We start from the raw sequence: 72,089 nt of genomic DNA, 5'->3' as shown, positions 1-72,089 counted from the left end.
AGGAGTTCTGTGCAGAATATGCAGACTCTCTTGGTTGCTGTTGTATAAAAGCTGTCAAAGCAGCACTAAATGATTTGAAGATTACTGGGTATTTTAAAAGCCCACAGGACAGGAGTCGTTCTTGAGTGTTCATGTTAAATTATGATATAAGCCAAGTGGCTAGTTATTTGTTGTTACCAGAGGTGTTTTAAATATCATTGTATTTCTTCTACCAGTAAAATACTGTGTAAAAATAAAAGTAATTTTCTAAAGCTGTTGCTCTCTTCAGATTCTGCAAAAAGCACATTGTATTGCTTAGAAGAACATTGGGTGATGTTATCCTCAGAATCTTGTTAATAAATGACTAACAAAGAGGATTGGCTTCATTTTTTTGGTTGTAGATCAGTTTTGTAAGCAGATAATCTCTAGTTGCTCAAACATGGTGGAATATTAATAAGTATTGTAGGGATATGTGGAAGGTAAAAGCTGATTGAAAAGTAAAGGATATGTAGATATTCTTGAGAATATTGTTGAAAAACAGAAAGAAGAGACAGAAAAAGTAATAAAGCCCACCTAGCTACACAGACCCTAAGGAGCAAGAGATAACAGAGGCAATATCAAAGAGCAGATCTCTCGGGACACATATTGAGGGAACACAACTGAATGAATCACTCAAGACCTTGGAGAGGTTCCACCGGCTTTTTGTAACTGATAGGAAGAAGCGCAGAGGGAGAACAGTATCATGGGTCTTATGGGAAAAAGCAAACTTATTCTCAGAGTCTTTAGGGGCTTATGGGAATGGGTGAAACTTATTACAGGATGTTTAGGGGAAAGAACCAAAGGAAGGGAAAGGGTCAATACCCTTGTCCAGCTGAGCTCCACACCTGATCACTGCAGTCTGTCCTATCTTCTTGAGCCTTGTTCCTCACATTTCTGTGTGATCTTGCTCTCTGGAGGTGTGTGGAGATGACTCACTAGCACAATTCATGCTGGACTAGCTGGCAAATTGGAAGAGACCAGAACCTGGAAAGACATAAGATCAGACCTGGAGATGGGTTAAATGGTGCCATGGGATCGGATATGGATCCTGGGCAGACCTGTCTGATCTAGGGACCCATGAATGTAGGAGTGACTGTGAATAAAGAATGAAGGTGTGTGAATGTCCTGTAGTAAACTGATCATCTGGAGGGGAGGAACAGGAGTGCTCTGTGTTGTTCATTTCTGTACAAGTGCTGTTGGTGTTTATGTGGGTGCCAGAAAAGGCACTGCCCACTTTGTCCATCTGTGCGGCCTGTCGTGTGTGTACTGTGCCTGTCTATTGGGAATGCACACTAAGCCTTCCTACTAACAGGAATACCAGAAAACAGACTGAGTAGGAGAAACCTCTTGGGCTTTAAACCCCACTGGGTTTGGCAACCCTTCATATATACCCCCAAATTCCTCAAGTAGTAGCTATATTATACCTTCTGTTCATGAATGATGAGGAGGAAGGGGAAGAGACAGCAAATGTATAATCTTCATGCATTCTCACCTTTTAATTATACACTATCTTTCCATTAAGCCACTGAAGACTTGGTACAGACAATGGACCGAATGCTTGTTAGGGGAACTAGAGAGCTAAATGTATTGCTAAGTAGTCATAGTTTCCTACATCTCCTTATGACAAATAGGAATGGGACGATGGACATAGAAGGAAAAGGGTCCTTAAGAATAAGCATGAAAGTCTCTATAGTCTCTTAGGATAAAGGGGTATGGCTTAGAGTCAATAGGGTACTGGAAATGAAATTTAACCTGAAAGTAGCAACAGGTCTGTGCAGAGGTCAGTAGCACAGAAGAGGGAAAATTGAGATATGACAGAACTGGCTGTGGTAAACAACAGTGAAAAGACAATCAGGTGATGATAGACCTAGAGACAGGAAATCAAGAGCAAAGGAGGTACCTGTGATAAAGTAAATGAAAGAACCTTCCCCATTGCTCTGGAAGGCTAATGAAGCTCCACTGTCTGTGGTGGTCTGAAAGAGTAGTCAGGACTGCTACCATAATGGTCAGTAGTTTGCGCCATTCTCCACAACAAAATATAGGAATTTGCAGTATATATCTTTGGCAACCTCACCTCTTCCAGTAACGTCATGTTTCTTTGCTAATTACTCGTAAGAGAGAAAGATGAAACCACCGACAAAACAGTGGGAGAAGAGAAACCTACCAGTGTAACAGGCACAGTCAGTGCACTCTGCCTTTCACCTCAGTTCATGTTGTGGTGGCTGCTCATACTTGCCCACTATGGAGTATTCTGGCTATCTTGAGGGATTTTTCATATTTTGCTTGTATGTTGTCCCTCATCCAAAGGCCTCATTCCAGTCCATTAGTGTGTGTGACATCCCCACTTTATAAATGAAAAAGTAGAAACCAGTTGTATGGAAGTTATGGGCATGTCCTGACTCAGTGAAGACCCGTAACAGAGCATCCTGACCCTCAATCATCTGTTTTAATGACTGCCTCACATACATATTTACAGTTCTGTTATCCTTATCACTGTAACAATCTTGAGATTGTTATTAGACATGTTAAAGTTCCAGATCAAGTTTCTTGTAATAGACTAATGCAACATTATATCTGAAGAACACTAAACCACCAATGAAATATCCTTTACATATCAAAGTATTTTTCTACACTGTAATACACTGATCGTTACTTCTATACATGAAATCTAAGTGAAAGATAAAATTTACATATTGTGCAAATTAATGCTTGCCATTTTAATACTTCTAAACACACATTGCATTCTATAAAGAGTCGTTCTTCTTTCTTTCGAGCTGTGTGTATGAAAACATAGCTGTAGCTTTTAAATAGTTTCTTTTTTAGCCATTATGGATTACTAAAATGACATGGCAGCATGATGAAATCCCCCACATTTTGGTCTTGTGGGTTTTTTTACAAGCAACAGAGAGTCAGCTCCACAAAATGAAAGTCCCTTCTAAACTTAAAATTCATATTAAGGGTATGAAGATCAGGGTCTACACTGTGTCACACGATTGCTTGATGCAGTATTAGTTTAAATTGCCAACCATCTTGTCAGTCACTTATTGGAATAAAAAACAGGACAAAAGAATTCAAAGACGAATAGTTGCTCATCAATATTTTTCTGCAGAATATGTTCAAACTTCCAAAAGCACAGTACTGTTCTCTGCTGCCTTATAACAGCTGAAAAATCTCACAGGCATCACAAAATAACATAAACATAACCAAAGGTCACTGAATCTAATAAGATTTCTAAATTGATATCCTAGAGTAAAAAAGAAAAAGATTTGCCATCTGAATTCTCTATGTGACAACAGTAACTTATTTTAAGGACACAGTTGACATGGGAAATGTCAAAGATTTTTTATAACTTGGTTAAAAGGTTTTACTACTTTAAAAGTATTCTTGCTGTTGAGTTTCTGAGAGCTGTCACAGCATACTTTTAACATCTCTCCAAAAGGACTGATGCTAGGACCCACTATGCTACTTTTGAACATCTCCAGTTGTTCTCACAGAGTACAGCCACAGTAGAAGTTGTGGGAATTCCAAAATCTAGCCAAAGTCACTGGCTAGATAAATTTAATATAAATACATTTTTAATAAAGTCTTTGTTTAAAAAAGAAAATCTTTACATTAGGATTTAGAAATGTTTTATTTCCCTCTTAGTACTTTTTATTCCTTAACAGCTTATTACTTCCATTTTTTTTCTTGAATGAAACGTAATAGAATACTAAACTCAGTTATCTTTTCCTTTTTAATTTAAGCAGGTGGTGCTGATAAAACATATCTTTCTGTTTTCCACTAAGTTAAAAATAACAGGAGGAGGTCAGGCGTGCAGTAATACAGAGATTTAAATAACAGGGTTAGACAAAAATAAGCAGCTACTTTTTCTGCTGAAAAAGCATAGAGTAAGAAACTAAAATTTTCTTTCAGCAGCTGTTATCCTGAAACCAAAAGAGCAAGAGGAGAACAGGAAGCGATGGAAAACTCATCCTACCCCATGTGCTCCACATATTTTTTGAGGCATTTAAAAGCAGTGCTGAAAACAATCCGACAGAACATAGAAGGATAGTGACAGCCTTCAACTATTTATAATTGTTTAATGGTTGTTTCATTATTTTTTTCATTATTTCCATTTTTACAATATCATTGTGGAAATCTAATTTTCCTTGTAGAAAACCATGAGGTTGAAAACTTTCATAAGGAAAACTCAGCATCGTTCCTATCCATTGCACACTCATCCATTCTACTCTTAGGTAGACGGCCATTTAAATTGCAGCAACTGGTGCTCCTTCATTGCTGAAAATTATTCTTCCAGAACAAGTTAGTTCATGGAAGTGAGATTATGACCAAAAACTCTGCAGGATGATAGCAAACATATCCCTCTAGTACAGATCCTGTATAGGACTAGAGATACCCAATTATGCAGAAGAATCTGTAGGAAAAAGTGGTAAGACTGGTTAACATTCTTGAACCAGGTGATCTGATATTCTCCAATATTTTTTGAGATAAATTCTGGAGACTGACTGAGGAAAGCAGGAAACAATCAGACATCTGCTTCACAACCATGAAGTACAAAAGAGCTTAGCAGAGGAAAGAGAAGGAATGAAGCAGTTTTGGTTCTTGTCCCACTTGGCTAAAATGTCCTTTGTTCCAATAGGGAATATCTACCTCACTCACTGGTACAGTGCAAAGAGGAGAAAAGTGGGGTTCAGTTTTACGAGGTCTGCTAAGGTTTCAGGACTCTATGTCCACATCATATCTATATCTGCACTAAGGTTCACAGCAATTGCTGGGCCTCAGTACGTACAAGGCGTGCCGGAGGACCTTGGGTCAATGTTGCAAACAGTGCTCTCTGGACAGCACCCGTCTGTGACTTCAGTCTTGGTGCCACTGGTGGGGGAACCACTTTTAATGCACCAGGAGCACACGTGAGAAACTCCAAGTATGGATGCAAGGAGTAGTACAGTGTCCTCCTGTACACTAAAACACTAATGTACATGCCATGCAACAAGACTGAGCAAAAGCTTTGAGGAGCAGGAAAATTCTTGCAGGGAGTCCTTGCTAACTCCTGTATACCCGGGGAGCTTCAGTGGTTTGGGTTTTCACAACGGTTGCTACTATAACTATCAAACAAAACTGAGAAAAAGGATTTGAATCAGTGTTGGATGAGACACTAGTCTCCTGAGCACTGGGAAAAGAGATCAACAGTCACCAGGAACTTAAAGCCATGCTAGTTGGAAAAAGCAGAAGCGTGTGACTTTTGGAGCATGACGTTCATGGAGTTAACAGCCAAGTAAATTTAGCTTCATCTTTCCTGATACTGACTAAATATAATAGAGAATAGATTAGAAAATGAGCCAGCACTCCATAATTGCAAGATATGCCAAGTCATTGATTTCACTTTCAAGATAGGCAATATCTCAGTCTTATGCAATATGAGGTCTAACTAGATGCTCAATCCACTGGTTCCTTGAACTCTGTCTGTCTTTCACACTGTGAAAAAATATGAAGCAAAATTCCCACATAATTTGATTAAATAAAAGGATAATCAGTATAACAAGGTTTCACTAACTGTTATTCAAACAGCATCATTTTCTGAATCTGTGGCAAGATTTCTGCTTGGCCTTTTGCAGGATGGTCTTTATCATTGAGATGGATTTACTCAATACACAAGTACAGCGGAAAGGAAAAAGAATCCTAAATGTACAATACAGCTTTGTAAGTGTTATACCTTAATCCTAAATGCTTTTGCAGCTCTAAATGTATTAAGGGATACATTCTGAGAATGGCTTGACATTTCAATTGACACTAATAGGGATAAACGTATTTTGAACTATTAAAACTAGATTGTAATTTGCAGCTGAGTTGACATCATAGTGCTCGTAACACTGGGTCACATGAAGATAGATTGAGATTACTTTCTTTCATGGGATTAGGGTTTAGAAAATGTTTCAGAACATTCAGTTTGTGCATGTATATGAATCGATAACAACAAATTTCTTTTTACTAGATGCTGGAAAGAACGAGTTTTACACTACACTAAATTTTCTTTCAACTTCTGGCCTTCCATCTACTGAAAGACTATATACCAAAAAGTTTTTAAAAAACCCCAAACCCTACATTAAAAACCCCAAACGCTAATTAATTCAGACGTGTTTAATCGATAGGATTAATCAGACACATTCTCTCTCACCCACTTAGTATTTTCATTATGTTTTTCCTTGGAGTTGAGTAAAATTCCAACTTGCTCACTGATCAGGAACACTTAGATAAAGTTTTATTATTAAATAATGCAGTCTTCTTACTATACCTTGAATAAGAGTGCTGATTGATTGTGACTGAGACAATTGAATTCAACTGAATTTTTACCTTTTTGTATAATTTTACATGAAAATCTGAAATGTTGAAAATACCAAATTGCTTACGAAATTAATGACAGCTATTAGCTAAATAATAATTCTTAAAATTATCTTTTCAAGCAGCTCCAAAAAAGATTTTAACTGAGCTGTTTCAGAGAGATTTTGGTCATAACTCCTTGTCTGATTATCAATGGATGAAGCTGGAAAGAAGAAAATCCCAGTCGGGTCCTAGGGAACTGAGAATTGTCTTCAGTAGCTACAATCCAACTCTTCCAATGCAAATATAGATTCATTTACGGAATCTACAGGTACTACAAATTCAATTGTATCCTCCTATTGCCAGTGAAGTTTAGCACTTCAACAGTAATTTGTTCATAATCAGACTGAGTCAAAACCAGCTGTGTCTCAGAATAGAAAATACCTTATATTTCTTTAAGAGACTACTAGTACAAAAAAAGTCATATTTCCATGAGATCAGGACATGTGCTTATGCAAATACAACAGTGCAAACCTTCTTCTGTCTTTTTATCTTTGTGGCACAGAAAGCCATTCGCATCCCAGGATTTACATGTACTCTGCTGTTAGGTAAGCAATATTGTATATAATATGGTGTAACAATTTAGGAAAAATGGAAAATACAAATAATTTTACTAAAATTCAATGTTGACTTCCCTTATTAAAAACAAAATCATAGTCAAATATGAGAGAAATATGAATCAGTTATTTAAGTTCATTCCCCCTTTGCTTTCATTAAGACACCATACTGTGTGTCTCAAGAACCATGCTCTTTCTTATCTGAAATATTTTTCAATGGATGTTGTCAACTTCTTTTCATAATTCCACCTTTAAATAATTCTTAGCAAGTGATAAGACAGTAATTGCAATAACTTCTTTAAAGTATTGCTCTACATTTGAAAAACTAATTATGCTTAGCTGACTTTTCAGTTTATTAAAAGGGACAAAAAACATGTTTTCCTAATTTTATTCCAGACTTGCTAAAGATTGCCTGAAACATTCATCTGTTTCATGGACCTAGCTTTATTTCAGTTACATTCTTAGTATGGACAGTTCCCATTGACTTCAGTATGACACAGGAGGGTGTTGGAGCCTGACCATGACAGAGGATCTCGGTAATCTTCGTATGAAGTATGCATTTAATTTTAAACATGATCTAAGAGTAAACAAATCAAACCAGCCAAGAAATCCTCTCCCTTCTTTAAAAAAAATCAGAATACAACCCCTAAACTCTGTTCCAAGAAGGATTAAACCAAGATTAAACATGGCTTATGTTGATTCAGAACACGCAGATGCAACTAATGCTTATGTCTAGGTATCCCATATTTTAGATGACTTGTCTAACTGCTGACCAGTGAACTTTTCCTTGTGTTCCTCTACTGCTGGCTTCATCTTTTACCTAAAGAAAAAACTTTCTACAAAGAAAAAGTTGTATTTCTAGTTGACAGGATGGGAAAAGAATCACTGGCAACCAGCTATAGTAACATGCAGCTCCTGAGCCTAAGCTTAAACAATTTGTTGCTGTTATTCTTTTTTATAATACGGTCATTTAGAAGACAAATTATCTGAAAATTCTATTACTGCATTTAAATCTAATCATACTACTACATTTTTATTTTCTAAAATTTTGACTTGTCATTATTTTGACCAAATAGACACTTAAGGCTCAATAACCTTTGTAATCCTTACATATTATAATATGTAAATATGCCAAATATAAATGGCAAAGATGTTTTAACAGCTCCTGTGCTTGAAAATATTTGCCTTCTATTATAATAATTTCCTTTTCTTTTTCCATCTTTTTCAAGAAAAAAAAAACATCAACAAAACAACAAATAAACCCTCAGTTTGTTGACCAAGGATTAGGGTGAATCTGTGAATCCTGCGATGTCTTACGATGAATACCCTGTCATGCAAGATAGTGATGGGAAAGGAGGAAATCTTGTGACAGAAAAGCAGATATCTTCTGACGCCTCCCAGATTCCTCCAAAACCCTTCTGCCTCCAGCCCTCCCTATCCCTACAGAGGGTCTTCATTGCTATATACCTTTATTACTACTATATTTAACTTCCAGGCCAACAGCTTCCTGATTAGCATTTATTCATTGGTATAGGTAGCTGGGTAACCTTTACAGCGTGGGGAGAATCGGGTGTCTTAGGTGCATCCTTCACTAGCACACTCTGCTTGTCCTACAATTAGGCCAGATGTGTACAATTTCACAGAATCACAGAATCTTCTTGGTTGGAAGGGACCTTTGAGATCATCGAGTCACTGAATTTCACTGAATTTTCACTGAATTTTTTAGAGTTGGAAGGGACCATAGAGATCATCTAGTCCAACTGCAAAACCCAAACAAACACCAAAACAAAAATAAAAACAAACAAAAAAACCCCACACAAAACAGACACCCACAGCCACACACCACACCCACCCACAAACAGACACAAACCAACAATCTCGGGCACTAGAGCATGCCCTGAAGTGACATGTCTACACGTTTCTTAAATACCTCCAGGGATGGTGACTCCACCACCTCCCTGGGCAGGCTGTTCCAGTGCATGACCACTCTCTCAGTAAAGTAATTCTTCCTAAGAATTTCCAGGGCCATTAAATGCCCTTATTACACGGATATATTTCAGGCGGAATGAAAGGAGGACACAGCCTGTTTCTAGCCCCTCTGTCTCCTCTCCTTTTATTGACAGAAAGACCTTTCACCTCTGAAGAGAAGAGGCTGGGCTGCAGAAGGTGGATCACATGATGCTATGGTGGATCTAGGATGCTACGACATCCAGTAATTTTATTTTTGAGTACATCTTGAGGTTTAAGAGTAAGACAGTGACTCTTGGAATCTACTGGGCAATACATTACTTACAGCCCAGAATTAGATGCCAATCTCAGGCTGGGAATCACAAACCCAATGTCTTGCACTTGACAGACATTATGTTCTTCCTCCAGATGCAGATGATGAGCTACTTTTTGCTTTTCTCTCTCCCTGCAAAAGAGTAGCTGCTAGCGGGTCTCTCCTTACTCTGCACCACTTTGGAAGTTAGAACATTTGCCAAGAAATGAGAGAGCCGAGTTACATGTCTGATGAGGAGTCTCAGATAGGAATACCAGCCTGCATCCCTGGATAGTGAGTGCCCTTATCACCAAACAGTGGGCTACGCTACTATGCAGGCAGCTTTTATACCTCTGGCTGCTGATTTTTCCAGCTTCAGATGGCCTGGCCAGGCCTGATACTGCTGTTACAAGCCTGGACAAAGACAGGGGAATCAAATTTTCTTCTTTCATTAGATGAGGAAAAGATTCAGATGGACAAACTCTTAATTCCTATGGATTTGTTTAACTATTTCCTATCATGGCTTCTTGAACGGCTTAAGTGGGCTCCTCTGAATAATAATTTTCTCTTCTGTTCCTATGTGCATCCCTGAGTAGACAACAAGTGCACTTATTGTGAGGCCAGAGAAAGCTGATAAACAAGTCGGCCTCAAGGCAGTGCACACAAAATTCTGCATTTAATCCTTCCCCAGGTAGACAGCAAAGGTAAAGAGGAGTTGTATACGGAAATAAAAAAAGAGACCACAAGCAGACCTTTCTGGCGCTGGACATAGCACGAACAATGCAATGAAGGGAAGACGTAGTCTCTGGCCTTCTCGTGAAGCGAAAAGAGGGGTAACCACCCCAAGGCCCAGCGAACCCTCAGCGAGGTGAAGTTCCTGCCGACAGGAAAAGTCGCGAAAACGCCAAGCGAAAGGTGGCAGCAGCGGGTCGCTCTGCAACCCGACGGCGGCGGCGATCCTTATCGCGATCGCGTCGGCCAAATCCGCCTGCAGATAACATCTTTCAAATCCGCAGCTGTTCATAAAAAAGCGCCTGCTTTTTATGATTTATTCAGCCCGCGACGCGGCGGTTTGGTAGCGAAACGGGCGATGTGAGGCCGCCCCAGAGGATGGCGGCCCCGAGGCCGGCGGTGGCCGTTCCCCGAGGGGGCGGCCGGCCGCCCCTTTCCCCTGACGGGGACGCGGGTTTCGGCGGCGCGAAGCCCGAGTCGGGGCCGAGGGTTCGGGCGGGCAAGTAGCTCTGACGTCTCAGCCGAGTAAGTGGCTTTTCCTGATCGCTACGCCGATATTCAGATCGCTGCGAGCGTGAATTAGCAGTAATTACGCCGGGCAACCACAAAAAAATTAGTATTTTTCCTCAGATACCAAAACTCCGCGCAGCAAGTTAAAAGGACCAATGGAATGGCAGCTTTCAGGTGAGTGCTGTAATTCCATTTTACACAAGTTTCTCAGTAAAGGCGTAAGCGTGCCAAGGAGTAAACACGACTTCCATATTCCTTGCCCTCTTTGCTCGCAAGAAGACTTCTGAAAACATGGTAGATTTCCCACCCAGGTTTCCCAAGGATAGGGAGAGAGAACCGAGGGGAATAAGCTCTTGCTTCCCTGTTACTGTCACCGTTTTGGCCGGCAGACCTCAGGTTTCGGCCACCCAACCCAAGGTGGCGGGGACCGCTGTCACTGCCGGGGCGGACAGGGGTGCTCCCCACCGGCCCCTCTCTCCCTACACCTGCGCCCTCGGCCGGCCGCCCTGCCTCCCCCGTCCCCATTAACCCTGTGGCTGGCGGGCGAGGGTGGGGGGACACGGGGACAAGCCCCTCCGCGGCGAGGCCGCTGCTCCGTGTGGAGCGAGGCGGGGGGGACCCAGCCCGGCCCCGCCCGGCGCAGGCGGCGGCGCCTCAGCGGGAGCGGGGCCGCCTTCCCCCCCCCCCCCAGCGCCGGCTGCTCGGCCGCGGCGGGCGCGCTCCTGCTGGGGAGGGGACGGGGGAAGGAGGGGCGGAGGCAGGCGGGGAGGGAGGGCGGGAGCGCGGCGGCGGCGGCAGATGCTGCGGCGGCGGCTGTGTCTCCTTCGGCCACATCCCGCGGCCGGTGCGCCCGCCCGGCGCGCTGCGCTACGGCGGCGCCGCGCAGCCTGCCCCAGCCGCCGCCGCCGCAGCACCAGCAGCGGCAACAGCAGCGGCCCCGGCCCCGCACCTCGCCCCAGCGGCGGGGCGGTGGATGCCGAGCCCGCCTCGCCCCGGCAGCCAGCGGGCAGCTTGTCCTGCGGCGGAGCCCCCTCGGAGCCGGATCGGGGCGCTCGCAGGGACGCGGGGACACCGGGGCGCACACGCAGACGGGGAGACGCGCACGCCCCGGGGGGGGGGCAGCCGAAGATGCTGCAGCTGGGCAAGGTCAGGACCTTGCGGTGAAGCCCGGGGCCGTCGCTCGCCCCCCCCCCCCCCCCCCCCCCCCATCCCCCCTTCTTCATCTTTGCCTAGCGGACTGAGGATTTGCTGTTGGGTTTTGGTATATGTTCGGGAGAAAGCAGGCGGAATCGGCGCCAATCGGTGAGTACGACAAGCACCGTAATGGTGCCAGGTTCCCACACACCCTTCCCGCTTGCGTGGTATTTCTTCTTGGTGCGGGTTCCTGCACTGCTCCCCTCGGCGAGGCAGCCGGGCTGGGTTGGGCTGTCAGGAGCTCTGTTTGTGCCTTCAGCGGAGAGGGAACAAAGTGCGTTATTTTCCCTTGTTTCTTCCTCCCGCGCCTACACCCCCCCTCCCCCCCCCCCCCCCCCCCCCCATCTCTTTCCTCCCTTTCTTTCTACGTTAGTCGTTTCTTATGTAGGGCATCGGCGGCACCGTGTCTCCTGACGCCCTGCGCTAATGTACTCGTTACGGCAGTGAAGTCATGGGCCGGGGAGGAGGAGGAGGAGGAAGAGGAAGGGGCCGGGGGAGCCGCGGTCCCGAGCCCGCGGGCGGGGACAGCGCCCGGCCCTGCGCGGAGCCCGGGCGGGAGGTGCCGGCGCGATGGCCCGGGCCCTGGGGCGGCTCCGAGCGGCGGCTGCAGCCCGTCTGTCTGTCTGTCTGTCTGTGTGTCTCCGTGTGTGTGTGCTGTTTCTTCCTTTGAAGCCACCGTCTGCGAAATCCTGCGCTGGAGGAGCGGGCGGAGGGGGGGGGTGGGGAGGGGAGCCGCGATGTGCAATGTGATGTTTCGTTGATCTATATTTAATGGCTGAAAGGAAAGATGCTTTTTCTTTCCTTTACCCTTACCTTACTCTTACTCTGGTGTGTAATGTGCTTGCATCGATCGGTCAAAGCGTAGCTTCAGCTGAATCAAGTCACCACAGAGGAGGTGCAGCAGCACAGGCAGTAATACACAAATTCATCTGGCCGTGGATCTTGGAGAAAAAGAAAAAAAGCCTGAACAGGGATCATTTCAGAAACCATGTTAAATTTCCCCTGGAGGGATTGATGGCACAAATTGGAGGCACGAATACATGGAAGACTGGGATACAGCATCTTGTGCAGAGACATTTTCTTTCTACTATGAGAAAGTGTCAGAGTGTGCTTTGTTCAGATTCAGTGTGTCGTGATTAACCCTGTGCGTTATAGAAAAAGACCCAAAACTTGCAGAAAATATTTAGAAATGAACAGGCCCTTTATTAAACAGCTAGCTGGTAACTTTGTTGGCTGCAGTAACAGATATTCATGCCCCTTAAAACGTGTATGCCTTTTTATTGTCAAAAACAAGATAAAGTAAAAACTTCACATTGCACGTTTATTTTCACAGTCTCTATAGGTAGTCTGTATGTAAAGTGCAAACAGTGAATTGGCCTGGTTGTGATTCATAGCAAACCCCTCCATAGGTTATGCCAAGACTTCATGTACCTCAAGATAGCGAGAGAACTACCCAGAATTATATGGAATTTATGTAAGTCTGTTGTGGGCTTTTGCAAAATCAAGAGCAGGGAGAAATATTTTTGTCCTCTAGTTAAGGATTAGTTAACATCCTGTCTTAAAAATTGAACTGATTATCTAACTCACATAGGCTGGGTTGGTATTTCTCAAACAGCTTCGTTAGTTGGTCAATGTATGACTGACATGGCGTGAGAGAGTTAGGTGTAGGTCTCCGGAGGGAGCTGCTGTGTATCCGACTTGTGGGCCTCTGAGACTCAAAGGGCTTTAGGGCTTTTGTGAACCTATTTACCTTTACACAGGTTATCTGGGGAGGAGCTCCAACCCTAAACCCAAACCACTTTGGAAGACTGTGATACGTAAGGATAACTTGGACATTCTACGATGATCGAATACCCTTGTAAGACTAATTCTGAGCCAAGTTGGTGAAGCTGTCTCTTTTCAGTCTGTGAATGACTTTACCCTTTGAGAGCCTGACTGACTGTCAGTCTGCAATCCTGCAAAACTGCAGAGAACTTGCAATAGATCATCCTCATTAGTAAGAAGTTGATTAATGGCTTGGGACTCCGTTGAATGTGATTGTGTTGAATGTTGTAGTACCGGAACAGGAGATCGCATCTTGATCATGTTGTTCAGAGATGGTTTTTGCAGTCTGTTATATAAGAGAGGCTCTGAAAAAAGGAGTAGCAGGCTGTGCCGTGTATACGTACCAAAGGAGATACCCCTCTAAGCTGCTGGTAGGAAGCAAAGTATTTGTTTCTGAATGTCAGCTGCATGACTTTTTAGGAATTGCAAGAAAGATGCTTTTGGGAGGGAACTCCAGCTACCGTGCTTGAGTTCTGTTTGTCAGGTACCTTAAGGGATGTTAAAAGCAATAAATAGCTCATCAGTGACACAAGCTTGTAACTTTGCTGTGTTTTTTTGAATAATGCTACTAAAATAATTGCACCCTCACATAATGAACTCTGACAGACAGCTGCACAAAATAGAAATAGTAGCAACTAAAAAAAAAGGTGTTTGCATAATTCTCATTTGCATAATTTACCTTTGCTGATGGATGGTATCAATTTAATGGCTGTGGTTCGCTGTTAAGTATTTGTTTCTCAAGACACGTGTAAAATCAACTTAAGCTACAAAGGAAGTGCTGGAGCAGCTTATTTTAAGGGTTTTAAGAAATGCATTTTTAGGTAGGGCTGTAGATTGGCATGTAAATGGAGCAGCTTACAGAATCAGCAGAACTCAAGAGTGTTAAATTTTGCACTAAATTTCAGATATATTTTCTATTTCATGGTTCAGTGTGATATGATTTTTAGAGGCTATCACTTGTGAAAATTCCAGCATATCTTTGTTAGGATTTCAAACATACATTTCAACAATTCCTAGAAGCAACTGTTTTCAGGAGTATCAGCAAGATAAGAAAAATACATTATTACAGAATTTTTCACTTACATAAGGACCTGTGGTTTTGGTGCTTATTGATTGCACTTGTAAGTCAGGAAGAGTTTGATATTTCAAGTTACAGCTGAGGTTTGACAAAAATGAAATTGATTGTTCCTCCCCTTTGAAGGTTTCAGTAAGATCTTATTACAGGATGAGATTTGGATGCTTACTTAGCTGCACAATATTAAATTTAGTAGTCTAATTATTAATAACATGTAAGTAAACAATAAACCTTAATGGAGGCAGCATTTTTAAATATGGTGCATTTATTTTTTAAATGACAGAATGGCTCTCAAATAGTACTAAAACACATTTGCTTTTAAATAAGAGATTGATTTTTTTTTCCTGACAAAAGTCACTACACCTGCAAAAACATTATTTTTCTGACCTTCTTTCTTTTTTCTTTTTTCTTTTTTCTTTTTTCTTTTTTCTTTTTTCTTTTTTCTTTTTTCTTTTTTCTTTTTTCTTTTTTCTTTTTTTTAATTGGGGGCATGATGGGAAAAAGTTATTTCTCTTATGTCAATAGGAAGTCTCCAAGCACGACAGGTATGCAGTCCTCTGCTTATGCACTGCAGAACCACAGGACCCTTTGGCTAATGGCTCTTCTGTAATTAGGCTCACTTGGAAACAAGTCTGAATGCAGCATGACACACTGAAACAATTTCTTCTATCCCCTTGGGATGTGCTAACTTGGTGTCATGAATGGGTTGTAAAAGCAGATTGCCTGACCAGATTCTCTGGCAATATGCTGGACAAAATTTAAGTTCAATTAAATTGAAAAGGAAATATGGTATCTGTTTATGTGTAAACTGATAGTCATGTTAATAGATGTGTTTTTTTCTTGTATTAGTTGCCAGCTTAGTGTAAAACTAAGAAACAGAGAAACATCTCAGTATCTATAAGAGCAAGCATTTAATATTTGTTTAAATTGCTCTTGGCATGCTAACTTCTAGTGCATCCTACTGGCTCTTAATCTGCCTGTTCTACTTTACAAAATTCAATTATAGTAATAAGCAATAACTTCAAGAGACATAAAGCATGGAAGAGTTTGTATTGTCTTGTCCTTTTGGCTACTGCCTATTTTATTGAAGTTTCTGGGAAAAAAACAGGCTTTTAATGAAACTTTAAAACTTTGTACTTCTCAGACTTACCAAAAAGGTGGTAACTTTTTTAAATTCATATATAAAATAACCATGTTTGATGTTACATTTTATTATGGTTTATTGCATTAGCCATAATAGTTGGACTGTATAGCAAATCGTTATTTTCCACTTGTTTTCATTCATTTTGAGAAGCCACAAATATGCAGAGTCCACTTAGAGTAGTAACATCCAAAATCAAGAACATCTGAGAGCCAAAGGGGCTTTTCCTAAAAGGTTCTTTAGGGCAAGATTTTGCATTTTTCGCCCCTGTTTCTTCTACGTTCCACCCCTTCACCCCCTCCCTTTTTTTTTCCTGCCAAGTTTGCAATTGATTTCTTCATCTCCCAAAAATCTTCACAGTACAATAATTTCCTTTTAGTCAAGAAAATTGCTTTCGGAAAGTGACAGTAAAATTTAAATTTCTCTGCTTAGTGTAACATAAATGTATTCTTTTTTCACCCATAGGTACATTATTCTGTCCTAACACAGTCAATTATTGTTCAATTAAGCAACACCAAAATATCCCTTTAAGGCTGAATTTTTGAAGGGAACCAAATGAAATTATACAGGTAGTGTAAATAAGGATTGTGATGGGGTATTTAATTGTTTTAAACCCACTGAATGAAACTTAACTCTTACATATTCATTTCTATCAGCTTAATTTATTTAAAATTACTAAGATGTTTGGGGAAGTAATTCGACAGAATTTTCAATGTGGTGGTAGAAAATTGCTGTACCTTTTAGTACTACTAGGATTATTAAAATTTGTAATCTGCATCCCGTAAAGGTGCAGGCCTTCCATTACAACCAGCAAGCAGTTTGGAAGGGGGACTGGCAAGGGTCTCAGGGACAAGGCTTCAGACAATAAATTTAAAGGAATGTGTTATATTTTACTACCTGCTTCCCATGAGAGTACTTAGACAGTTTTTGAAGTTAGATATCTGAAAAGCAAGAAAATCTGCACTGGATGTTGAAAACAGGACATGTGAACCTTAACATTTTTCTTTATAGTTTTCCACCAAAATACTGAAACTCGTGACTCTGTATTTCTGGTATGCTAGTTGATGTACAGATATATTTTTTCAATATTTTCATTATTTTAGATTTATCTGAGTGAAAAGTCTAACTTGTATAAAGGAGTGCAGTTCTCTGAAAATGACATACACTATGATGTGAGTCAAGTCCTGGCATTCTGGTATTTTCTCCTAACGTTGTACTTGGCGGGATAGTAATCAGGTTTCTTGGAAAGCAGGTTGTTGTTGTCCCAGTCAAATTTGCTTGTTTAAAAATAATCATTCTTCTTGCCAAGAGGTTGACTGTTTCTTTACCTGTTTGGCATATGGGAAGGCAAAAGCCTTTTCACACTTATTTTTTGGCTTGAAAAATGGCATGGCATTGGATATGGAGGTTCCTATTCAATGAAAAGCACTGTGAGTTAGAAGGCAGAAGGCTAGGTCAGAGAAGGGTTATCTAAGGAAAAAACAGCTTAAAGGTTTTCAATAATGGAAATGGCTCAAGGTTAGACAGAGAAAGCCTGTTGGGCAAACCTTATTGTTGAGTTGTTTGCCAGAATTTTTAGAGAAATCGAGTTCTTTAAATAAACAGATACCTGAAGGCATTCTTAACGCCATCTCTTTCTTACTTACATTTCTTAAAACAACTCAACTTCAGGACAGCTTGTGAACATGCCTAATGGCATCATCTAATTTCTGAATGGCATGGTGCCTCTGAAAGTGATATTCTGTGTGATCTAGAAGCTGAAGTCTCATGGAAAGTGGGAGCTGGCTCCTAAATGGTGTAGATGCTAAATACGGAGTGGATAATCTAGTGGATTCTTACAAATCAAAATCTAGGTCAGTCTATGAGCATTTTGACATATTGTCAAATATGACTAATCATTTTGTTAAACTTCCTGAATATTTCTGATGAAGTACCTATATCCTTGATCATCACATGATGGTAAACTGAACCTTCAGTTCAGTGCCTAACCTTGTCTGACCTAGTGTGCTCAGAAAAGCAGTAAATAGAAAACAAAAGCTGTGGGTATTTTTTTTAAAAGTTTGTGCTTTAGTGAAGGAGGTTGACAGTAATTGATGAATTGCATAATTCTTGGTATTCTTACTGCAAATGGTTTTGAACCTTGAGTTACAAAAATAATGCAATTGTATGTATTGGATTTGTGTGGCAAGGTTTTGGTGTGGGGGAAGTGGGGGGAGAGACAACTACAGGAGTGACTTCTGTGAGGAGCTGCTAGAAACTTCCCCCATGACTGATAGAGCCAATGCCAGCTGGCTCCAAGACGGACCCACCGCTGGCCAAGGCTGAGCGCATTAGTGTTGGTGCTAGCGCCTCTGGGATAACTTATTTAAGAAGCCGGGGGGGGCGGGGGGGGGGCATGGAAAGGACATGAGAGCAACAACTCTGCAGACAACAAGGTCAGGGAATCACAGAATCGTCATGCTTGGAAAGGACCTCTGAAATCACCGGGTCCAACCATTAACACACAAAAAATCCCTACAATCTCGGCCACTAGAGCATGCCCTAAAGTGCCACATCTATATGGTTCTTAAAAGAAGGAGAGGGAGGAGGTGCTCCAGTAGCCAGAGCAGAGATTCCCTGGCTGCCTGTGGTGAAGACCATGGTGAGGCAGGCTGTCCCCCTGTAGCCCACGGAGGTCCTCCACCTGCAGCCTGTGGAGGACCCCATGCCGGAGCAGGTGGATGTGCCTGAAGGAGGCTGTGATCACATGGGAAGCCTGCACAGGAGCAGGCTCCTGGCAGGACCTATGGCCCCATCCTGGAGCAGATTTGCTGGCAGGACGTGTGACCCCATGGAGACCCACATTGGAGCAGTTAATGAAGAACTGCAGCTTGTGGGAAGGACTCACATTGGAGAAGTTCATGGGGGACTGTCTCCCGTGGGAGGGACCCCACGCTGGAGCAGAGAAGAGTGTGAGGAGTGCTCCCCCTGAGAAGGAAGGAGCAGCAGTGACAATGTGTGATGAACTGACCATAACCCCATTCCCCGTCCCCCTGCACTGCTTGTGGGGGGTGGTAGAGAATTCAGGAGTGAATTTGAGCCCGGGAAGAAGGGAGGGGTGGGGGGAGGTTTTTTAAGATTTGGTTTTATATCTCATTATCCCACTCTGATTTGATTGGTAATAAATTAAATTAATTTTCCCCAAGTGAAGTCTGTTTTGCCTGTGACTGAGTGATCTCTCCCTGTCCTTATAGACAGTGATAGAATGGCTTTGGTGGGTGTCCAGCCAGGGTCAACCCACCATGCTTTATGTATGGATTTCCACTGCAGTGCTGATGTATGTCATCTGGTGGTACTGGGAAAAACTTGGAAATGTGGTAATATCTCTTCTGCATAACTGTCAATAATGTAGGAGGCCTAATGCATTCTCAAAGTTATCATTACAACCAAAGAAACAGAAGATGCTTGCATTTCATTTCTTTATTTCTGTCATTGAACCATGTCCATAGCATTTATGCCCAACAGAAGGATTTTGATTAACAGGGTTGGAAGTTCTGCTACGGGATCACCAAATGAATTCCCAAATGCCTCTAAGCTGTGTCTACATGACTTTTAGAAGGTAAAGTTTGGTTCACTCTGGGGAAAAATAGCATTTGTAGTCTGGCACAGACCTCATTAAGGATTAACTACTACAAATGCTTTTATTTTACTAATGACGTACAGCATCCTATAGTTGAATGCATTTGAGATATGCAACACCATTTCCTCTTTTTCTCCTATGAAAATATGACGGTCCCTTAAAGATTTTGTAGGTTCACAAGTATGTATTTTTGGTTCAAAGCATTTCTGAAAAGCTTGGCAGCTTATTGCACTTATTTTTCACTTCTGACTTCTATTGTCTTTACCAAGAACAAGTAAAGTATTGAACAAAGCCTCAAGGGTCTTGGTGGACTCTGACTTTAATCTCTTCAAAGAAGGATGGGCAGGTTGAGCTTAATTAGAAACATGCATGTCTAACCAAAGGGTAAATTTAGAATCATAGGTTTTAAGAACTGGCATTAGAAACAGAGTCATGATACAAAGAAATCTTTTTTGTATAAATGGGGGCATTGAACAGGAGCCATAGTATATCTGAGAAGCCGAATGCACTATTCTGTTAAGCAATTGTTTAATACTCTCAGGTAAACAGATCTTTTTAATATGTGTCATTACTTCTTTTTTCAACAAAACCAAAATCCAAAGCATGTTATTCTGGTCAAATTAGGGAAGTTCGTTAGCCTCTGACTGTTTCCAGTGGGAGCCTTCGCACTTAATTCTCAATGCTGACTCTCATAATGAGCACTCAAAGGATGGATAATACTCCTCATTTCAGAAAGAAACAAACATTTCCTTATATTCTGTGTCACCTTATCTAGCATAGGTCTGTGCAGCAATTAGTTTATGTGCATTAAGTGCAAAGGTATGGTGTAAAACTTAACCTTTACATCTCTTATTTGCCTTTTTGAGTTTGAGTTTTGATCAGTTGTCTTAAATGTTCCCTCTCTGTAAATACATTTTAATTAAAAGTGGCCAAGATTAATCAGCTTTGTAATTCCTAATTTTCTATCTGTAAATCTAGGAGGTACAGTGCTTGTATAGGTCTTGCTGTCTTTTTTTTTTCCCAAGTCTGTTTGACGATGTGAATTTTTGGTAGCAGTTAATAAATATTTTTTCTATTTCATGTGTATTAGTATAAAAAGACTTAAACTGAGCAGAAAAGACTCCAGGTTTTGAGTGGTAAAAACAAAATTCTAGGCTTTGATCATGTTTTATGCCTTCAATTTATCATAGAATGGCTAAAACTGCACAGTTAAATTAAGTAAAACAATCTGATTTGATTTCCAAAATAAGATTTTTTTTTATTATTATTTTTTTTAGCAAAAGCAACATTAGTATTTGACAAATATGCTATACCTGACATTTAATGCCAGCTAAATGCCACATAAACTTGACCTTTTAGAACTTTGGGGCATCTTGGATTTTTGAGATCCAGCATCTCTGTCTGACCTCCTGAACATCCTGGTGTCCTTTCATTGGATAGCATACTGGGCAGTGTCACTTCAGAGAACTGATTTTCCTGGTTGTGCGTGACACTACTGAAATACATTTACTCAAGCCAGAACTGGCCATTGAAGGGAAGCAGGGGTTTCCTCTACAATGTTCCTCTGCCCACTGGAGTGGTTGGGCTGACATTGCTGATGGATTGCTCCGTCTGAGACTCTCAGCGTGGTCTACCCTCTGAAAATATCCAGCGAGGAGCTACTTGGCTTTTGATCAGTGGTGATGACAATATTTCAGGTCCCCAAATGACAGATTGCTGGTGATCTATTGACAGAACAGACTTGGAGTAATGATGTTTGTCAAGGAGCCAAAGACTCTGTAATATAAATTGCTTTTGTGCTTTTTTTTTTTTTTTACTGTCTATCTAGTGTCCAAAGCAGAGAAGGAGAACTGAGATACTGTTAATAGGAAATGAAAAAAGCTGGGGGAGGGAAGTAGGGGCAGGGAGACAGGCTGGAAGGCACAACTTCTGTATTGTCAATGAATAGGAAAGATGCAAATTCAGTATTTTAACATAGATGGTTGAGCCAGTCTGATGATTTCTAGTAAACACTTTAAGAAATACATTTTCAGGAGTGTTTTATTTACAAAAGTATACCAGTTCTAGCAGGACATCTTGCACACATGCAAAAAGCAAAACACAGTTTGAACATGTTTAAGAAATGCATGCGTGCATATATTCTATTTGGATGCTATAAGCAAGTATGGAATTAGTTCCACCTGTGTCAAATGTTAGTACAATTAGTTAGCACTCTTGCATGAGTGTTACATAACTTGTATATCGAGCTCAAAAGCAATGTGATTTTCTATTTTCCCCCAGGCAAACCCTAGTTGTACTCTTGCTGAATTTGGTAACAGAAATCCAACTGATTCAATGGGACACCTGTGTTTTACAAGACATACCTTAGAAATATTTTTTTCCCTTTATTCAACCTTCTTTCACTTGCTCTTCAGTAATTCCACAATCTAATGTTTGTCTGACACAGGTGTTTGGTATTTTTGTTTTGTTTTGTTTTGTTTCGTGGGGGGGGGTTTGTTTGTTGTTTTTTTGTTTTTTGTTTTTAAGAAAATTACAGGTGTTACAGTGTTACCATAAAACAGACAGGATGAGTAATCTCAGTAGTAGTTTATAATTTTCATACTTTAGAACTCATAAATTTTGCTACACTGGGTGAAATGATTATTTTCCAGATTTGATCAATATATGAGTTCCATGTGGGGGGCAAACTGATGGAGGAGGGGGAAAGAGAAGGGAAAAATCAGATTGCTAGTTTGTTTAGCTAACTTATCTTACAGACATACCCTTCCTGACCTGTAGAACAGTATCGTTCTGAAAGTATAAGGATTGTTTACCTGATGGTGTAGTATGCTTGTCAATAAATGGTATTGCTGTCTAGAAAGTCATATAGACCTCTAAAACAAGTAACTATGTTTATGGAAAGATGCGTTCTTGGGAATGAAGCAATTATTTCTTCCCTTTCCACTGTTTTTAAATTCACTTATTCATAAAGTATTTAGCATGCCTCCAGTAAAATACCAGGGCTGTAATAAAGAAGCAAGGACTCCTGATTTTTGAACGGCTTAATATTCTCATCATAACATTTAAGTATCCATGTTTTTCAGATACTTTTCTAATAAAAATCTTTATTTAAATATGGTCTTTCAGTTCTACTTTGGATTTAATAACTACATAGTTTTGGCAGGTAGCCAAAAATTAAGAGGTTTTGTCACATGGTTTTATTTAGGAGTGTCTAATTTGTAGTGCTGTGAACCATAGTTATATTTTTTGCTTAAAAAAAGGGAATAAGTGGTTGTTATGAAACAGCTGAACTGGCCAGGAGGAATGCGACAAGTGGAAAAGTGAAGCAGTGCCTAAAACCGAACTCAGGGAGAATGGGAAGGAAAGGGTTACACAGTTAAAAATATTTCCTTAATTGTTCTGCCTGTTGATCCACTTTCTGAAATGCATCAGTCCTATACAGAGGACTGTAAGGATCCAGGTGAATCCTTACTATATATAGTCTCTTGAACTGTTAGTCTGTAAAGAAGTAGGTGCCGGGTTTCCTCCCCTGTGCACAGTCAAGGTGGTAGTAGTTTGTGCTCTTTTTGGTTCTCCTCTTCTTTCATGCTTATCTACCTATCCGGCAAAACCATGTGCTGGTAAAGGTGTTGTAAATGTTAGGATGCTGTCACTCTACAAAGAAGCTATATTGGTGTTTACACTGAAAATAGGGTTGATGAGTTTGTTTGATGTTTTAATGATGTGATTTAGTCTTCACATCTGGAGTAAGCTATTGGACTTTAGGTTTAACTTTTTCTATTCATCTGAGACTAGAAATGCAAGCTTTGGATATGGAGGACACAATTAGAAATACCCATTCTTCTGTATGTTTGTTGAGTACACATATATTGATATGGGAGACATTGTTATTTGAATAAAAGTTGTAAAATAAAAATGAGAGAGAATTTGAACTCTGTAAATTTCCCTTCTTATTGCTAGGAAGTGTGGTAGCCACCTGAAACTCAGGTTAGATGAAGTTCTTTTTTTAGAGTAAGAGTATTTGTTTTCTTACAATGAAACAACAAGACTAAAGTACTTAATAATAGTTACAATACAACTAAATTAAGTAGAGACAGATATACTTTAGGGTCTGTATCAAGGTGGGGGAACATAGAAGGTAGAAATGTCTACGTAGAAGTGTGGTGTGAGCTTTCAGTGGCTGCTCCCATTCAGAAGGGAAATCAACGTCAGCAGTAAGTGGTAGCTACAGCACCTTAGATTGCCTGTGTGATTCATCAAGAACCTTGCCTGTTGGAATGGTATGAGTTGAGACGTATGTTTGGTTTTGGATCAGCTAAATGAGGCAACATCACAGTGATAAATCCTCTACTACTTCAATGGAGTTTGAGGATAGCGAAAATCATTTTATTTTTATATTCCATTCCCTTCAATGTACAACTCATAGTAGTTTATGTGAAAGGGTTAGAGACTTGTGATTTATTTTACAATACCAGGTTTTAGATGTAAAGTGTATTTCTGAAGCACAGCTATACGTCTGCATTTCATAGGAACAGTCGGAGAAAGGAAGGCCAGCACAAAGCTTTTTCTTCTTTGCACATGAATAATTTTGGAGCTTCTTCAAAAAGGTGACTTACCCCGCTGAATGAATTTATAGAACATTGTGCAATGTTTCTGATGTATTAATCTTCATCTTTTTCATATATGTGTAGAAAAGGATAAAAAGGGGATTGCAGTTTAAGGTCTGAGCATTTCTACGTACAAAACTTCTGAAGTTTGAATATATGTGCAGAGTTTTTAATAATACCTAAATATGACATTCAGATATTACCCAAAACATAACAAACATACAAAGCAGTGCTGCCTCTCTCTTAATTATTTTTGTCACGCAGGCTTCCTCTTTTGTAATGACTTTTTGTTTGGTTGTCTTGAAACAGTCATTAGTGGCTCAAATAGAATATCACAGAAGTTTTTGTTCTTGTGAATTCTGTTGTTGCATATTGGGTTTTTTTAATTTTTTTAAACATCTGGGATGTCCTGTTCTCTGGCAGAATGTGAGTGCTGTCACTTGTTAACAAGTGTGCATGCATTACATATTGCATCCCTCTGCAGTTCATTGTACTACTTTATAAATGAAATAATTTTATGGTGCAAATACGTGTTGTCAAGGGGCTGAATGCTGCTGCCTCTAGATGCAGGCTAGCTTGTGGTGGAAGGCCCAGGAATTCCTTCAGTTGTCCTGTCTGCAGCTCTCATTTAGAACTTCCTTATCGTTCTTTTTATATCAAACCAAACTTCTCAGCGTTTGAGTGGAAGCATGTTTGCTTCTTGTTGATACTGTATTTCAGTAGGCTGATGTTGTTACGAAGCAAGTTGTAATATCCCAGTGTTTCCCACCTTGAAATACGGGGTGATCTCAACACCTTTGAGTTAATCCGTGACCTTTTACAAGCAGTAACAAACACAAGAAGCACAGTCAGGACTGTGCTTCGGCACTCTCTGCCTGTGCAGGGTGGCATCTAACCAACTTCCTCCCAGGGCGTGTTGAGAAAATCGTGTGCTGTAGATTGATTAACTGTACCATATATGAAAGACCATATGCAAGAATGCAGATGGAGTAGCAGACTGTAATGTTAATTTACCAATCGTCCAAGCAATCAAACATAGTGGTGGCTCTTCTTTTTGTACTACATCAGTGTTTTGACAACGGAACTTAGATCACACCCCTGTTGAACTGGTGCTGTCCAAAACATACTCACGGATGGTCCTTATGCTGAAAAGTTCAAAAACCTAGCTAACGCAATTGCTGAAGGGAAAACAAGTCTGGAGAGGTTGAAAACAGGTTAGGTACAATCACGAAAATAGGATCCTGGTTGCTTATGTACTCTGTCTCCTAGAACATGTAGCCCTTTCTATGTTGCATAAGCAAATCCTTGTCTCTTACTATACTGCTTTCAGTGCATGGATGGCATAAAACTAACTTTTGTTTGACTTCTTACTATGTTTTCCCCAGTCTTTTCCCAAACAGGTAACAACATATTTTATGTGATGCAAGAGGCTTTTTTCCAAAACAGAAAATGTCATTACTGAGCTTGTGCCCCTTCTTTAAAAACCTGAAAATAAGTAAAAAGGGAGACATTTGGAAGGGGAAAAAAGAAGGGGGAGTGGGAAGAAGTAAACTGTACTAAGTCCCTTCCCCATGAGGAGTTTAAAACCAGAACTTGCTTTTGCAAGAATAATAAAGCTGTACAAAGTATCAGCAAATACCTTCGTGCTGGTCCCTTGCTACAGCTTTAATACTACTGTGTTGATACAGAGTGTATAAGGAATAGTATTAAACTCATTTGTGAGCAAGACTGTTGTGATTGTTTCATCATGTACTAAGAGAGAGAACTGGACAGACAGTTTCTGTTCAAGCCTTGTTGTGGTACCAGTAATAATTTCTGTCCGCTCCTTTCCTTTTTTGTTTCAAGCAAAAAGAAGCAAATAGTCTCAGAGCATGAAGACGAGGGACAGATGTTTAAATTTCCAATATCCATAGGTTGTCTTCTTCAAATAGGGGTCAAGTTGATGTTGAAGTATTTAAAGATTCTTTCAGCAAAATAATTAGTATAGGTAAGCCCTAGAATATTTGGGCAATCTCTCAGCAATTTTCTCTCGCTTTCACAAAGCATTAAGTGCTATTCTAATGTTTGTTTGTCTTAAAAATATCTCAGGGCTTTTAAGATGATTTCTCAAAAGCAGTCTTTTTTGACATAATTTTTCTTGGCATTCATTTTGTAAGAAGAAACAAACAAACAAACAAAACTCAAAAGAAACAAAAAGAAAACAAATGGGGAAAGGGCCAAGATGGCTGAGGACCCTAGGCTTTGACTCAGTGAATCAGAAGGTAGCCATAGACTTTTCTTTGCACTTTGTATGTAGGGTGGAAGTTGCCTTTATCACTATGTTTGTTTAAAATGAAGTAAAATACCTCAAGAACTGTAGGTAATGACTTTGGTGGCAAGAATGTATAATGACATTTTTGGCCATACTATGGATTGTATTTATTGTTCTGGAATAATTTGTAGGTAGTAGTATAATAATAAAAAATACATTTAATGCAATATTAATTTGAAAAATAAAGTTTGTTAAACTTAAATTCCATGAAACATCAGTTGTAGCTTTTTTAGCTGCTGCTATTTCAGTTAAAATAATAACTAAAAAAAGGTTTGCTGAGCAAAATTAATGTATTGGAGAAACCTGATTTTCACCACTGATCCATTTATATATTTGTAGTAAGCCTTGATAGTATGGTCTATTGAAATGTACAGTGAATTTTAGAACATCTACCTTCTAATTATTCTAAATATCAGCATCCTAAATGCATGCACAGGAGGTGATCACTCCTTATGTTTTTATATATTTCTTTTATAGGAGCTGCTCAAAGTATGTCTTTGTTTTTCTTATCCATTGTTCCTCTAGGTTGTCAGATTACAATCAGCAAGACTTTTTTGTAGTTAACAAAACACTTACACCTCAAAAGGGTAAAAACAATGTGAATGACAATGGTATTTACTACAGATATAATCTGAGGAGAAATTGCAGTCTAAACCCTGCATTTTCTAGGAGATAAGTTTGTTTACCGTTATGTGTGGATATAGCAGAGTACATTATCTCCTTTATCCATGGTAGAGATAGTATTTTTTGTGTGCTCAGAGGATGGATAGGCTTTGAATCATTTGGGTTTTTTTTCCCTTTCTTCTTCCAACAGACTGTTCCACAGTTTATCACCCTTCCCTGACATCACTCAGTCCCCTGCTCTCATGAGCTTTGCTCTAGGCTTCATTACCTGTCTTTTCAGCTACTAGCTGGCTTGTTTTGGATACTGCTTTTTGCTGAGTTAAGGCACAGGCTGTTGTTAGTGACAGAGAACCAGAGCTCGCTGCTCATGGTCATGGTAACATGAAAGTCTTTGGCATCTTGTTATTGGTCTCTGTCTATCAAGCTGTCTCAGGGTGGTTCCAATAGGGCTTTTCCTTTTATTCCTGTGTAGACTCTGTTACAGAGGCAAGAATGTATCTGATCAAATGCTAGTAAACAGCTGGCTTGGGCTTCAGAATTACCTTGTAGGCAACACCGTATTTGCTCACTGAAGAGTGGAGGAATTGTCATGGCATCTGCCCATCACCTACATTAAAAATTCTACTTTTGTACTAGTTGTGGGAAATTTAAAGTCTCTAATAATTATATTTGAAAGGTCATGGCAATTGGGGGAAGTTCCTGGACAACTGGAGGAAAGCAAATGTCATTCCTGCCTTCAAGGAGGATGATCTGGGGAACTGCAGGCCTGTCAACTTCACCTCAGTCCCTGGGAAGGTGATGGAGCAAATTCTCCTGGAAATGATTTCCAAACATATGAAGGACAAGAAGGTGATTGGGAGTAGTCAGCATCAATTTATGGAGGAGAAGACATGCTTGACTAACCTGATAGTCTTCTACAATGAAGAAGATGGATGAAGGGAGAGCAGTGAGTGTCATTTACTATGACTTTATGGGAGACTTTTGGCAGTCTCCCATTACATCCTCATAGACAAGCTCCTGAAGTACTGATTAGATAAATGGACAGTAACATGGACTGAAAACTGGCTGAACTACTGGGCCAAAGGGTTGTGGTCAGCAGCATGAAGTCCAGCTGTAGGCCAGTCACTAATGGTGTATTGCAGGGATCAATAATGTGTCATATATTGTTTAATATCTTCATTCATGATCTGGGTGATGGGACAGAATTGCACTTAGCAGGTTTGCAGATGATACAAAACTGAGATGAGTGGCTGATACGCCAGAGGATTGTGCTGCCATTCAGAGAGATGATAAGAGGTTGGAGAAAAAAAGCTGAAAGGGATCTTGTGAAGTTCAACGAAGGCAAAATGCCAACTTCTGCACCTAGGCTGGAATAACCTCTTGCACCAGTACATGCTGGGGCCAACTGGTTGGAAAGCAGCTTTTCAGAGAAGGATGTAGGATTCCTGGTGGACAAATTCGACATGAGCCAGCAGTGTGCTCTTGTGGCAAAGGCGGCCAGATAGCTTCTTGGGCTGCATTAGAAAAAGTATCACCATGAAGTGGAGGGAAGTGACTCTTCCCTTCCACACAGCACTGATGAGACCACATCTGGAGAGCTGTGTGCAGTTTTGCTGCATTTCTAGATAATTCACGACTGTTCTTTGACTTCTGGTTTGGCATCTGCATTGTCTCAAAGAAATTCAGATGTTAGTGGGCTGTAGTATCAGTTTAACTGTTACTTATCATCGAATGAGGAACAAGGCTTTAAACTGGGAATGAAAGTTGTTTGGGACCATGGAAGAGTCTTGAGTATGGGCCTGATGTGTTCCCACTGACACTTGCTTTTAGCACAGTAAACAACTGGTTTCTCTGCAAACGGGCATCTGTATGTGGTCATTGGATATGTCAATCATCTCAAGGATGTCAGTTGCATTGTGGCTTGTCCAGTGTGCAGGAGAAGTTTCTCAGCAGGCAGATGGCAAATGATGCTGCCTGAGAACCTTGACATAACAGGATGCAAAGGAGCTCAGAGCTTTGCAGGGTTTCTAGTACGGCCTGTACGCCTGCACTAGGGGTGTCTGTGTAGCACCATTCTGCCTTGCCTCAAACCAACTCTTCTACATTCAAGAGCTAGTCTCCTGAAATTGAAAATTCACTGTAGCTAGAGCTGGATCCCTGAGGAGCCATCATCAAGGTATTTCAAGAGTCTCATTACAGTTTTCTCCAAAACAGAGCCTGTATGATTTTGTTAGCAATTGGTCTTCATTTCATTTCACCAGTCACTGATACGGCACTCTACTTTGAATAAAGTGGTGTGTATGTTTTCAGATTACTCTGATACTGGAAATGGAGAAGTATATATAACATGCTCCCTTTTTTCAGTTGCTCCTGGGATACCCTGGACACTCTGATCCTTGTGGGTTTTATGTGCTTTCTCAACAAAAGCAAGGAGAGATGCTTGTGACAAAAGACCAGTGGTCTCAGAGTCAGAAAGCTTTCGATTAATGGCTCGCAATTTTAAACTATCCTAAAAATAAACACTTCACAGTTGGAATTTACATTTTTCATAATATTACTGATGATAGTAATAGTCTCTCTTTAATATTAAGATTCTAAAATGGTTGTTCTTTTTTTTTTTTTCTTTCTTTCATAATGAAGCATCTTAAATGAGCTATTGTTTCCTGCTTTGGTTGAAGGAAGTTGCTTAAATCTGCACAACTGCTTGAAAGACTGTGTTTTCAGACTTACGGAGTGATGATAGCAGAAAATTATATGCTGAATAATTAAGCATATTTGTCTTGGACCAGGAGAGTATGATCTACTGAGATCTGAACAGGTAGTTCCTCATTATAAAATATGGTAGGTTGCATCCTAACACCAATTTGGTCAAAAAGTCATAAGGCATAGAGCAGTTTTATAGCAGAAAGTCCTTTTCCCCTTCAAACCTTGTACGGGCAGGGTTTGGGGGGAAGGGAGAAGTGGCTGAACAAGTGATGATTAACACTGCTTTTATTCAGAGAACATGAATAAAATTTAATTTCCACTTTACTTAAAAAAAATCTGTGTGACACTAAAGGTTAAGAATATTGTTTTACAGTGTTGCACAGATGGATGATCTATTATTTTACTAGCTGTCTTTGGGTTTGGTTTATTTTCTCATAAAGCGAGTGAAATATTAAATTTTATAAAGCTCCAGAGGTATATGGTAGAAATTAAATTAGCCTTTCTTTTAACAGGGTAGTATTAATTATGTTGTGTTTTTCTAGTTTTTCTTCCTATAGACCCAAAATTCATGGGCTAATTGAATGAGGTGAGCAATCTCATCACACAGAATGAAACCAGAATCGATCCTCTAATGTATTGTTTTTGCATCCTCTCATGAACCTTTTTGTACCAGTCTGCAGTGGTTAGAGGCTGGAGATCTGGATCGTAAGACCTCCCAAATTTCATGATAATTATATGTCTTCTGAGTTGCTTCTCTGTGGGAGCAAAACCTCTAGAGGGTGCCAAAAAACTGGCTTTGGTTACAGAAACTGTTAGGTCCTGTACTGATAATGTCAGTAGTGCAGGTCAGAGTTCAGTACCTGAAAGCTCTTCCTGCTCTTGGTAATTCAGGTGCCTTAGAAATGCCTGCTCCTTTAATTTTGGTTCTGAAGTCTTCCTATTCTGTGATGATAGCCTTTTTTTGTAGGGTTTTGGTTTTTTTTTTAATAGTAGGCATTAACTGTATGATTGACAGGACTGGTTTTAGATCTTATTTTTTTTTAACTTGCTTAATTTTTATTCATAATTTCTCCAAATGGTAAGAAAACATGCTGTTTCTAATGTCATGCAGAGCATACACTAAGATAAGTACTGTTTCTTTGACCAAGGCTTCCTTTAACAGCAGGGTCTACAAATCATAGATTTTCCCATTCCTTTGTAACTCTTAATCTTGCCCAACATTGTGCCCTTCACTGTTGCCAGGTTTTCAAAAGCCCCAGGTACCTTCAGGCACACACTCCATTTAAAACAAACAAAAGAAGGCAGAGAGGGGAGATGTTCAGTAGTGGAGACAGGTACAGGGTAGAAGCTCCAGGAACAGATTCTCTAAATAGTTACTCCTAATTGACTCCATGAAATGTAACAACATCTCAAGAGAAACTAGACCAGAATTTTTTAAGAAACAGTATTTAATAGCAGTTAAACATGTACAACATGACAAAATATTGTCAGCTGGACTATATATCAAGCAGTGTCACTGCCAATCATCTGCAGCTAGTGGCGAAGAGGACACTAGGTTTTAGAGGGCTAGTAGTTGCTCCTGGTGCACCTTGTCAGAGGACAAAATTTGCTTTGTTTCCTGTCTTTCTCCATATAGGTGTGCCAAAAATATCTGGATATGTTTATGTGTTTGTAGTTTGAAATATTCCTAGGAATTCTCAATTGCAGCCTTGCATGCAACCTAAACATACTTAAAATAGTAGTAGACAGTAATGATGTGTGTCTTTAAAAATAAGGTAGTGTATCAAGTTTGGAGTCACCAACACATTAAACATCGGGGAGGAAGGTTCTTAGGGGTTTAGTAGGTATTTGGAAGCTTCTGCTATAACATATGATTGTTTTGGGGTTTTGTATATTGACCTAGGACCGTTTCCCCCCACCCCCTCAAGGTATGGGAATTCTTTGTTATCTTTTTATTTTGGTTATCACAATCAAATCCTGTTCATATTTACTCTCAAAATTCTGTTGACATCAGTAGAACTATTTACATGAGTAAAACCAGTGGGATTTGCCCCAAATTACATAATCTCCTAATGACTTTAATAATTTATATTTATTAACAGAGCATTTATAGTGGCTCATTGTCAAGATCAATATTTAGTCTATACAGATTGTATTGTGTATAAATCAGTTACATGATCTGCCTAAAGAGAACTTTAAGAACATTGCAAAATTAAGTGCCTGAGAAAAATTGTGCCTGAAATAAAGTTAGTAAATACTTTTACATTGTGATGCACAATTTGAATAGAGTGCTGGGGTAACATGGTGAAAACGGTGAGAGAAGGCTAGCTAAAGTGAAAAGTTTGTCCCAGTAAATACAGACTTGTGAGTACGGCCAGACTAATGGAATTCATCGTTTTTTCCAAAAGTTAAGATAGTTTTATTTATGCGGCTAATCCTGAGAGCACAGAGAAAATCTGATGTCATTTCTAGGAAAGAGCAGAAGCTTGCAGATAAGAAAAAAGGGAGGAGGGATGAGCCTGTTCCAAACAAAGTCACATGGTGTGCATTGGATTAAAAATTAGTTGAATGATCTCAAATAGCTGTGAGTTTAAGGATCCTTACCCTTCAGTGCAATCAGCTGAGACACTGCAAGTGTATTCAGAAGACTCTTATTGGAGTGAATCACGATCTAGAAAACACACCTGCAGAAGATGATAAAGAAGCTTAAGCTATCTTCTGTTGCCAGCTGAAGGGAGTAAGTTGATTGCAGTCTGCTAGTACCTCACAGGGAAGTGATTTCTGATAGAGGCCTTTTTAATTTTGTAGCAAATAAAACAATGAGAGTTGGAGGCTAAGAAATGAGTTTAGACTTTTAACACTGGTTGTAGTTCATCATGAAAATAAAACTATCAAATAACAGTAGTCTTCATATATTTGCTTAAAGGCTATATACATATTTAAAATACATGAATAGGTTGGTAAACTATTCTATTGTGGCTATCATATCAAATAATAGTATTTTGTGGCCTTACATTCATGAATTCATTACTGAACTGATGCATTTCAGTGGTTATTTGAATTGATCTTGGTTGCTTACTAAGTGTTTAGTGTACTACTTGTATATTCTGTCCTTTCTTTTAATGTAGCACTTGAAGCTAATTTAGTTCTACTTATATAACATCTGGTTATGTTACTGATGGTATTACTTATCTGCTGGTTCTGGGATGATTCCAAGAGAATCATATATTTCTAAAGATAGTAAACCCTGTTTTAATTTCTTGCATTTCTTGATGTTGGAATGGAAGAAACTCATCAAATTTGAAATCGTGAACAAAATCTCATGTGCAACCATAAGGACCTGATTCTTTCTCCATCCAAAAGTCAAGTGCTATCTGAATTCCATCTTGCCTCTAAATATTCCTCAAAACTAGCACCAGAAGGCAAATAATAGCATTTCATTGCCTTTTCTGGTTCTTTCTAGGTTTTTATTGCTATCTACTTTTCAAAGGTGTAAGGGAGAGTTTGGGTTAAATAGGATCCTTGCTAATATAGAATAAAAGGTACTAGAACTGTGCTTTTGATGATATGCTGGTTTGGTCTCTCATTTGTCTATTTGTTTTGATATCTGTCTTAGAATACTAATGTTCATAGATGGTTGATGGTTGGATTCAGTGATCTGAAAGGTCCCTTCCAAACTAGACAATTCTATGATTCTGTGTTTGTATGATTCTATGTCTCTTCCAAATTTTAACTGATATAATTACTGCTTAATGAATGTAGTGAGAGTTTGTTTAGAAAGAAGATGAAAGAAGTGTAAGCTTAGTAAGTCTTTTGGTACTTGGCAATACCTGAGTATCCAAATACTTAAAATTATATATGCAACTTAGTTTCTTAATAATAATATAAACAACTTGTGTTATGAGGCTTAGGCTCTTCCGTGCAGTATAGATTTGGACAACTGTGTAGGAGATGGGGTTTTGAACAGCTTTAAAGTGTGGTGATACATGGTTTTACAATTTAAGAGTAAGCATATCTCTTCTGCAGCTATGACTGCTTCTCTGACTGGCACTTCTGAAACTTAATTTAGGCTTCTCAGGTGTGCTAATTAAACTTTATTAATTTTAAATGTCTTAACTACATTATGAAGAACGAAAGAGTGTTTGTTTATGTTTTAAAGGGGGGGGGGAAGGGTTGGTATTTCTAGTTTGTTCTTCTCCAAATCCATTACTGAAGAAATAAACATCACTTCCTAAGGTTGCAGTAAAAGTTACAGACAACTTTTATAAAATCCAGCTGTTGCAGACGAGTGAGTAGCTTTTGGTTTTAAGCAGCCTAGACACCTACAAGTTAAACTTCCATTCTAGGTTTCTTTTTTCCAAGCCTTGATGTGTCTTATATTGTATACCACTGGATTTCTATTTCTTGAGGATAGAGAATTATATTTAGGGTAATTTGTATCAATTTTGATACACAGAGATAGAATTATTAGCAATAGAAGGTGATAGCTCTCTCTTTGTCATTAGTTTCTGTCATATCAGTCTAGTGTTAAATCCTTATATCCTGTCATTCTACCCTTGGTAGTGCTAGTTAATAGGTAATATTTTATATCTACTTTATAGTTCATTTCCCAGTGTTTGTATCCAGCTGTGATTATTTTGTTGTTTGACAAGAGTGAGTCTTCTTACTTAATTGGGTGGGAGGTACTTAAACACCTTTTCCTACCACCAGATAATTGCATTGCGATGTTATTTACCTGTGTGTGAGGAAGAAGAATCCAAATCTCTAAGGCAGTGAAGAAGATCCTGGAATTATAAACTGTAATTGGTGTGTATGTAGGAAATACCTTTATGGTTTTCTTCTTGTTGTTTTTTAAGAGTTTTGACATCGGGAGTGAAGTCAAAGCACTTGAATTATGACTGTAGTAGTTAACTCAGTTTATACTAACTTTATCTTCTAGTATTTTATGGTATATTATTTAATTAGTAATATGACAGTAAGGTGTTTATAGTATAATAAAGTATATATATATTGTTTATACTGTATTATCACATTTAAGGTGGAGATACTTTAATTTTACTACAGTCCCCACAAATATTTCCTTTGACAAGGTAACTTCTTGTGATTTACTTGAGTAAATACCTGTCAAAGGGAAACATTTCTGGGAATTTAGTAAAATTTCAGTGGTTAGAAATTTTTATTTTTTCTTTTGCGAAATTATAGTACTTGTTATGAATATTGGGAAGTTTGTCATAAAATGTAATTTTGCAACTTCTATTGTTGCATTTCATTGTTTCTTAAATAAAGTAAACATGGGCCCTTTGAGTGCCTGTGTCCAGCTCTTTCCAAGACAGCACACATTAATCTTTTAAATCCTAGTTTCCCCCAGAATATAATGGGAATTGGTGATTATGTTTTCTCTGAAGAGTAATGACCGATGTAACCTAAACACCATTAAATGATGCAGATATGATTTGTGATATGATTATGTGTAGTTTAGAACAAGGTAATTCTTGTAAGAGCGTAATGGCCAAAACTGTCACTTTTTTGTGGCTTTTAATCTTTTAAACTTGTAAATTGAAATGGATCAGATAATAATGAGACTTGAGGATTTTTCCCTCAATTATAGTAGTGGCAGCTCTTTAGTGAACTAGGAGTTCAGAAATAGAGCATCTCATAACTAATTGAGAGAGAAATGCACGTGCAAGTAGAAAATGATTCTTGTGCTTATTTTTATACTCAGTGTTTTAACAGCTGCATATTTCAATTATGTGCAGCTAATTAGAAGCCTGGCTTAAAGGCAGTACTGCTTCTGGGGTTTTAAAAAGTACATTTGGGCTATCTATCACAAGAATAAAGTTCTGAGTTGATTTTCTCTCTGGACTTCTTCCATGTTGTAAGCAGTGTTTTGGTGCATAAGTGCTGCATATTTGCCTGGAGAGATGTGCCATTGGTTTCAGTTGTATTTTGGTTACTCACACACTTTTTTTTTCATAGGATTTTTTTTCAGGCAATGCTAACACGGTCCTCTAATCACTCTATTTGGATTGTCAAGCTGTTGGCTTTTTAAAATAGCCTCTTTTTTGTGGTATTCTTTTTATTTTTTTTCTTTTTTTTGGTAGTAACATATGCACCCAAGTATTTGCTTCAGAGAATTTGGAAGAAACAATGACTGTGGTCTCCTGCTTGCTCCAGGCAGAAGTCTCCAAGTCTAGAAGTAGTTTCCACTGTTTTCTGAAGCGCTCTGTGCTCCTGGACCTTGAGCAGCTACCTGCTAGTCAAAAAGTCAAGCTCTTGCTTCCTCTGTTGCCTCTTGCACTATTCTCTGAGGTATTTGGGTAGAGCATGGGAGCTTCTCTCTTAAGCAGTGGATAAATTGTGAAGCCATTTAAATGGCGTGTAGCTTTTCTTGAGCCAGTTTGGGCTTTGCCAAGAGAGACATGACTTCTAATTCTGCTGTTGGGCTATGTGGTCTGGATGAGTAGTGCCTTCTGAAAGGTGCAAGGACCAGCTTTGCACCACGATCTGGGTCTAAAACTGTCACTCTGGGGTGGAAACTGCGTTGTTGAAGATAAGGCTTTCAGAAAGGGGAACTGAAGATGCTTTCTCGATTTATACAAATCATGCTTGAAAGAGCAATTGCAATGTCAGGTGAAATAAATAGCATTATGTAAGGGGTCTTGAAACATCCCCAAGCTGAAGTAATCAGGACAAGATTCAGTCCAGTTTGCTGACGGTTAGCTTTCTGCATCCTTCCTTATGGTAAATCTTAAAATTCCCTCTGACTTTAACAGAGGAGTTAGTGGACTTAGTGATTAACTGCTGGTGTTATAAGACTAGCTTACAGAGTGAAATGGTATGTCTAACAATTTCATACAAATATAATCATCTTCCAAAACTACCCTTGTGAGGGTGTGAGTTTGTGTTTTGTTTTGCGGATTTTTGTTGTTGTTTGAAACTGGTGAAATATATTGACTTACAGAAAACATGAAAGTATTTTGTCAGCATTCAGAAATATAATAGAAATTTCAGCAAGAAGCACATTAAACGCTATAAAAAGCAATTTGAATTCTGTTCAAGGCTGTTTAAATAATCCAATTGTTAGTTCTAAATAACATCCATTAATATTTGGCTATTAACAGAGTTCAGACTAGTTCAGAAAGGCAGTTTAGGGTGGAGGGGTTGGGGTGTTTTTTCTGTAGGGTTTCTGTTGTTTGATTTTGGTTGTTTGGGTTTTTTTTATCTTAGTCTCTGAAAAACTGCCTCTGTCTTCAGAATAATTAATGCTTATGTTCTTGGTGCCCAAAGACACCTAATTCTACATAAGCACTTGATGTGTGCAGTTGGAAAGAGTCATTGCATCTTGTGGTTTATTTTTTTTTAATGATAAGACCATCTATTCTTTGAATAGATTAAGAACAGGCAAATAACTCACAAAAAGGCTACAGAAACACTCAAGAGGAGAAGAAAAGAACAAAGCCAGATTCAAACATGATTTGAAATGATGCTGGTAGAACTTTATTTTCACTTTTATAATTCTGCTTATACAAATGTGCACAGATAGCCGTTGACTTCAAGGGGAAAACTTGATAAACATGGACAGAATCAGGTCCATAAGCACCAAGATCCCTTTTCACAAAGCATAACATACAGTCTCCCCCAGTTGTTTCAAACGTTTTCATTGTCATCTTTTGAACCTGATTTTGATGTGGATAATTAAAAGATTCATTGCTTACTTGGCAAATAAGGAAGAATAAATGTTTTACAGTGTTCTTATTGTGCATGGCCAGATGTCACATTATCACGCTGCATTATTTTTGTTTGAGATTAACAGTGCTTTGTCTGTCTCCCAGATGTATGCCAAACACCTGTTAGTTTAATATCTGTCTAGGTCATTGTTGTAGGGAGTCTCTTCACTATGTGTGTGCTGTAAGGAACCTCCTGTAAAATGGCTTTGCTGCTTCTGTTTTGGCCTTTAGAAGGTATATGTATTGATCTGTGGAAGTGCAGGAGAAGTCCTTAGCTCCCTTCTCTCTCTTCTGGCAGTGAGAAGGCTTTTCTGTGTTTTCAAGCCCAATTTTACAGTGGATGTGAGTGAGTGCAGAAGCCTTTTCCCAGTTTGGCCAAAACCTCCATGTCGACGCAGACATCAGGATGGAGAGTAACAGATCTGTCTCTTCCACCTACTAGTCCTGTCAGAGGAAAAGAGAGGTGCAAATTTTTTTCACTATCCCTTTATCCTCTGCGTGGCGTTTCTGGCATCAATTTAGCTCATGAATAACTGCACTGTTTGTTTCAGATGCTCTTCACAGGGTCTTGCCAACAGCAGCACTGTGAAATAAGCGTGGTTCATGCGAGGTGTCGTGGCTCCCCACTGGGCTCTCAGTGGCAGCACTGAGTGATAATAACACGGTCTTTTTGTTTTTACTCTGCTGTGGTTTAACAAGCCCGTGTGTAACAGTGGAGATTAATTCAGATTTCTGTCTGCTGACTTGGGACAGCATTACAGCACTTTGCATTAGGAAGCTTAGGTTTACTATTATATGATGTAGTAGGATTTTTTTTTTTTTTTTTTTGGAATAATTTGGCACAGGAAAGCTGTCAAGATGCTTGGCTTGTTTTGGGACACTCTACCCCTTGATAATTAACAAAGTAAAATATAAATTTAGGGACTGTTCTGTGCTGTGCAGTCTGATCGGTATAAGTATTTTGTCTGATTCCTACCAGGAGGATGACTGCTTATGATGGTGGTGCTAGTGATATTCCCAAACTGAGCAGGGCTCGAGTCAAGAAGAACCTAGTCTTGCAAATAAGCCACATTTGCTTAATTTAAACATTCCTATGGATGTTGCTTTTTTAAGTAGTGAGTGTATGTCAGTTCAGGAAAGACATGGACCTGTTGGAGCGGGTCCAGAGGAGGGCCACAAAGATGATCAGAGGGCTGGAACACCTCTCCTGTGAGGACAGGCTGAGAGGGTTGGGGCTGTTCGGCCTGGAGAAGAGAAGGCTCCAGGGAGACCTTACAGCAGCCTTCCAGTACCTAAAGGGAGCTTTTAAGAAAGATAGGAAACAGTTTTTTTCAGTAGAGCCTGTTGCCATAGGACAAGGGGTAATGGCTTTAAACTAAGAGAGCGTAGATTTATAAGATATTAGGAAGAAATTTTTTACAATGAGGGTGGTGAAACACTGGAACAAGTTGTCCAGGGAGATGGTAGGTGCTCTGTTCCTGGAAACATTCAAGATCAGGTTGGATGGGGCTCTAAGAAACTTGGTCTAGTTGAAGATGTCCCTGCTCATTGCAGGGGGGTTGGACTCGGTGACCTTTAAAGGTCCCTTCCAACTCAATCTATTCTGTGACTCTGTGCTGTTGCTGGTCCATCGGAAGAGAAGACTGGTCGCCGTCTTTATCGAGTCTGTTGCTAAGAAAGAGTGCAGCCTTTTTTGTCTCTCCTTGCAGAAACTCCAGCTGTTGCTTCTCTGCCCCAGGCAGCATGATGGACTCTGTGGTCTCCTCTGTATGGGATCACCATATCTGCTGCTGCTAGTTTAGAAGAGGTCTTCCTTTTCCAGCTTCCCACGCTCTTTCTAAGGTTTCAAGACATGTTGCATCCATGTGCTGATCTCATGGCTTTTTCTTGCAGCATATTTCCCTTCTTGGTGGGAGGAAAGGTACAAAAGAAGAAGTCTCCACAGGATTTTTAACTGCTGTTAGTGGATGTCTTGCTTTACAGTGGCTTCCTTATTCCTCATTTTTAACATCCTTTTGAAGTGCTCTGTGCTGATTGACCAAAAATCATCATCTTCAGATATTTCAAGATCTGTTCTATTTCAGACCCTCTGAAGAAGATATTTAGTTTTTTATCCCATATGAACCAGGATATGTTCAACCCAGTTCTTCTCAATTACCTCAACTATAGAGGGTAAGACAGTCGCGTGAAAAGGATTTTGTTTCCCACTGTGGTCTGTGTTGTACTAGTAATGCTGCTTTTATAGCACTTCTTTCTTCCTGCCCTTGTTCTGGGGACTCGATCACAGCAAGCTCTCCTGTCATGAAAGCAGAAAATTCTCCCGCTTGGCACAAAGTTCTGGAAGAAAATGTGTAAATCTCCCATTCTGCAGCACTGCATAAAGATTGAATCTTATTTTCAATCCTGCGAGATCTGCTGAGCTGTGATGCTCCTGTTTTAACACCATTGTCTAATGTCCAGAGCCCAGATTACCTGCTTTTGCAACAAAACCCATATTGCACTGTGGTAGATGGAGTGAAAGATCCATGTGCGGAACTGAGATGTACAGACAGATCTGCTTATCTCCTTTCATAAAATGCTTTCAAAATTGCTGTGGAAATGCAGTGTGCGAGTTAGATGTTTGCTCTCACTGATGAAGCTGGCATTTGTATTTGCTATGGTGTAGTTTAGTGGGTTTGTTAATTAGTTTTAGTATGTGATTGAGGCTGCTTCTGGTACCTACAAGTAGATAGGGACTGAAGTTGCCAAAAATCAGTTGTCATTGCAGCTGCTTCCACTTTATGAAGAGATGGAGTGTATTTTTTCAGTCTGAGATGAGTGTATCTGTGATGCAGGAACAACACTTGCAGATAAGCGCCAACTATTTGCCATTTGCATCCAGTTCAGACACTGCTCAGTAGTCAGTTAAAATTAGTCAAAATTAGTCCTGAAATGTTAAATTAAAATGTGTCCTTTCATTTAATGTTATATTTATCTTGAAGTTTGAGGGCGAACATGAAGTTGCACGTTACTACAGAGCTTTAATAAGCTTCTGCAGCTAATTTTTGGAAAATAGAAATTACTCCATCTGCTTGCTGTTATTTACAAGTGTGTGATTTCTCAGGTGTCTAGGTGACAGAGCCAAGCTATTTTGGTGTGCACAGAGTATACAGAGTGTTCAAATGTCAACATAAATTTTCAAGTATACCTTTAAATAAATTCACTCATTCTCAACCTTTAACCTTTGATAAATTGAAATGATCTTTACCAGATATTAACTTAGATTTTAGTAAGCTTAAGTATCATAAGTGCTGAAAAGGAATGGAAATTTGTTTTAGGGGCAAACTTTTGAGATGTCAAGTATCTGAAGTTTCAATAAAATAGAAAAGTTAAGTAAAATGAAACATTTTGTTTTAATAACAGAGGCACTGCATTTTATGTATTACGTGATTTTTTATTTTTTTTTTAACATGAGGAAAAAAAATCCTTTTGAAACATTGTTTTATTTTATGCTTCTCTTTTCAATGCAACATTTCACTGAGATCCGGATTTTTTCCCCCCACTCTAAAAGTTAATACTGTTTTAGTGTTCTAGGAAATAATTTTTGGCCAAGCAGAGGAACTGTGCTGCGAATAACTTCTTGTGGTGTTTTTGGAAACTTTTTGAGAAGGTGAAGCAGAGGGCTGTAAGGATGAATATTCATCAAAGCAGCAAGCCTATTACATGGTCCATCAATGCAGTTAGGCACCTTAGCTGGAGTCAGCAAGCAGAGGCGAGCTCTGCGTTTCTGTGTTTTGCTGGGCTTTTTGCTGATGCGAAGGAGCTTGGGTTTCTGCTGTAGGTGTGAAATAAGCTCTTTTCATATGTTCAGCAGAAAGTCTATGGATTGTATGAATCCTAACTCACTAACATTTTGAAGGCTTTCCGAGGGCTTATGTGAAGTGCAGGCTCTCTGCTGGGCCTGTTGACTGAGGAGTATTTCATTGCAAGTATAGAAGGTGTCCTTGCATTAATAATTTTTTTAATGTCATGTTGAAGGATGCAGATTTTTGGTGTAAATTGGATTCTATGTGTTTTTGTCGCGTTGCAAACAAAATAGCAATGTGTTTTAACCAAAGAGACCGTGCCTTTTGCCTTCCTCCCCCAGTAAGTCCCAATGGTCTGTAGTCTGTACTCTCTTCAGGAAGTGATAAAGTGAGCTTTTTCCCTGAGCTGGTGGTCTCATCTGTGAATTACCCATCTAGTTTACTAGATTACTGACAGGTTTTGAAGTATTTTGGCTTCTGTGACTGCCTTTCCCCTTGAATGTCTTGTTCCACTGCAAGTGGTGCTCAAGTGTAAGATGGAAGCATCTTGCTCACTGGGGAACACCAGGTTCTTGCTGATGGTGGAAGTCATCTGTGCGTGTAATCCTACAATTCTGGCACACCCATAGTAAATCACAGCTGCCGTGAGTATGCTGCTACCTATAATAAACCCAGATGCACATGACTCTGTTTATGCATATAGGATGAAAGTAGTAAGGAAAACACGTGGAGTTAAAGGAATGTGACTGCATTGACCGCATAGCTCTGAGGTGATCAGAGCTTCCATATGCATCTCCCTAGACCTTCCTCTCTTAGAAGGTCCTCAGAGAAGACTGGATGACTTTTATATTAAGAAAGAATCAAGTTTTACTAGGAGGAAGGACACTTTCTTGGTTTAAAACTTTAAGTGACGGGCATAAGACAAGAAGAAAAGAGGAGGACTGTGCACAATGTTTTTGTTCAAGTGTATCCTGGCAGAGAGACCCTTGTTCTGGACTTAGCTGTTACGGCAGCAAACTGCATGGTTCCATCTGATTTGGGGGAAGTTTTTTCCATTGTATAATCCCAGAAGGAATGCTCTTTGTCATAAGATCTTCAGTATAGGGTAGTAAAGACTAAATGTTACTACTAAATGTTAACTAATAGTGCTGGATTTGCTCAGATGAGATATTAGGAGGCTAAGTAAATAACAAACTTTTTAAAATCCACTTTGAAGTGATATATTTAATTTTGTTCTTACTGTGTGTTTTGGTTTTGTGTTGTTTGTTTGTTTGTTTTTCTTTGCATTCTTTCCAATTTCTTCTTTTTTTTTTTGTCTGTCTTTCCCTCTTCCTGTTTTTTCTGTTGGCAGTGGTCCATTTCTTTTTATGGCAGTAGTTTATAGTAAGTAAAGAGTGGCTGATAATGATACTTAGCATCTGTAAATAATCTTTCATTGTTAAAATGAAAGAGAGAGCTAATAGAGGAGTGTCTGTGTATATACTGCCTAATGATCTTAGGCACTTCAGTTTAATTGTGAGTGTTGCTATTTACTCTGTAAATGTTTAAAAAAATCAGAAAAAATACATTATGGGGAAAAAGTGGTCTGCATATTGAGGTGGTCATATAATGTTCAGATGTTTAAAAACTAGCATTAAATGCTACAGTGTCTTTTGAAATGGCTTATTCAATGACCAGCTTCATCAGCTAGTATGTACTCTGTATGCTTTTTGTATTGTAAACTTCAGAAAAAATACTGTTTACTTCTCAGTGATTTCTGTGTCTGGTGGGATCTCTTGGTAGATACACCTGTAGAACACTCTGATATGGGGGTCATCAAGACTTAACTTTTTTGTTGTATACTTAAAACCACAGTCCACTTTTTAAATTGAAATTTACACGATTGTGACTAAAGGAATACCACAATATAATTAGCAAAAATTATTTTGTGGTATTTTAAGGGTAATTTTACAATAAACATAAGTCATAAAGTAAATAAGAAATCCTGTAAATTGGTTGGTGTGTTACATGATCTGTGTACAAAATATTTTCTCCTTTCTCTATATTAATTAAAAAAAAAAAGAAACTGTATATTTCTTTATAGCTGTCCAGAACCTTTAATATGGTTTTAGTTTATAGTGAAGAATTGTGTCTTTATTGATTTTTATTATTGAGATATTAGTCTGTCTCAGGCTGAAAAGCTTTTTTTTTTTTTTTTTTCTTCTTGAAATGAATGTTCAATATAGTACATTAGAAAGCCCTTCTTCAACCCCCCCAAAAAAAACTTTACCCTGGAACTCACCAAATAAATGCTACTGGAATGACCGTACAAACTGAACTTTGCTGAAAAATATTAGATAAACAGTTCTTTAGGAGGCAGAGGAGGGGGTAGAGAAGGCATTGCAGGTAAGGATTCTTTTTATCTAGTGTAGAGGGTAAGCCATACTACATAAAACATATTTGGCTGAAAAATTTAGAGATGTTTAAGCTTGATATGAACGCTTGTTACTGCTTATGTTGTATTGTAGTATTAAATTCAAAGTTTATAGGACAAATCAATTCAGGCTGTTGCTTCCAATTATGTTTCGACAGGGTTTATGTGACCTCCTCTTCCCTTCGTGAGTTATGAGCAAAATTATCAGACATCACAGAGAATGAATAAACTTTTGAACTAAAATTCAGGTAGTTTATTTCTCTAGACCTAAACTAATAGAAGTATATGCAGTTTTATGGGAGTGTTTGAATATAACATGCCATGCTTATTTAAGCTGATTGATGGCCAAATATGCACACATCTAGAGAAAAATGAAGAGGTTGCTTATCCTGTCTATCAAGATTGTACGTGATTCTTAAAAAAAGAAAGGGGGAAAAAAAACCCCAACCCCACAACACCCCTCCCCCAACAACTGATTTACTTTCTTTAATAAACTACAGTATTTCTTGAGCATGTTGGGCTCTACTTTGTATATTATTCATATTGTCACTGTGCCTAGGGCTTCACTTAAGTTAATGAATAATAAATGCATCAGCTAGCTGCACAAGAAACCGGTTCAGCTGGAAGGCTGATCCTGAATTATATCAAGGAATGCTTGGAAAAGAATCAAGCAAACTGAAATACCTACAAAGTTAGGAATTGTAAATTTGCAGATGATGATAAAACTTTTGATATAAAACTGCTGCTTCCTCCGGTGTAATGCACTGTCCTGCACTTGGCTCCTTACTTCCTTAATGTGTGATAAGCAGTGAAGTAAGTAGGCTGCGAGCAGTGAGTGCAGTAGGAGTCAGCTTTGTGTGCATGGGATTGTGGAAGTGCAGTTTCTACTCTCTTGTGCCTGGCTGATACCTTTCTGGAACAAAATAATGGATGTTAAAATGTTGTTAAATCCTGTCTCTTCTTATAAAAAAGGCTGATTAACTTATTTATATGGGGCGTAAGTAACTGGTGATAAACTTGTGTAGAAAATTAGATTTGAAGGGCAAAAAGATTACCAGGCCTTAAAAACTGTAAATACAAGAAAATGTTTCCTTAGATGGGATTAAAACAGAAAATATGTCCTTATACTTTAGGGTGCCTGCTAAGTACAAAGGGATTAGGAAGAAAATTCTGTAAAAGGCTATTTGTTGCATGCTCACCCAGAATGGGGTTTATTTTTCAGAATATATCCTGCCATGGTCTCCTGCACTAGCCATGGACTGAGGAGCAGGAATAAATCAGTGCATTCTGATCCCTCCTATTGCATGTGTAGGGGATTGCAGTAGCAGTCTTAAAAGTGATCTGGTTAGGAACATGTGGGTGTGCAAGCACTGGGAGGAACAGGTTGCAGGAAAAGGGGGTATAGAAATGAGCAGGTCTAAAATGCAGCTTTTCCTGAGACCCATGTCAACAGGCAAAGGACAGTGATTAAGCCCTTATGACCTTCAGGATGGAAAGACTGATCTCTGTAGGTTCCTGAAGGCAGCAAAAGGCCTGCCCAGAGCTGCCTGTGGCGGCCATTTAACAGAAGATTGACTCATCCTGGGAGCCTGTTGGCTCCCAAATCATCATGGGGGGCCCTGGATGGATGGCAGTGGCACACTGACCCTGCAGCCTCACTGCTGGGCAGGCTGCTTAGACTGGTGTGTCTTGGTGAATATTTGGGTGTGAAAGTGAGGGTATGAGTGAGTGAATACAGCTTTGTTTTAAAATAAAATCACCTTCCTCTTCTACAAGATTTGCTACAGTAACACTGTGATAATCCAGCAACATTTCTTACCTGAAGACAGCAATTGGGATCTGCTCAGTAGTGAACCATTGCAGGCTTTGGAAGTCTTACAGGGTCTCTGTTGGGTGTTGCATGCGTTCTCCACAAATATCCCATCTGTGAGCAGTTAAGTACTGGAAAAACACTTAAGCCAAACAAAACAAGAACAGAAAAAATCAGTCACCAAGATATTGTTATGCTTCTTCAGTGCTTTAGTCCTGGAGTGCTGCTTGTGTGGGTGGTACTGCCTGATGGGCTTGGGTGGGATGCCAGGGGGAAGGAGTCTTAGCGGTGTGTATCTTCCTGCAGGAGACCCCTATGCTGTAGGTATCGAGTCAAAGCAAAATCAAGAGTTGTTCGTGGTATTGTCTTAAATGAAGAAAGGAGAAGGTTTTGCTCTATCTTCCTTGTATGTTTTGGAAAAAGAGCTTTGGATGGCTTATGGGTTTATAGGACTCCATTCTTCTCATTTGAATAGCTACATTCTTCTTTGTTTCTCTCCAGCTTTAATTTTTAGTCTTGTGTGTTTCAAAGTCATCTGTGGTCTACTGAGTATATAACAGTTAATTCTTGCTCTGTTTTTTCTGTCTTCTGCCATGGGTTGGGTGAATTAATAGGAAAAAAAATAATCAGTGGTTTGACTTGCATACCCGCCCATTGTACTTTCTGTAAAACAAACTACTTTCATGTGTGGAGAGTCCTTCCCTCTGTCACGGATCACTGTTGGGCTCTGGGAAGTCTATTTAAATTATTTTTTTTTTAATTAGTCTTTAACTTGGGCTCTCATCAGGTTCTCTCATCTATGTGCTCCAGCGCATGTGAAGATGCTTTGTTCTGCCAAAACAAGAGGTAGTTGGTTGTTTATACCACGGACACGTAATAGCAGAAGTTTCATACGTCTGTGCAGGGGTCATGACAATGCCATGATTCTACCTGAGTTTGTTTTCCTTAAACACTTGTAAAGACTTCCCAGCCCTAGCATTCTTTTCCATCGTGCAGCTCAGAGGTGAAAGGTGTAGTATATGCACTGTTCCGCAAAACTGCTAAAATGCGTATTGTGGATGTACACATTGGCACAGTGAAGAAATCTGAGAGGCTGGTCACTGTAACACAGCGATAGTATTAGAAAAGTTGTTCCCCTGGGATGCCTGTGTAAGCCTTGCCGTACCTAGGCGGAATGCTGTTTGGCATCATAGATCAGTCTGCATGAGTAGAATTTACTGAAGGAAATAGGTAGTGGAGAAATTTTCTGTTGTTTACATGAATTCATGTAGATTTGATGTAAGGAAATTAACTTGAAAATTGGATTCCTGATAATTCCCTAAAAGTGTTAAATGCATTTTCACCAGCAGTAAACTGCTCATTTATTAGTCTGAGTCTAGTCATCTGTTCTTTCAGCTGCAGGGACGTAGACTTGAAATTTTCTGAAGTAGGAGAGATATCTTTTTAAGTGATTCTATTGGAATGATGCTGAACAAATTCACTTGTCTGAAAGTTACTATAGATAATCAATCCAACAATACATTTGTTATGAAGATGTAAAGATTACAAGGTAAATGAATAATTAGCACACTGGTAACCTTACGAAGCCTAAGCCTTTACTTACTTTCATTGTTTATTCTTTCAGGTATTCTTATTTTCTTGCCACAAATTAGCATATTTTCTTTAAATTCTTTTTAAATACTATTTCCTCTGACATTCAAGACAGTTACTCTGTCAGGATAATTATTTGTATTCTACCAGGATTCTGAAAGAAGCTGTGTGTTATTTTGGTTAGATCCTGAAGGTGGGTGGGGGGAAACATAGCAAAACTAGTGTTAAGTTGTTGTAGCATTTCTCATTTGAACAGAAAAGTTTACTGTTTGGCTGGTTTTCTGCCAGTTGTTCCTACACTAAGAGGTGTCACATTGCAGAGTTGAACTAACTTTACATAAATGAATAAAGTGGATGACTAGTGGGCTCTGGCAAACCTATAGGACTGCTAATAAATGAGTTCATATTTAAAACCATACCCTGGAAACAAAACATAACTTCAGTATTGGTTGCATTTACTTCTAGTTCTTGGTTTGTCTTTTTTAAAATTTCTTTTATTCACTGAAAGCTTTTCTAGGAGACTGGCCAATCTGCTGGTGACATTCAGGGATGGCACAGAGTTACTGATCTATTTCTTTGTTCTTGTAAAGGCTGAAGTATTTATTACTTATTTCAAAATAGACCAGGAAAGCTTAATGCCATTGACTATATACTTGTCATTGATGACCACCCTCATGAAGTACTTGTCACTACTAATCCAATAGGACCATTGTCCCTCCTAACTTTTTTGCCTGATGAAAATGTTGGCTGTTTGTGGGATTTTTTTGCCACTTTCTGCATATTCAGTTTCTCTTGCTGAGAAGTGAGCTTTCTTTAGCACAAATCAGTGTTTTGCACCTTGAAGGACTGGAATAGTCTTTTAATATAATTACTGCAAAAACATTTCCATAAGAATTTAAGATAAAGATTTTGCTGTCTGTGAATTCTCTTTTTCTTCAGAGACTCTACTGCAGGATAAAGATGCTAAGATCTTTCATATTTTTTTATGTCTGCAAAACCATGATATTTCTGTAATATAAGTGTGTTTAATAAATGAATTTGATAACGAAGATCCAAACTAGTGACTAGGATACTAGTACAAAGAATAAGGGATCCGGTGTTGCTTCATGAGCATGGTTTTTCTCCTTTAATTGCTTACATAGCAGAAATTTCAATTTCAAGCTAGTCTTTAAATAAGTATACAATTAACTATAAAATCTAACCAACAAATAACTATAAAATATGACTGTCAATAGAAAAAACATTTAACATGCATATGGTATTGAAACAATATTGATTTATGCTTTATAACCCACAGCTACTGATAAAATGTTATCCTCACATTTTAGCAGTGACAAAGGCTTGCTTCCTCACAGGATAAGAAAAAAAGTCAAGTTTTCACTTTGAAATCAAAATTAAAAGCTTTTTAATTTTCAACAGTTGAGAAACTTTAGGTAGAAAAAAACATTGTCCAAGTAGATGCTTATACAAGTGCTTTATTTTTCTTTGGAAAGCTGCTGTGTGTTACAGAATTTAGTTTAGAAAGTTACTGACTCAAGAGTTTCACAATTTTGCTTGCTCCTCCTGAAAAGAAGAGTGTGTGCCTTTTAGACTGTGGTTTGTTTAAACTTGACTAACTTTACGGTCCCATCTCTTTAGAAGGTGTAACTTTATTTTATCTGAGGGGGAGGAGGTATAGCGGACATAAATGGCCCTAGATGGTGAAGGAAGTACTGAGGAGAACGTGGAGCTGTATTCAGTACAGAATGGGCAAACTTTTCCATAAGCAAATGTCTGGCGCTGTGAACTGAATGATGGTGAGGAAAACCTGAAGATGAGAAAAATGGCTTGCTGTCTGGTGATGCTTAACTCATTTTGCGCATAATTTGTTAGAAAGCTTGTGGAAAACATCCTGTGCAGCTGGACTTGAGCTTTCTACTTGATATGACTGACAGTGTGTTAAGTTTTGAATTTAATTAATCCAGTTTTAACTAAATGTTTTTGTTTTATTTATTGTAATTACTTTTGCTAGAGGTGTAACATTTAAGCCCAGATACATCAAAATGTTAACTATCACAAAATAATTTTGGAGACTATTTCTCCACAAACAGGAATTTAGTTCTTGGCCTTACTTTGGCCAGACAAGAACAATTTTGGCCTTCTTAATTGGAGCAGAGTTGTATCTTAAGTACTACTTAAAATAAATCCTGTCTTTTTGATGTTTAGAATGTATAAATCCTACCTGTTCATGACACTTGCATGTTTGTGGATATATGCATTGGTATCTTTTAACTCTTACTTTTGCTTGTGATTCTTCCATACAGTATTTTCTTTATTTTGTGCACTGTAAGGAATTACTGCTGAAGACTGAGCAATAGCTGTATGTTGCACAGATATTGCCTTGCTGGTCCTGTTTTCTGTATCTGGAGCTTTTCTTCATCCACTGGGCTCTTGGCTGCTGAATTTGGGTATACCAGGTGGCTGTGGAAGTTGAATTGTTCTCACAGTTTATGTGAAAACCTTCAGTTTTTATTATTCTTTCTTGTAGACTACCTGTTTTGCTAAGCGGTGTTGCGAAGCTCTGAATATCTGATGTGTTTACAGAGGCGGAAAGCTGTAGTGGCATCTCTGTTACTACACAGTATCAGATTTTTTCCATTTGTTCTTTAATTGTATGTTGCAAAACATTGAGCTCTGTTTGGACTCTTCTAATGCTATGAATGTCATGAGCTTTAATAATAGCTCAAACCTTTTTGCACATAATCTTTTTTTCTGACACTGGAAATCTGGCAACTTCTAGGTCATTTAATTTTAAAACTATCCAAATGTTTGTAAATTGCTTGAAACACAGTTGGCATTAGGAAAAAAAAGCAATTATCTTTTCCTTTGACTGTCTGAAATAAATAACAAATGCTAAGAATCCTCTTATTCTAATTCCCCCATTTGGCTGTTTTGAAGTAATGGATGAAGTGTAATTTATCAAGGTCTTACTCTACAAAAATCTTATATTTAAAGATGGCATGGTACCTTTGAATGGAAAGGCATGTCTGTTTCTATGAATGATATATGTTACATGAAGCAGTACAGCTTTTATGCTATTCAGTGTTGCTGGCTTATTTCATGCAGAGTAGTTGGAGTCATTGACCTTGACTTCAGTGGGGCTTTGGACTGGTTCTTAACTGGGCAGGGCATCCCAATTACTGAGATGCTGAATGTATGGTATATCAACATGTTTCATAAAATAATGTATTTGTACTAGCGCTGAAGGAACTTTAGAGCCCTATCGAAAATCTGTCCTATACAGTAGTACAATTACAGTAATATTTCTTGTGAGGTGATTGTTTGAAACTTCCTCTGCTCTCGAATTCCCCACTGATCAATTACGGGGCCTCTGTCCAAGATGGAGAGTCTGGGAGACCAAGGTATAAGAGGTTTATGCAGCCATGCTCATATCCCAAATAACAAGATTTAAATCCATGGACCAGTCAGCAGTAATGAAGGTGGAGAATTGATTGCTACACCTTTGTTAGGCCCCTACTTGAACAACTTAGAAGTTTAAGACCAAAAAAAAAAAACCACCATGACCTCCTTGGCCAAATCGCCCCCAAAATAAAAACCAAAACCACCAACACCCCAAAACAACAACAACCCCCCCCTACAACCATTGATGGGGGACGAAATGATCAATGATGAAACATTGATTTTCCCTACACAAGGGACATGCTGGGAGCTGTTCTGTTTTAGAAGCCAAATGTCTTCTGGAGCTTCGTGGATGTTAAGTGGGAGGGAGTCTGCTGTTACCACAGCGAGGCTTTTAAAAAAACATTACTCTTCTTGGTGAGTGCCAGAAATTAGGATGGAATAAAAAGATGTAGTATGCATGCTCTTAATTGCAGTCGACATTGTACTGGTGTTCTCTTGCTTCAAGTATAGAATTTTTAGAAGGATGTATCATACCAGTGTCATGTAAGCATGCCTGTCCCCATGTGGCAGTTAAGCTTAAACTCAACCATAGAGAATGATGCAGACCAACTGTACTTGCAATAAACAGTTTTCTTAGTGAAAACCAAGGCTGACAGAAATTGCTTAGCCTTGGCAGACTAGACTAGCTGGCTGATAAGAGCACCTCTGGACTGAATCTTGGATAGAAACATTAAGTTCAAGTTTCCATTGTGGAAATACATGAATACTAAGAGGGTTCTTGTGCTGCTAATCCAGGGGGACAGGACACAGAATTTAATATGGTATGTTCTAATTTCTTTGGAAATAAATGACCATAAAAAAGTGACAGAAAAAAAAAAAGCACCTGCATTGACAGTGTAAAACCTTTGTTTTATAAAATTGTGTTTGTTAATACTTATGATATTTGGTTTGTATTTCTTCTAGCATAGGAGATTTCTGTGAATTTTAGTACCATAATCAGATTTTACTTGCTGAAATACTTGGTTTTACAAATTGTTCGATGAATATTTCTTTAAAATGGATAGAGTGTTTCTTTTAAGGGTGCTAGTTGTATTTATCTTTTTTGTTTGTTTGTTTTTGTCAGGTTTGTTATAGCGGTCTCAACTGTGGTGCTGTATTTCTTAGAGTGGCTCCTTAAAAAGCTCTGAAAGGTAGCAGGTCACTTTGCTGAGGTGGGGGAGTGATTCTCTCTTGGTCTGCAGTCTCTGTGTATGGGAAGATGAAACTGTGGCTGCCCACCTGCCCTTCCAGAGGCAGCCTCGTTTCTTTTCAGCTTGCGTTTCTAGTTCAGAGATACTCCCACATAGGTTAAAGAATGTCTGAGGTTTCATGGCTTGCATGCTAACCAGAGCATTAAAAATGTCTTGGGTAGTGGGTTGAGATCCCAGCCTGATCAGTGCTGTGTGAGGCAGCTGTCTCCCAGGTAATTCCAGAAATGCTGCTCTGTGTTTTTGTAGTGTGATTTTGTTCCCTACGTATTTGCAATCTTGGCAACACTTGAGAAGCCCAGTTGTTCAGTCTCGCTTGGTAGAGCAGAGAGGTATATGTTGTAATACAACACGCGTATATATCTTCCAGTATATGAGACTTATTAACCCTTTTACAAGCTTCTGTAGCAGCTAGGTAACAACTGCATCCAGAAAAAAAGAAAAACATAAACCTGATGTCTGTATTTTCCAGTTTCTCTATTGACAAATCATGAGCAGAATGGATCCTGTTTACATCTCCACTAGAGGACATGATTTGTTGGCTTCGATATTGTTTTCTTTGAAATACTCTTTTAGAGAAAATATAGAGCCAAATAACCACTATATTTAGTAGTTGGATCACACAGATAAACTTGCTTAACATTTCAGTGTAATTCCTGCAAACTGGCCTCAAACAGGTGGCAATGAGATGATTTTGGAAGAGTGCGTTGGGTAAGGGAGTAGGTGTTTTCTTGATTTGGCCATTGGAGTAAGTTCCCTTTTCTTAGGATATGGTTCTGGAAGGAAGGTCAGGTGTGTCTCTGTGCTACTGTGTGAGGGGCAGGGGGAATTAATAGCATTAATGAATTTACAGTAGTTCATCATGGTTCATTAGTAGCAGTCTCATGAAGTAAGCTGTACTTTAAACTTTTTTCTGTGATAAAGGTGATCCTCTTACAATACTTAGACACAATTTCATTATAATGGCAAGTATTAGTGCTTAATTGGTACTATAGAAAGAATAAATTACAGAAGAATGTCCTGTAACAGACTTTAGAAAGTCATCAGTACAATTTCTTAAAGAATCTTTTTTTTTTTTTTTTTAAATACAGGTAGCATGATGTCAAAGGTTCTATGTAATACTCCTTAATTGCTAATTTTTTTTTAAAACTTAATACTTATATTTAAATATAATCTCATGGTTTAAAAATTACTCTTAGTTTAAAGATGGGAATAACTTCAGAGGATACAAAATGAGTAACTTTTTAATGGTGAATTTTAGCTTTCAAAGAAATGGAAGAATTGTATACAGAGATAATTAATTCAGCAATTGATTACTATAAGCTATTTATATTGCAAGTTTTAGACTTAAACATTTATTTTAAATAAACAACTTTTAGGTATAGGGAAGAAATTCCTTGCTTATCTGTGGGTACTAAGTTGTAGTTGGGAGAAATAAAGCACTTCACTTTTGTTTTCATTCTCTGCTGTTACAAAATTGTGTCTGTTTGTGGGGATGGGGTGGGGTGTGGTTGTGGGCATTTGGTTTGGTTGGTTTTGGTGTTGGTGTTCTGGATTTTTGGGGGGGATTTTTGTGGGTTTTTTTTTTTTTTTGGTTGGACTCTATGATCTCAAAGGTCCCATCCAACCGAAAATATTCTGTGATTCTGTGAAAATTCTTATTCCTTTTCTGTCATCTGTTTCCTCTGTCATCTGTAAACAGTGGGTTATGTTAACATTTGAGCCTTTGTGCTTGTATAAATAGCTGGTTTATTTTGTAAATACTGTTCTTAAAGAGAAGGATGATATTTTGCAGTTGGTTGTGTCTGTGTTTCACTGCTGATTTCGGAAGGGTTAAATCACTTGGGCCATTTTTTTTTCTCCATGCTCCTGCATGTGGCACAAATGAGATTCTCTTTTTGGCCAGAATCTTCTTAACATCAATATATTGATTCCTCATTGGAGAAACAGATTTTGTTTAACTGTTACTCAAAAGTACAACATGAAGATTCTTACTCTCCTCTGCTCCTTTCCTTTCCTTTTTTTTTTCTTTTTTTTTTTTTTTTTGGCATTTGTTGTGGTTACAGAAGTATTTTACCACTTCATTTTGAAGGAAGGTGAAGGGTACATTCTTGCTGGTCTTTAGGGGCAAACAGAAGAGTAAACGGAAAGATTGTGTGACACTAAAATTTTGCATTACACAAAGAATATGCAGCAGACTGCATGTGCTCGTGTGTTCTTAACAGATCTGGGAGGCAAGTCTCCATCCAGACAGAAAGATCTCCTTTACTAACCTCCATGTATGTGCAGCTTTACTCAAAGATGTTTTTTCAACTTTTCATCAGTTTTTGAGTCTGTTAAATAGTCAAATGCACACAGTTCTACTGAAAGTGAATGAAAATTGGGCATCCAGAATCCTTGGTGATTCGAAGTCCCACCTTCCATTTCATATTGTGATACTGAGTCCTTTTGCTAAGTAGAAGACATGGTTGTCTTGGATGAGAAGGGGTTTTGCTGGAGTTGCTGAGCTGATGGTTGAGCGTGCCCCGAGGAGTCTGAAACGCTGCTGGTTCCACAACCAACACAAGCTGGGCTGCGTGTGGGTGTTGTTCAAAGGTCCCTGTCTACAGGGACCTACAGAAACAGGGTGGCCCTAACTTTGTCAAAAATACTGTAGTTGTGGTAGGTCTGTTGAATATGTCGAGGTATGATGGCATTGCTAGATCCCAACACGAATACCAATGGTCTGTGGTTCAGTTGTTGTAGCTTAGTATTTGCAGACTTGGTGTGGGGAATGAGCAGCAGGGATGAGTGCTTTAAGTAAGTATGTCGGATGAGATGATGCCTTTGTTGCCTTTTCTCTGAGGGACTCCATAGCTCAGTTGCCATTGCTTTTACCTTCTTGAGTATTTTTTTTTTGGCTAACCATAAATGGTAATTTCTGTACAGAAAAGATCCTGCTGACTGCAACTGCTTTGGATTTCTGCTGAGACCTTGCTGGAGTTTATAGTCAGCATTTTTACTATAGTGAAATTAATGTTTTATTGCTGCTTAATGTACAGGAAGTAAATCCTGTGGCAGAGTTCCTTGTTACTTGCCACTTCTTAAAATTATTTTTTTTCTTCATCTCGCTCTGTCATTCCCTGTAGAGAATGGTGCTTGTTCTCTGCAGTTGTAAGTGAATTGTGAGACTCCCCACCCTGAGCCATATTTCCTTCACATTTGTTTTGCAGCAAATGTTTTAGGTTGCCTGGCATCTTCCCCAGACCAATTAACATTAAAATCTGTCAAGAACAGTTCAAGCAAAAGAACCTAGCCTCTAACGTGTCAGACTACAGTGAGCAATTGCATTTTTGACAGAATTTAAGACAAGCATCTCTGCTGTTTAAATTATTATTCTATTTAGCTGAGATTTTCTTCTTCTGCACTGTTTACTGTCTGTCTGGCAAATGTATTCCCTAAACATAGGCAATGCTCAAGTACAATCTCTATTCCAAACATTTTAGAGTCTGTAATCTCCCCAATCAAATACCTGTCAGAGCCAGAATCAAATTTCTACAATCTCATTTTCCTCAGTCTCATGAACAGTTGAATTACTCCTCCGTCACTGTAGGAAAAACAAGGAAGGTTTCTCCGTGGTGAGGCAAGGTTTTTTATGCCTGTAACTTCTCCCTCTGTCCCTGATCATCAAGTTGAGCTGTTCTGCACTGCTTCAGGTGTGGTATGGTAGCTGAACTGAGAAAGTGACTTAAGTGTTTCCCTGTTGTATTAAAATGTTGTTAAGCTGTAAAGATAAGGATCAATTTCAATTAATTTTTCTGCAGTTGATTTTGTGGTAGCACCTAGAAAGTCTAGTCAAGGACAGTGTTACAAACATGTAAGAAAAAGTGCAGCCTCTCTCCACAGAACTGTGTCAAACTTTTCCTCAGAGGTGGGCAAGAGTTGAAGAAACTTGTTTCAAGTTCAGTACACTAAAATAGGGCCTTTCACTCCTTCCCTGGCAGCAGTGAAAGCTAACAGCATCCTGGGCTATATTAGACAGTACACCAATGAAGTGTTTTGTTCCCCTTTGTCAGCACTCATCAGAGCTCACCTGGAATATTGTGTCAAGGTTTGGATGCCAACTCCCCTCCTTTCCCGAGTCCAGTCCAAGACAGACATTGATTGACTGGAATATATCCAGTGGAGGGCCACTGAAACAGTTGAAGGCTGAAGCTATTTCCTGTGAGGAGACGCTGCGGGAATGGAGCTTGTGCAGCCTGGAGAAGATTATGCAAAGCAGGGAGAACCTAATGGCAGCCTTCCAATACAGACAAGAATGCAATAAAGAAAACAGATCTAGGCTATTCTTTGAGGTGCTTGGCTGGAAGATTAGAAAACAATGTACGTAAATCAAGATAAGAGGCTGAGATTTAAGGAGGAATACCCATTCACTGTGAGGATAATTAAGCATTGGAAGAGGTCTAGCAAAGTTGTGGAATCTCTGTCCTTGAGTTTTTCAAGTCCTCCCTGGCAAAGCCCTGAGCAACTCTGGTCTGAATTCAGTGTTGACTGCTTGCAGTGAGAGGTTGGAGTTGATGAACACCTAAGTCCTTTCCAACACGATCTTTACAATGATTCTATGAACCAAGGAAGGCCCCAGGAAGCAGGAGAATGAATGTTTACTGTCAAAGATCATGGTTTATAGAAGATGAGCCTACTTCCTTGTTGCTGGTCAAGAAGACGTCAAATAGTTTTCAAGAGGCCATATTTTAGGTTTCTGAGAGATTCATCCCTCCAACCACCAGAACTATACAGTGATGCAAAAGTATGGCAGTGATGAGGAAAGTGCAGAAAATGTAAATAATTTTGAGAGTGTGGGACAGCTTCCCTGTGAGGGGTGGTAGGTGGTTGGGATCTGCAGCCTGGCAAAAAGATAGCTGAATGAGTGCAAGATAGATTCCAGGGAGTATGGAGGATGTGAACTAGGCTCCACTAGGAGGCAAATGTGGTCATCCAATGCAGTAACCAAGAAACAGGTTGAAAATATAAGGAAATAGTTTTCACCTAATAAATGTAGTTAGGTGGAACTGCTTGCTGCAGCTGTGAATTTAAATAAAGTAATAATCCTTATGTTTAAAGAAAAAAAAATTTGAAATTCTGGAAGGAAAAAAAAAAGGTCAGCTGAAGATTCTTAAATAGGACTCTACCATAGACTTGGGAAAAGTATATGAGCAAACCCACCTGGTTTTGGGCTAGTATTGGAGACAGAAGATGACACTGAGTCTGACAGGACATTGGACCTTCCATGTCCTGGTTCAAGGATCAGTCTGTTATCTATATATGAATTGTATCTACTCTGAATTTACCAGGCTTCCAAACCTTAAAATTACATGCTGTCACTGTCTGACAACTGATTGATGATAGATTAATGAACACCTGGAATGATAATAAAGGCATGAAATCAAAAGGCAATTTTTTTACTGGAAGAGGGTGCAGAGGCAGTTTCCACCTTGCTGTTGGTTTTGTTGACTTTCAACAGTAGTTCAGCATTCCTTCTGAGAAAAAGAAAACAGGTGTTTTGTCATTGGATCTTTTCCACAGACTTTGCATCCTTTTGTAAGCTTATTTTTCACAGAATCACAGAATATTTTTGGTTGGATGGGACCTTTGAGATCATTGAGTCCAACCAACAAAAACAAAACAAAACAAAAAAACCACACACACGCACAAAAAAAAAAACACCCAAAAAATCCCAGAAAACCAAACACCAAAACCAAACGAAACGCCCACAACCACACACCACCCCACCCACAAACAGACACAAACCAACAATCTCAGGCACTAGACCATGCCCTGAAGTGCCATGTCTACATGTTTCTTAAATACCTGGTTATTAAAAAAAAAAAAAAAAAAAGTCCTTTGAAGATGTCAATAGGCATATCATATATAGAGAGGTATTTAGCTCAATAATTTTATTCTGACACTTGGATGTAATAAAGTCAGAAGGAAACTTTATTTCAGACTGCAAAAAATTATACTTGGGCTACTTTTTATTTTGGACAACACATCAAGCATGAGCAAATGAACATCTGCATACAAAGTCTTTAATCACATTCCATAATATTCCAGATCTGTTCTCTTACTGGACGATCTGAGGAGGCAGCTGGAGTCCAAATGCCAAAAAGTGAGCTTTTAAAATTAGCAAATTTTGTCCTGTGTGGTTGGTAGCAGTTTCTAGTGGAAAACAGTAGAAAATTCCTATAGAATTTTCTGTAGAAACTGTAGAAATTTCTGTAGAAAATATCCAGTACAGAGTCAAAAGAATGTAATTTAACATAATGCACTTTGAACACTGTAAGTGAGCATAGGGTATCAGGGTATTGTAACAAATTTATGCACTGTAACTTTTTTCAATGTGTGTGGGATTTTTAATCATCACAACATGTTTCAAGAACTGCAGATAGAGAACTGCTTTAACAGCTTCTTCATATTTGAATAAATTTACGTTAATAGCAAATATGTGATGACTGTCTGAGAGGTAGGAGCAGAACTCTAGAAATACTAATGAACTTCCAGAGCTTTATGCACTTTTTCCCACTTCTGATTTGATGTATATTAAATCTGCTCTGTGGGTATATCATCCAGCAGCTGCCTTTGGAAAGCGTGTGGGTGGTACGCTGAGGACACTGAAAGGAAAGTATAGACCTGACTACAGCTGCCAGGAACATTTTTTGTAAAATGGAAGCTTGAAGCAGGGACTACCTTCCATAGCAAGTTTTCTGAGTGAAGATAGGCTGTGTTTTGGTATGCTCTTTGTTGGTGTTGGACACATGGTTCTCATCTTCCCTTCAGTACTACAGCAAATGTAGTCACCATATTATGCCTGTGGCTGGAAGATGGTTGTCTCCCACATGCTGCATCCTTTGCATTGATCTATATATGGAAAAGCCAGAAAGTGGATGCATATATGCCTACTATTAATTGATGGCTTGGCTTTACTTGTCGCTGGTCTTTATCCACGTAAATGCTTACAGATCATGTTATAGAAAGATTGGAAGTCTTACCAAGATTGCTATCCCTAGAAAACATACTTAATCAAAAGGATTTTCAGATTTCAGCATTGGCATTGGCAGATGAATAAATATAGAAGTTTTAACCTATCCTCAAAGCTCTTGTTAGTACAGTCTTTATATGGCATGACAAAAAGTGACATTGAATTGGATTTTAAGCAAAAGAGGCAACACTTGGAAGAAACTAGTGCCTATACGTGTGTACTGTAAAACCAAAAAAGTGATGCAGTTAAGCAAATACACTCCTTTGTTCAGCTGGTTTTGGTCTTACGTACTTAATCATCCATTTGAAAAAACATATATCTAGTCAATGACAAAGGATTATGTCTTTTACTGGATCACAGCTGTTCATAACAAACAAAACTTGATTTTTATATATACTTAAGTGCGATTACATACGGTTACTCCATTGTGTTCACTTTATGCTTTCTACTTTAATGTATAAGGTACATTGTACTACTTTTTATTAGAAAAAAAAAGATATTTGCATAAATATGTTGTTTCTCAAAGCTGTAAGCTCAGAGGTTTGTGTTCAGCTGTGAATAATCAACTGCCAAACACTCATTTCTAATTTTAGCATCCTTTATGCAACTGCATTATATAGAAAATGAGTTAAAGAATTTAGGTGGCTTTTATCTGTCTGTATTGGAAGTCTCCATACCATATATAGTCTTCTGTTTTAGTGTCAATTTCTGTGCACTAAATCGTTCTTGGTGGTCCCTAACATCCACATGAAATGACATGTGGTTCAAATCAGTCATTATTTTATTTATATACATTAATTAGAATTGCTTTTATTAAAAACAGCACACACACACACCCCAACAGCAAAAATAATTTAATAAATGGCTTATAATGGTTTAATGGTAATCTGTGGGAATACTCAAACCATTTGGAGAAAGAAAAATGTATTCTGAACAATGTCATCTTTCCCATACGAACTCTGTTCCTGTTGAATATCAAATGCTTGTTTTAAAGTATTTCTGAGGATAATGAAACAGTCTCAGCGATGGAGTTGATGAGACGTTTATGACAGACAGCTAATGTCAGATGTAGATGTGCTTAGTGACTAATTCTTATAAACCAGTTCATATTATGTACATGTGCTAAAAGGCAAAATAGCTACTGAGTTCTTGAGTGTTGCTGGTACATTAACAGGTTGATTTAGACAGCAGGAGACATTTGAATGTATCTGCCACTAAAATATCTTCACTGTAATTTATTAGTGAGGATCAGAAATGACATCACTGTGCACAGGAAGATGACTTCTAACTGAAGCAAATGTGGTTGTGTTGTCTGTCTATCAAATTATGTTAAAGTAGCCCTTAATAACTAAAATGTGAGGAAAGGCACAATGAAGCAATTGCTTATGGAAGATGTTAATAAGTCAGTGTAATAATTCTGTATGTACTCATTGACAAAAATGTGACAAATTTCAATAGCATAGCCAAAGTCACAACTATGCTGGAAGGAAATTTTTATTTTGGAAGCCTGTGACACTTTTGGGTTTTTTTAACATCGATTTCTGGAAAGGTGTCAATGAGGGAAGATAAATAGTAGGTACTGGGGTTCATGAAATACTTTTTGTTTTGCATTGAGAAATTAGTTGCTAGAGGACTCTGAGGAAACCTGCTTGTGTTCAGAGCCAATTTACTAATTTGCCAGATGATCTTAATACTTGCAGCTGACTGGATGTGCCCATTTTACAGGGATCTACAATTATAACTGTATGATAGTGAGAACTGATTCCTTGAGCCTCTGTGCAGGCCAAAGCAAAGATGAGATGTTTAAAGACCTTTGGTGTTGTGGGTTGTTTTTTTGTAATGTAGTGTATATGTCAGCTACAAGGAGAGGAGGACCCTGTGTGCTATTCGCATGCCTCTGTCAGAACTTCTGCCAGTCTCTGGGTGTGTTCAGTGGTGCTTTGCAAAAAGGAATCCTAGAAGATTTGCAGACAAGGGTGGTGGGGGTTGAACAACCTTTCTAGGTCAGATTCTTTCACTTCTGTTGCCCGTTCAAATGCAGTTTAGGATATGTACAACCATCAGCTGGAAAAAAAAAATGTATTAAAAATATTCAGATATTCAGTGCTAACACGGTCATATCTCATTCTGTAAATTCCTGACACTTCAAAGGCATCCACATGAGAATACTAATGGTTGACCTCATATGGAAGCTGCTGTCATATCAAGGCTTCAATTTATTTTTCAGCTTCCTCCTTGATGTCAAAGATGACTGTGAAAACAGTGACTTATAGAGGCTATCGCAGAAACACAGTTAAAGCAATACTTCAAGACAGCACAATCCTCAACTTGTTGTAACAGGGGAACTGGAAATTAATCTTTTTTTCTGTAACTCTTTTCCTGATCTTGATGGCTACTTTCCTGTTGCAGTGATAAGATACTACTGCTTTGTAGTGGTTAGTCTTAGCAGGATATATCAGTAACTTTTGTTTCTAATATTGAGTAACAGTATATATAGATTTTTATTTTATTTTTTTTTTACATTACATTAATTCCCTTCACTTGCTTGTGGCTTATAAGGAGTAAGTTTCCCTTTTCCTGTCTTTGTTTCTTTTGGTGTTTTTTGTCCTGATGCATCTTTGTTTCCTACTTCGTTAAACTAAGTTTGAGGAATTGGTTTTATTAACTAAGATGTTAAAAAGAATCAGTGGGCTTGCTGGCATAAGAAAGACTTGCAGGAACAGACCTTTAAGTAGTACTGTAGAGAAAAACCTTGGAAATTCATATTCAGAACTTAATTAACTTCTCCTTGTTTTCTGTTTTCCATCGCTGAACATTGGGCAAAATTCTTGTTCTTTTTTCAGCAATTACTTCTGTTCTTCAGGTGTTTCTAGTACGTGGATAATGATCATCATATATTTCCCTATGTGTTGCATGTTTATATATGTAGCATATATTACTTGTGGCTTTATCAGAAATTGCCATTCTGAGCTGCCAGTTACCACACAGGTATGACAGAGCGTTGTCCCGGTTTGAAGTAAAACTGAACCAATTTTCTGTTCTGTAACTTTACATCCTAGCTAGGCCTCCTCTAACTCTCTGAAATTAACGGCATATTGTGGAGAAAACTGCTCGTTCTCAGAATGATAAGACCAATGTTTGTGCTCCATGCGAAGGAATGGTATGCAGGGAGGCCCTTGCTTATACTTATTGCTATAACAACCAAGGTCAGCCCATTTCGTTATTTGCCCCCTTAGAGGGTCGGAAACGGAAAAAACATAGAGGGGTCACATCAGTGGGGAGGAGTGGACAGGACAGGTGACCCAAACCTGACCAACTGGGGTATTCCATCCCATCTGCCCCATGCTCAGTATAAAGGCTGAGGGATCAAAGGGTCAGCCCCCTTCCTGCGATGGCCGATGTCCAGAGAGGACTCTGTCTGTTCATCTGCCTTTGATCCCGATCCGTGTGTTCCTGACTCCAGAGCTGGAATCCATTTCCCATCCGTCGCTGACTCCAGTCTGGGACTTCCCCAGTGCCTGCCGGTGATGTGACTGTCATCCTGGGAGCTTGATATGGTTTTGTATATATTGTATCTATTTCATTATTTTCTTCTTTATTTTTATTTTAATATTAATTCTTCATTAAAGTAGTTTAGTTCATTCTAAACTTCTGAATCTCCTTATCTCTTTCTCCTCCTCTCTCCTCTTTTGTGGGGGGGAGAAGCGGGGGGGGAAGGGCCATCTGTCAGTCTGGTTTTGGTAAATTAGGCCGAAACCACAACAAGAGTTTTGTGGTTTAGCAAGATTTCTTAGTTTGTTTGACAGATGGCATGGTGAGATGATAAGCAGGGGGGAGAGATTGTATAGTTAGCAAAAAAAGTCACACCTTTCTGAGCAAACACCTAGTTTCAGGAATCCTCCAGTAATTACCATATTATTATTTTTTTTTAAGCTGACTCAAACTTTCCAGCACCCAAGGAAAGCTATACAATGACTGTGGGACTGTTGCTTTTCTTCTTTTAAAGCCATTATAGAGCCATTTGTTCTAGTAATACCGGTTTGTAAAACAGTTCAAAAGTGTTTTCTCCACCTGTAAAAGGGAGCATTTGTCTGTGAAAGAATGGAAGAGCTTAAATTTCATAGCTGTAATGTGAATATATAATTAATATTTCCCTGTTGCCACTATAATAGAAATTAAATGGTAAACCAAAGCATTTTCTCTGTGAAATGTAATTGTAGAGAAAAAGCAGTGCTGCAGAACTGGCAGGTTGAACATTTATGAGAAATTTCCATTTAATTTAGTGACCTATTTAGTGAACAAGAGGGATACTGCTAATAAGGAGACACAGACCAAAAAAAAGCCAAACTATTTGTTACCAGATATTTTAGTCCAATAAAATTTAGTTTCCTGAATGTTTTACTTTTTCCTCAACCTAAAGTAGGTTACATTTTTGAGAAAATGCAATTATGCATGATGTCTCCATGGCGGAGAAATATTTTGAGGAAAATGCCCTAGGAGGATCCCATTCTTCTGTGTTGCTTGGTGCTGGGAAATATTTTTCTCTAGAAGAGATGTGCATGCAGAGACTGCCTGTGTGTTTTTTATGAGATGGAACATTAAAGTGGTGCTTGGCACATATCTTCTGGCTGGCAGTATGGGCTCGAGGTGAAGGCAGGAGTCAGAGCATGCTGGGGGAAAGAAATGGAGAGGCAAAGGGGTAACCATTTGGTTTTAGAATAATTTTTGTAAATGTTAGTTTTATACATGGAGGCACATAAAGATGAAAAAACAGTAGGTTGATCTGTCATGAGAAGTAAACAGATTGTACCTCTCTGTGTTTATCATTTGACCTGGACAGGCTGGAGAGGTGGGCCCAGTTGAACCTCATGAGGTTCAACAAAAGCAAGTGCAGGATTCTGCACCTGGGAAGAAACAATCCTCGGTATAAATACAGACTGGGGGATGAGCTATTAGAAAGCAGCCCTGAGGAAAGGGACTTGGGGGTGCTGATGGACGAGAAGCTGGACATGAGCAGGCAATGTGCTCTCGCGGCCCAGAAGACCAATCACATCCTGGGCTGCATCAAAAGAAGTGTTGCCAGCAGATCCAGAGAGGTGATTCTGCCACTTTGCTCTGGTGAGACCTCACCTGGAGTACTGTGTGCAGGTCTGGAGCCCTCAATATAGAAAGGACATGGACCTGATGGAGCGGGTCCAGAGGAGGGCCACCAAAATGATCAGGGGGCTGGAGCACCTCTCCTATGAGGACAGCCTGAGGGAGCTGGGGTTGTTCAGCTTGGAGAAAAGGAGGCTCCGGGGAGACCTCATAGCGGCCTTCCAGTAGCTGAGGGGGGCCTACAGGAAGGCTGGGGAGGGTCTGTTTACAAAGGCCTGCAGTGACAGGATGAGGGGCAATGGTTTTAAGTTGGAGAAGGGGAGATTTAGATTGGATATTAGGAAAAAATTCTTTACCATGAGGGTGGTGGAACACTGGAACAGGTTGCCCAGGGAGGTGGTTGAGGCCCCTTCCCTTGAGATATTCAAGGTGAAGCTCGACAAGGCCCTGGGCAACCTGGTCTAGTTGGGGGTGTCCCTGCTGACTGCGGGGAGGTCCGACTAGATGACCTTTGGAGGTCCCTTCCGGCCTGGACCAATCTATGAATCTATGAATCTATGAATCTCTTCTGAAAACAGATATACAACACTGAAATTGCTTAGCTTTGTGGCTAAGACCGTGTTATATGGAATATGAGCTCCAAAGTTTTAGATAGCTATATTTACTTTCTCTGTAGGAAAGACGATGGATTATCTGCTATATGAACACACCATTTTTGTGTGTATACGTTCAATTTCTTTTCCTTAATAAGATATTATTGGAACTCTTATTACTGAGATAAAAATACATAATTTCTGCCTTTCTTCTGCTATTTTGTTCAAGTATCCACTTTTTTTCCTGTTGTAAGGAAGAAAAAACCCAAACAAACAATTGAAGCAAAGTCTGTTAATGGAGAGGTTCAGGATTTGGAACGCTCAAGGGGTTCTGGAGCATGTTGCTGGAGTGTCAGCACCTTGTTATGGCTGTCCCTAACAGTGTGCCCTAAGGGAACAGATCTGTTGAGGTAGTTTGAACAGGATCAAGGTATAATATGCTGCAGACCTCATTCCATTTTTTCTACTTGCTTTAAATGGATAAATATCCTCTGGATGATTTTCAGTGGGAACAGGGTTTTTTCCCTTTTTACTCTGATTAGTGAAATACACGTTTTTATTATTTTTTTGTTATTATTTTTTAAAAAGACCTCCTTCCTTCTTTATAATAAATTATTCACTGTAGCATCCCTGGTAATTACTGCCTGGGTGAATTTGAGAGTAGGAATTCTTACCTTATTCCAGCTGGAGTTTAGAAACGGACAGAATTGGGGGTGAGAAGAGAAAAACAATCTCTGCTGAAGTTCACAACTTTTTAAGGTCACCACAATATTTCTTACCAATTTTCATGCTGCTCCTTCATTAAGTCTATGAATGTACTGTGCACATCTGTTGTCAGAAATAAAAATACAAAGGAGCATTGGGAATGCAAATAGTCTCTAAATTCTAGAGCTTGCCCTTTTTCCTGGGAGATTCAGCGGCATGGCCAGGAGACAACTGTCGACACTATTTATGTTATTTTCTTCAACCTTTTTACCAAGAATGATATCAACAGAGGGCTGTCACTAGTGCTCTCCACTAACAATTTAGAGAATGAGAGCAGCCTAGGGGACAGTTTACGCAAAGACTTGTCTCCTGTGGCTGGTTTTGCAGCAATGACATTAAAAGGGCTGCTAGATGGATTTATGTTAAAAAATGATAATTTGTATTTAGGGTGTTCATCTTGAAATAAAACAAGGAGGTACCAGTCTTCCTCACATTACATCTAAAGAAAAGATTATTGCTCCTTAAGGAAAAAATGTATTTAAATAGAAATCTAAGCAGCCTAGGCTTCAGTTAGTTTCATTCTATGCAGTAGTATAAGGTTATCTTCATATTGTTTTCTTGTTCTCTCATGCAGGCTTTTTAATCAGGTGCAACAGTAAAGTAAGATAAATCTTGTAAATTAAATGGGAAGATAGTATAGGTTTTAAATACTGTTGTCTAATAGGTTTGGGGTTGGGAAGCAGTACTGCAGTTTCTTCAACTTTTGTATGACAAATTCCTGTATTGTTTAAAATTGATGGTACTTTTGCTGTTTCTTCTGAATTATGCTCATACTGGGAATAAAATCCTCCTTATCGAAATGAACTTAGTTTTATTATGTCAGTGTGTTTTAACAAAAGGGAGATCTTGGATGGAAAATCTGAGCTGGAAATTCAACTCATTTCAAAGAATAAGATGTTGTTCCCTGTTCTACTGTTCTTGGGAGGATACTGGTGGGGGGGGAAAGCAGGGGAGGTGAAGCAAGAAGAGCTAGGGATGCAACACATGAGCCAGATTGAGGAGTCTACTGACTGTATCTTGTTCCTCTTATTTGCTTTCTGTTGCGCTCCTGTTAGTGGAGAAGGTGCTCAGGTACCGTCAGTGCTACTGCAAGCTTTCATGTTCCTTCTCCAGCTTTTTCTTCTGCCTCCATCTCTCCTGGGAATTGTTCTGATTATTTGAACTTGGTGTAGGGCTGTCTGTGGTCTTTATTTTGAAAGTACTTCAGGATTTAATTTGTCACCTCGTTCATAAGCCCCTACTTATAATATTTTATGGACGTACAAATTATTATCTTAGTATGTGAAATTTCATGTAGTGTACTTTTTGGAATTGGTATGATTTGGTTGAAGGGTATTTATAGGTATTTATAGGTTAACATTTGTCTGTTTAGTAAGTTTGGAAGAACTCACTGTTCTCAGAGTGGGCCTGTTGCAGGGAGTGAAAACAATGGATATGTCTCCAGTTACGAATAATAAGAACTGGAAGTGTGTAGGGTGACAGTTCTCTGATAAGTTAAAACACATTATAATTTAGATTATTTCTAAAATTCTGTGATAAGTGACTCAGTTTTTGGGGTGCTACTTGATGCTGTGCACAATATTGCCCTTAACAAATACTAATTTAGAGTTTGTTGCTGCCATGTATAGAATTGGGAGGGGGGAGAGGGAAAGAGCCATGAACTTGTCTTTCACAGCTGAAAATGGAACTTTCTCCTTCATGACACAGTGGTGTAAATTACCTGAGATTGTGCGTGTTTTGCAGAACAGCCTTCTACCTCCACAATCAATCAGAAAAAATACTTTTACTGGAAAATTTTTTAAACCTCTCTTTATAGCTGCATTTGGACTAGTACTCAGCAGATCAAGAAAAAGCTAGAACATCAATATTTGCCACTCTCATTTTTTGCTTGTAGTTAAGGCCAGAATAGTTCAAGTGTGTGCGTATGAACAGATTGAATAAGCAGAAGTAAATTTCTTCACCACTTCAGTAGTATTGTTTCATAATGGATACATTCGTTGTGTATAAAATAACATATTTTTATTCATTGAACAGTTAAAAGGAGATTATTAGTTCATATAGGGAAGGGTCAGTTTGTTAATTCAAGTTCCATCTGTGATGCAAATGTCAAAAATACTTATTGTTTCTGCAGGTGGGAGATCTGATAAGTAGTTTTTAACCTATGTGGCAGGCTGATACACTAGTGTTACTGATTTCCTAGAATATGGGAAGGAATAATTATTCCTAAGCTAACATAGAGTTTACCTGATCTCTTAAATTTGTAATTCTGTAAAGGGAAGTCCAAAGGATGGCAGATACTGCACTGTGCATAAAAATCCTGATATTGAGATAAAGATGATTCCTTAAAGTTAATTTTGTTTTTACTATTTGGTATTCATTTCAGTGTTCATTTATTAATTATGAAGACTCATGTTTTGAATTAAGTACTGAATGCATCTATACTGTTTACATACGCTGCACGCCTACGTTCCATTGGACTGCATCAATGCAGCGTGCATCCCTTCTTTCTCTGGTAAAATTTTGTTGGGCAGCTCCCTGGGATCAGGGCTTATCCTTGCTCGGGATGGAAAAAAGGTAGTGGTGGAGGTGGTGTGGTTTTTTTGGTGTTGATGGTGGTTGGTTTTTCTGTCCAACAGACAAACAAGCACAGGGAGGGGACAATGATGCTATGGTGCCAGTTACTCTACCACGTTGAAGGGAGGACAGGAAGGGGGAGAACTGTTGCAAAAGTACAGGGCTGTGTGGTCCTCTTGAATAGAGGAAGCAGAAGCTAAGCAATCACGGTTAGAAGTGTAAGGTGTTGCACTGAACTGCATGTAGGTTGTAGGTCAAAGAAGCACACCTTATGTGCGAAGCCAAGAATTTATTATTAGTCTAATTGAAGTCGTAAGAGTGTTGGTGTTTAACCCCAGCTGTCACTGAAGCACCATGCAGACTCTTGCTCATTTCCCCCCGGGCAGGATGAGCGAGAGAATCAGAAGAGTAAAAATGAGAACTCGTGCGTTGAGGTAAAGGCACTTTAATAAGTAAAGGAAAAGCTGCACACTCAAGCAGAGTAAAACAAGGAATTAATTCACTGCTTCCCATCAGCAGGCAGGTATTCAGCCATCTCCAGGCTGGGCAGGGCTCCATCACGCATAATGGTTACTTGGGAAAACAAATACCATCACTCCAAAAGTCCCCTCATTCCTCCTTCTTCCCCCAGCTTTATATGCTGAGCAAGATGTCATATGGTATGGAATATCCCTTTGGTCATTTGGGGTCAGCTGTCCTGGCTGTGTCTCCTCTAAACTTACTGGGCCCCACAAGCCTGCTCACTGCCAGGGCAGTAGGAGGAGCAGAAAAGGCCTTGACTGCTTAGTAACAACCAAAACCACCACTATGCTGTCAACACCATTCTCATCCCATATCCAGAACATAGCACTCTACTACGTCCTAGTAAGAATGTCAACTCTATCCCAGCTGAAACCATGACAAACAGTCTAATTAAGAAGTGTCATTTTAATTGGACTAATAAGACCAGGTTATCTTGGACACAAAAAACCTCATTAACAATGGGGTTAAAGTTGTCATTCGTAAATGTCCTTGCACTGACCTCTTTTATGTCATGCTCAACTGTTCAACATCCCCCTGGGTCTTGAGGTCAGTGGCATTAGTCTTCTATGAGCACAGCAGGGCAGGGGAGCGTTGGCATCCTCAGCTCTTCCCTGGGGGTGGTACGTACTGTCTGCGGGAGGGACAAGCTTCCCCCTCTGTCTCAGGTCTGTTTGTGGCTGGTTTTATATATTTGCAATCTGTTCAGCCACTCTTTCTTTTCTAAATGGCTCACAGGGTAATTGCACAAGGACTACTTATTTTACTTAGACCTTTATCATGATATGATCAAACCTCATCGCAGTGGAGTCAGCATTAAGCTGTAGCAAAGGAAACTCCCGTTAAGCTGTAGAAAGTAGGTCATTGCAGAGTCAGTGTCCAGCTATAGGAAATAACCCTCCTGACCCTTATCAATATTTGCAGTTACAGCAGACCCATGAGCATTTAAAGCAATCCCTGGTGAAGCCCCAGGGCCAGAGTTGTGAAGCTGCCCGTGGGCTGCAGCTGCAAAGAGGAAGGGCACGGCACAGGCACTGTGCGAGCCAAGGAGAGGAGGTACTCAGGGAGAGGATGCTGAGGGCAGGTGCGAGGAAAACAGGACTTCACATTGTCAACGGACAGTCTGTCAGAAGATGTTACCTAGCACTCCACATGCAGGTTTACGAAAAGCGTTTGTTAGCCTAGGCAAGGTAGTAGCAGTTCAAGTGGCTTTTTTTGCCTCAAGCTTATGAAACGACCAGGCCAATTTGAGCACACAAGAGAAAATCAAAGATTGAGGCACATGTTACCATTTTTGGCATTTTAAATCTTTGATTGCGCTTTAAGCCTTTAACTTTAAAATACCATTGATTTTCATTAGAAGGCTTTGTAATCTATTTCAGAACAGCTCTCTTAAGAAAAAAAAAATGAAAAAAAAAAATCTATGTTGTTAAGGAGTTATACTGATTTCCTATTTTGGCCTCTTTCCAGTCTTATAAATTGGGACTTAATCAGGGCTACTGAACTGAAATAGATTTTACAGAGAGTAGCAACCCATTAATAAGATCTTTTACTTAAATAAGTCTTTAATTGCAGCTTTGTACAAATGTGATAGAGGAAAAATCTTGCACGTTTCTTGGTGCTTTGACTTAATATTGACTAATATTTCTTCTTTGAGAAAAATATATGAAGAACTTTATTTATTCTAAATTTCAAAAGGAAATAGAACCAAATCTGGATATAAGCTGTATTTCCCTAACCGAGTGTAGTTCAGGCATTAACAGAACTTTTTTTCATATCTATCGACTCAACCTTCTGTAGCAAAGTTGATTCAGCAGTTTAAAGCTCTAAATTGTTAGAATAATCTACTTTAAGAAATTTTCAAGCCTTGTGAAAACGCTGTTAAAGCTTCCCCCCGCCCCACCCCATCAGCTCCACTGCCAGGGGAAAAAAATCTAGCCAGCTGAAGTATGAAAATGAAACAGTGTCCTTAATCAAATGTGTCTTAAATAAAGGTTACTCTAAATAGACTCTATTGATTCCCCCTCCCCTTAATACTGTAGTCATCTTTCTTTCAGTCTCCATGTCTCATTGAAATACCTGAAGTAGTTTTTCCCTGATAACTCTTACACAGGCCATCTTTAAAAAGTCTGCGTAAGTGTCTGTATCAGCTATACTCTGCTCATTTTCAAATTTTATTTGGAAAGGGCCCAGTTGAAAACATTTCCTCTCTCCCTTTCAACAAGCCTGTGAAAATGAGAGATTGCGAGGTGTCACGGCGTGTTGCTGCAGAGCTGCCTGATACAGTGATATATCTCTGGCCGATTAACGTAAGCACTATTTGATGTTGTATAATCGCTAATCCTTGTATAATGAGGTGATTGCACTGCTATTGCTCCGATGCCTCTGTCCTCCCTGCAAAACTGTCTTGTTTCTTAATTTCAGAGTTTTCAAGTGAATGACCGTGTTATCTCTTTGGGACAAAGATTATCTTTTTTAGGTGTAAGCCCAGGGCCCATGGTGGGGGGCTCTTGAGCTTACAAACAGTGATCAGACTGAACTTTTTGTTCTAGGCTTGAGACCTATAAAGTGGTGTTGCCATTTTTAATCCATTTGAGCAACCTTTACAAATCCTTTTGGAAGTTATGCTCAGTTCTGAGGTGGACATATAGTTGATGTGACATTTCTCAAGGAAATACGACATTTTGTTGATAATGAGCCATGTCTTCTATTGATGTGTCATTTGGTGAGCACAGCAACGACATGGCTTTTGGTGGTAGTTTTTTGTTTGCAAGCTGGGATACATCTCAGGACATCACAGTCAGTGTACGTCGACACTCTAGTCAAAAACTAGAGAAGTAGATCACTTAAGCCTAGGTGTCGATAATAGCTAGACCAACAGTTAACTGTACCAGCCAACAGCAAGATCTCCTGAGGCTTGCTTATCTAAGTGGTGCTCCAGGTATGTGTTGCAGCAGCTGTGGAGTTGTTGGTCATGAATGACCAATGCAAGCTCAGGCTGTATCTTCTACACGTTGGAAAGATTAATGTGTAGTTGAAGCTTAAATACAGAAATCCCTTGCTTCAGCTGTTTATTCGGACTCGGCAACAGGTTTGCCAACTGATATGTGTGTATCTTTTCCCCTGCAACTTTACACTTATTAAAGTGTAAAAAACTCAAATACGTTACAGCAGATATTTAGTACATATGGCCTGTAGATTTCCAACCTATTTTCTGACCAAGAAAACAGCTGGACTTTCTCCTTCAGAAGTAACTCAAGCATTATTAAGATATTGAACCTAATTAGCTCCCATCCCAGATTGCTTTATCGTTCTGACTTGGAAGTACTGCTCTTTGAAAACAGGGTATAGGATCTTTATTTAATTGGTTCCTCATTTAACCACAAATTAGCCAGTAAACTTGTAAGTGAATAACTTTCAAGTTTATGTTACAAGTTAGACTTACATAAGGAGTATTTGCATTACTTTATAGAAATGGAATAATTACCTTAGTTAACTAGCATTCAACAGATTTTCAGTTTAGATAAATCTTTCTGTTTAAACAAACAAGAATGGCACAGTAAGAAATCTTAAATAGTCTTTAAATCTCAAAATGAAAATCTCAGGGTCTTCATTGAAACCTTCAAAATTCTTTATATCTACTTCCCACTTGCAAGGTATGTAAAAATGGCCTTGTGTAGCAGGCAGACAGAATCAAGTCCATTTTCCTCCTCTATGCCAAGAATCTTGAAAAATAAAGATGACCCAAACTCTTCCAAGGGAGTTCTGTGTCCTCCCAGTCAGTTTGTTCTAATACCATACCTTTGTAAAGCTTGTAAACATCAAGTGAAAAAAGTACCTGGCGGTATCTTAGGAGTTTTTTTGTCTGTGTATACAAATGTAGCTCTGGAACATATATTTACAACCAGTCACTTGGTCAAGGGAAGAAAATTAAGGGTCAATAACAGAAGACTAGAAATGATATTTATTTTTAAGAGTTTAAAACCCAGACCTGAT

This window comes from Numenius arquata, chromosome 4 (genome assembly GCF_964106895.1).
Source record: "Numenius arquata chromosome 4, bNumArq3.hap1.1, whole genome shotgun sequence".
NCBI classification, from domain to species: domain Eukaryota; kingdom Metazoa; phylum Chordata; class Aves; order Charadriiformes; family Scolopacidae; genus Numenius; species Numenius arquata.
This window is presented reverse-complemented; position numbering follows the sequence as displayed.